Below are 60948 nucleotides of genomic sequence, written 5' to 3' on the forward strand. Positions count from 1 at the left end.
CTTAAAATGAGGGAAAAAAGAAAACAGGCTGCTTGGGAGCCGCACACCTGCGCGGGAGGATGTGTCGTCTCCTGCCAACCGCTCTCAGCTAAGGCACTTTAGGGAGAGTTACTTCACTGAATTAACGTTTCCCGGATAGGTTAAAAAAAAAAAAAAAAAAAAAAGAGGAAAGAGAACCGTGATTTTCCTGGTTTGGAGGCCCGTGGTTAGAACCAGTCGGTGCCGATATGAACATTCGTTTCTGATAACACCAAAGTCACAGGGTAAAAATGAGATCAGCCCCAGAGGTAGAAATACTCCGCGTACTTTCATGTTGCTCCTAACCACTCTACACCCAAATGCCAATCACGACAGCACAACGACGTGCCACGTGCGTACCTACTACTGCTGAGGAGGTATTTATTTTGAGATACATGTGTATTGTGAAGCATATAAACTGCGCAGAAAACATGTACACCTCTCAGAACAGCCTTGATTTGGGAACAACTTTAGCTTGCAGCACCTACGGTAGCGCGTCCCAGGGGGTGGCGTCCCAGTTCCCAGCAGAGTTCCTGAAATCCGCCGTTCCCCACATCTCCCTGTGCTGGGTGAGCTGCCCCCCACGCCTGCTGGCACGCGGTCCTCCTGCAAGCCGACGGCATCACTGCTCCTTCATCCTCCCACCCATCTGATTGCAACAGGCTTTGGCTCCTTGTCCAGAAGTCCCCGAGTGACAAATGAATCTGTGTAACTTTCCATTTACCAGCCTCCTCGAAGAGGATATGCAAGCGCTTGATTACAGCCCGTTATCAGATACCAGCACTGGGATTTTTCCCTCTCCTGTTGTTTTTACGATGACGATAAGTTGTTACAATCTTTATTTTACAAGACAGCACTCATTGCCCGGGGCCGACTGAGCGGGGTCGCTGATTGCTGTGACTTCCCTGCAGGTATAAAGGCCGGTGATTTATGGCAGGGGAAATTCATATTAACCATAAATATCTTAATAACTAGCCATCTGGGAGAGAGAGCGGGCCATGCATCCAACCCAGACTAATTGCTGTTTAATGGGCAGCATCTACAGCGCTCTGTAAAACAATGCTTTTGGCAGCGGGTGTTGCTGAGGTTATAGAAAGGGCTTTTAATCTGCAAGAGGAAATATGCCACTGTGGTGCCGACGGCTGCTCTCGGCTCAGCCCTGCTAGCCTGCATCCCACAAGAGCTGGTTATCTCCTATTAAAGAGAGACATGCAGTCTCCCACCCCCGGCCAACAACCGGACCCGAAACACCCAGCCACAGCCGGGGCTGTGTCTGATCTGGCTGTGGCTGTGGCTACGAAGACATCAGCGTGGCTACGGCCACCCTCCAGCTCCCACGCGCCCAGAAAGGGGGCTGGCATCTCCCAGCCTCAGGATGCGGATTGTAAACTCACCTAAAGGCTCGCTGATTTTGTAATATTTTGGGTCTCCTTCACCCAGGAAGGCTTCCCGGTAGTTTGGTGCTAGGTTAGCAGAGAAGGTAGAAGGTGGGTGGGAGGCTGTGGTTTTTCTACATGAGCTTCCTGCATGGTAAGATGGGAGGTCTTGGAGACCTCTTAGATCTGCGTGACCACCCTGTGGACCCCGTGTCCAAAAAGAGCTGCCTCTTACCAGCTCACCCACTGCTATTTTGTTCTTAACCCAGGAGAGACTCCTCTTTGGAGCAGCGCCTCCCCCCAGATATCGACCTCCCCGCTCCTCTCTTAACTCCGACTTCAAAGGAACCAAATCCCCGTGGCACTTTCACTGCAGGGGGAGATAAATGAGTCTGAGGATAGTTCTCATTTTTTTAACGTAAAAGACATAGCTGTTGGTTCACAGGGTCTCTTTCAACCCATAGGGAGGTTTCATCTGTACCGCATCCTCTGCAGAGGTCTAAGCCAAAGGACCTCCTCACGGTTTACACCCAGCCAAGGTATTAATGAAAATAAAATGATGGCGATGCAACCCGTGGTTCTCTCTAGATGTAGGATCATTTACAGTTTCTTTGAGATCAGCTGAGGTCTGGCAGGAAACACTGCTCATGTACTAAATACGTCTCCTGCCTTTCTACTCGGGATCACTGTTATGGGAGAGATCTGCGTGGAAGTGAGTGATGAGGAGCCACAAAAATAGTTCAAAGGTCTGGCCATTTCCCTGTTTAGCCGCACAATCTGATGGAGTGTAGCTGAAAACATTATTAAAGTACTCCACTGTTTTAGCAAAACTCTTTAAAGAGACCAAGAGGAAAGCAGCTTTCCACCGATCTTCCCTTTCCTCACTTCTGATGGATTTAAAAGCAAGAGCTATGAATTACTAGTTATCAGATTTTCTGGATTTCAAAATTAGTCTAAAGTTCTGGAAATAGTCTACAAAAAGATCATTTGGGTTACCTGTGTTCCATGAGCGCTGGACACTGAAATAACTACATTCTGGGGTGATTAGAAAAGCCCCTATACGGGCAAAAAAGAGAAAAGAGAACCAGCGTACCCCTGGAGAGCAGAATATGCCCTTCAAGGTGCTTGTGAGGCATCAGGTTTCTTTAAGCTAATGGTCGAACCAAGATGTCACCAAGGCGTAAGGCAGTTGGTGAAGCACGTGTGGAAGGTGACAAATGCCCCCTCGTGCTGTATTTGTTTTCCAGCCCTGCAGGTAGTTTGCGCACGCTGCACACAGCCGTCCCGAGGTCCTCAAACACGCCAGAGCAACAAACGTGGGCGCAGATGCTGCTCTACAGGACACTCGTATACGCCCAACAAATCCCTTCTGAGAAGTACAGAAGGAGTGGAGATGTTGCTCCTCCTTCTCCACGCCTCTTTTCTTTTTTTGCTACTTGTCACTCAAACGCTTTCGCTTCCAGCATCAGTATTGACCGTGTGTTGGCTGCAGGTAATTATAATTGCTCAGGTGCTCAAATCCTCTCACAGTCTCCTCAGCATCACCCAGAAGAGTTTAACATGTCAGAACCCGATAGGAAAATTGCCCCATTTGTCACCACAATGGACAGAACCAGCCTCTTCCACAACCACCTGGAAAAATAAAGCCCAGATCCAATCTGCCCAGCGCAGCACGGCGTTTCCTGCAGGGATACCGGTGCCTCGTGTTGCGCTCTGCAACTCCGGCATACAGGATGGGAGACGCTGACACACCTCAGTGCTGGTTTTCATGGACTAAAAAGCAGCTTTTTCAACTCTTCCGGAATCAGGACGCGATGCGAAACCTCATCAAGCTCTGACTTCTCCAAGTGGGGGGTGACTTGTCTATGTTGAAGGTCAGTTACCTGCATGAACAACCCTCCCTTCAAAGCCATTTATTGGAAACGAACACATCGCTTCCCTGCTATCTAGATTCTCACCTATTTAGATGATCAAACTGGAAATTACTCCAGTGCAGTTGCACATCTGCTTTCTGGAAGCAAAGCCACTGTGAGAGCACCAAGAAGAGAATTAAACCACCCAACGTGGGCAAGTTAAACATGCTCCTGCACCGTGGTGCACACACTCGTTGGCCAGGAAACAAAAGGTGAAATCACACCGTTTCATGTCATGACTTTTTGGCTCAGCACTCCCAGACATCAGAGAGGACGTGTGGTCCCACCCTGCTATAAAACCACAGCAGTATCTGTGCCTGGGAGGTGCTGCGATTGATGGCACACCCTGCCATGGGGCACCGCTGGGAGCAGCGGGTGGAGGACACGCAGCAATGTCACCTTGGATCCACCTCTGACCTAGAGCCTGGATGAAAACCCAATAAAGCACAGGCAGCGGGCATGACCTGCACCTTAGCAAGTGTATCCTCATTTTGTCATTACAAAGCTGCCACAGAGCTGGCACTGAGCTGAGAGGAGAGGAGGTCAACGCTGCCCATGAAGGCACAGCCTGGTTGAGGTGAGGTTTCAATCCTCCATGACCTGTCCTGCTCCTGCCTCCCTCCAGGCTGACCTTCCCCGTCCTCTCTCCAAAGGTCATAGAAGACCTCCAAGAGGCAGGTTTAGTCTCCAGCATTTGGAAATCTGGCAAAAAGCTGATTTCTGAGTTGTCTTCAGCTATAAGACATGCATTATCACGCTGTAAAGTCTGAAATGGAGGCGAATGAGGAAGAGGTTGTGGAGAGAAGAAATGGATTTAAAGGCCAGGCTGGACGAGGCTTTGAGCAGCCTGGTCTAGTGGGAGGTGTCCCTGCCCATGGCAGGGGGGTTGGAACTGGATGATCTTTAAGGCCCCTTCCAACCCGAACCATTCTGTGATTCAATGATTTCATAAGACCAAGCAAGGAGAGGTGATGCTCCAGATGTGCTGACTGTGAGCTCCTGGGAGATGGGCCAAGTGCCACCACTGCTGAGTTTACTCCACAGAAACACTGAATTTTCTCATCTCCAATATTGTTCTGCAGTGGGACAGCTAATGTTTAACCCAGGGGACCGGAAAACCAACCATGCCATGTTCTCCAGCCAAGACAAAGACTGAGAGGTGGAGCTTTACCAAGCTTTTGTCATTAGATGTCCTCCAAAATCTGCATCTCAGCGGATTTGGAGGCTGCTTTTCAGCACATTGCCTGTAGTTACAGCACGCCCCAGGTACCTTCCCCAGCTTTTCCTCTGTCCCGCAATCAGTGCACAGCAAACGCACGAGGCAATGCCATGCCTGCGCAGGGTGCTCGGCGCTGTGCCTTAACCTTCTCTGGAAACCTCACCACAATTTGAGCAATTTGTAGCCCACGCTTTGTTTTCTTCTTCGAAATAAATCTGACTTGAAGAGTTGCTGTGACAAATGAACAAGCAGATTCGTGGCATGGAGGGTAATCCCTAGGAGGAATGGAAAGAATACAGTTTGGCAGTAAAACGCTGGGCAGTTGGTGCATAAATTTCTCACAAGCATGAAGACAACTGGCAGGCAATGTCAAAGGCATTAACACCTACCATTGAGTGTAATTATTTCAGTCTGTTACCAGTCTCAGGGTTAATATGCATTTCAAAAACTCTGCGAGAAATCAAAGCCTGGGAGGTCTGTGCAAGCCATTTCAGGAGGCTGTAAATTTTATTTTAAAAGGAAGAATTTAGAATTGCATAAACAGTGAACCTTTTTTCAGATGCTGTAAAATGCAGAGCATTTTACAGCATCAGCTTTAGCCAATAATCAAGTCGTCTTTTGCATTAAAAAAATCTTGGGTTTCAAAATCAGATGCCAACTTCAGGGCAAAACAACCTACAGCAAAAACTGAAACGCTAACGGAGAAAGCCCCAGCAAAATGTTTCCCTTTAAACGCAGCGTGTGGATTTTGAGAAAACCCATTTGTAGATGCATTACTCATGCAAATCACTGCCGTTCCCAAGAAATGTTATCCTCAGATACAGCCATCTCGGCTGCTTATGACCGCCAGGGACTTCACGAGCAGCCAGCTCGTGGAAATGTCTTCTTCCAAATAACAGCAAGTACAATACTTTAACTAAACAGTGCCAAGAGGAAAAACTCAGCTGGAGGGAGGATGATCTACACTGAATATCCAGGCTGCAGGGAAGAGCCACTCTGCTGTCAGTGTTTTGCGTTAGTATTTTACACCTGGGGTTCAGCTGTACTTAGCTGAGGCAAAGTAAAGCTCAGGACAGGCTTTAGAACTCCTCTGAGATGTGGGGTACATATTTTGGAGTTTAGCTAGCAACCAGTTCACGGCTGACACGCTTATGGCTAACTGCACCGTGGTCACGTCCCACAGAGTTCTTCCCTGACTGTCATCTCAGAGGACTGCCGCATCCATCTCTGGGAAAACAGAGAAACGCCCTGTGGAAATCCCATTTCCAATGAGATCTTCTTTCTTTTCCTTGCATTGTTTTTATTGAGATTTTGAGATTTTTAAAGACTGAGGATATTTTCTGGCAGACTGTGGTCAACCTTATGAGAGCATCCTGCCCTTGCAGCAGGTGTGCAGGGAAGAGGGACCAGACGCTCATCAGGTTCAGAAAGCAATGGAAACCACTTTGTTTTCTCCAGAAAAAATGGAAAATGGAGACTATCGTCTACGCTGAAGGATGATCCAGGATGATTTCTGAAGACATTTCTACTTAGAAGTCATACAAGCACTATCAGGGATGAGAGTGTAGATGTAGAGATGTACAGCAGCTCCAAGCAGCAATTTAAGTGGTGTTTAATAAACGTACACATAAGGTGGTCAGAAGAGACTACTTTTTTTAAACAGGGGATTTAAAAAACAAAACCCACAAAATTCTGTTTTTCCTTTGTGAATTTGCAAAAGACACCCTAACACCTTCGTTGTAAGACACGCGGCTCTTCCTCTCTGCTCTAACAACCACCTTCTTGTATGCACGAGGGAAAATCCAGCGATTCTCTCTAGCAGTCTTCCTGCACTTCGTCCTCTCGCAGAAAGGAACAAGAGAAATTTCGTCATTCTCCAAGACTCGGTTTCTCCACTTCTAACACACCTTTGCCCTTCGGTATCGGCAGCCCTGGGGATGCCAGTTCAAGGTTGCAGCACCACCACTTGCAAAAAGCTGCATTTATTCGCCTCCACATAACTTAATTTCTCAATGCCAAACGCAATTTTACACGGTTCAGAGACCACTTTTCCAAATTCCAGTTTCGTTGCTTTTCCTTTTTTCTCCCCAGCCGAGGACGGCAATCTGGCAGCGCTTAAAACACTTTGCTTCCCATCTTTTATCCCTTGGAAGGGGCTCGGGAGGTTTATTGCATACTGTGATCTTATCACCAGCTACTCCAGTCCGTGGCAATAAATGGGGAGGGTGTCCGGGGTGTCCCGCGGTGGGTGCAATTGCAGCGTGGCATCCATGCAAGGGGACCCTTCCCACCACGAACTGCTGCAAAGTACATCCACACCTAGATATAGAGAGAGATATAGATACAGATATAGATATAGAGATGATTAGAGATAGATATAGATATAGATATAGATGACATAGATAGATAGAGATAGAGATAGAGATAGAGATAGAGATAGAGATAGAGATAGAGATAGAGATAGAGATAGAGATAGATAGATATAGATATAGATATAGATATAGATATAGATATAGATATAGATATAGATATAGATATAGATATAGATATAGATATAGATATAGATATAGATTAGATATAGATATAGATATAGATATCTCACCCTTTTCAAGCAATGTTGTCCGTTTATTTCAGCACCAAACGGTCACTGGAAGGTCTTGATGGGATATTTATGAGGGCTTTAAACTGTTTTGCCATAGTAATGGGGATGTTACACCGCACGCTGAAAGCTCGTCCAGCTAAAGGCTGTTCAGCACTCGTAATGCTTATGGCAGCTACAGCAGAAAGAAATTAATCTCTTTTTTAAGTTATCTGCGTCATTAATTGTCGGCATAGCCAGCGGGTTGGGTAGCCCTAATGTATCGGTCACCCATGAAATAAGTTTAATGTCCAAGGAGCAACGCTGAGAGGGGAAATAAAGCAATCTGGAGTTCATCTTTCTATGTGTTCAGCGCCTACGAGGATCTGTTTATGTGGGGGAGGATATAATTTCATGTTTTCCAGCGTACAAATTCACCAAGATTAAACAACACGAGCTAAACCCTTGTCTGACGGAAGCCAGCTTCTGCGGGATAATGTTGATTTACACCTGCCCAGGAGCTAACCCTCTGAATCCAGCCAGAAAGCTTTTTTCAGATCTTGGAGGAAAATAAACGCCACAACAGCGATTTGCTCTATTTAAGAAAAAAAAAAAAAAAAAAAAAAGGGGATAGATAGAGTACTCGATACACAGGAGGAGAAAGAACTCCCCCGTCTGAAATCAAAGCTCAGGGCTACAGCCAAAAAGAAACGGTATCGTTTAGGGGCAGATGAAAGAACATGTAAGTTCAGCATGATGTCATGGCTGTTTATGCAGTTAAATCGCTCTTTATCATACACCAGACACATAATGACTTTCTAAGGCTCCCACTGGACGGATGGTCCGTCTCTGTAATAAATGTTGACAAGTTTTATATAAAACTGTATATCATTTTCAATTCCCAGCGTAGCCATTTGAACCTGTGATTAATAACCTCGCAAATCTTATCTGTTTGAAAATAAGAGGAGCTGGGTTTGTTTCCTTCAGATTAGGGTTCAGGGCTTAACAACAGGAAAATAGCCTGCTGAGATCACTCTGGTTTTCATGGCACATAAAAGTAAAAACCAAGAAAACAGAATTTAAAAATACGCTAAACATTCATATCACAAAGCAAATAAGATACTTCACGAGTCGTGATAACATTGATTCATGAAGTCTGTAACCAAACAATTGTTTTATATCAGGCAGAATAACTGTGAAGGGAGAGATAGGCACTTGTACATTTAAATTAAAACACTAATTGGCCGATAAGATGTACCGCAAAAAATAATATCCAGACTCAAACTTCTTGGTGGCTTGTCAAACTGAAATGAGAAATCTTTAGGCAAAGATAGAGAGAAAAATGGGGCAAGAAGTTGGGATTCCAGATCTGTGTTTGGCCTGGGTACAGCTGATATCCAGGATTGCAATAAAAGGGGGAAAAAAACCTGGGAAAAATAAATTAAAAAACCCACTACCACATTGCTCCAGTCTTTCCCAGATGTCTTAAAAATACCCAGAGCCTTATTGCGAGAATAAGCTGGTTTACAGTCAGCACAGGGACAAGAATAAATTAAAAAGCGGTGCTAAAATTCCACCGGCGTAGGAGCTGAGTAGAGCAACCTGCTGAAGAGAGAAATTTTCTCTAAAATCCACTTAAAAATCCACTTTAAATCTGCTTAGACCACCGCATTTAAAGCATTCCTAGCACGGGTTGGGAAAAGGAGAGCTAGCTCTGAACCTCGACAGCTTTGTCCTCTTCTTCCCTATTCCCCCCGTTAACGCTTTGCACCCGCAACCAAAGCCACGAAGTACGACGAAAAAGTATTCCCCGGTCCTTTCCCCTGCAGAAAAATGACAGAAAAGAATTAAAAAGGCAGCATCCGATCCGTGTTTTTCCCCTGGCAAAAAAACCACAAAGGGTATTCAGCTAAAATATATCCCGCTCATTTGGTTGTCAGCTCTCTGCTACGTTGAAATTTTCCTGTGAAATCAGGCGCCTCCTGCCAAGATTTTAATTTATTTTTGGGATGTAGCTTTCTGTCCAAAATTGTCAGCAGATTTTTCTCTTGAAACAGCTTGGAGTTATTGCAATATTAAAAAGAAAAATTACCTTGCCTTTGACTTCCACGCAGTGGGCTGCTCACAGAGGCTGAAGATAAGCACTGAGAACTGGGCGCGCTCTTTAATTATATCCCCTTAATAGAAAACTTTTAGTCTGCCTTTGATTTTATGGCACTTCCACACAACGCCAGGGCAGTGAAGAAAACAGCCATTTCTCCTTATGCTTTTCGTTAAGTGAAAACATCAGGGGTCACCAATAATTCACCTAAGCGAGGAAAGGATGGAACTGGAAAATGAGGCGGATCATGGAAAAAATCGAATAATCTCTGGAGAAAAAGCAAGTTATCCCTGCACTGGCAGATGGGTAGAAACATATGGATTTTGGTATGACACTTGTCTCCTAGGAGGCACCTCCCGGGGCCTGGACCCAACCAGGTTCACGCATTTCTCAGGGAAAAATTTTGAATTTTTTTTCATCGGTAAATAAAAACTCAATCACTGATTTATTTCTTGTTTAAGAATGGTGTTTTTCAACCATTCCATACCTCCCACCAGCCTGAGAAATGCTCGGTAACCTCCAGATTTCTCTCTAATTGATGGCAATTCTCTGCTTTGTGACAGAGGAAAAAATTGTCAATCCAAAATAGGGGGGAAAAGAGTCAATAAAATCGATGAATCTTGATAGGTTTTTAGGATGAGAAAAAATACCACTTTTCAAATAATTTATGTTCAACAAGAAATACACAGGAATAAAATTCACTGTTACTGGTTTTGTTGTTCCTCCTCTAGCATCTATATTGCCTAACAAGTTAAAATATTAAGAAAAACCAAACCCCTTTTGGTCAAGAGCCATAAGGCAGCTACGTGAATGTGAATGATATTCACTGCCATATACCACTTGAGAATACAATTTGTATTTTTTATAGCATAAAACCAAACTGCAGAACAAGGCAAAGTGAGAAAGTCAATTAAAAATATTCAAAACGTTGTTTGCTTAATCATCACCGTAGGATCAGAATCAGCCTTTGCGGCACCATGGACCACTAATAATATCAAACTGGGTTAAGGCTTGGGAAAGAAACGCAGCCTATCCCTAACGCAAACATGTGGCGTGATGGAAACAAGTGTGTTTGTCCACGAGAGGTCTCTAGAGCCCTGTATAATCACAGAATATTTCCATGGATTGCTCTTCGCCTCCTTTGAAATCAGACGGATGTTTGGATGCTCACGTCCAGCTCATGGGGACCCCCACGCGTGCCCCCTCTGGATCTGGCACATTTTGGCCTTCCTCAGCCAGGAGGAGGAGGAGGATGGACAGGGTGTCTGCAGGAGTGGGCAAATGTCTCCAAAGGGGAGAAAGAAGTCATTTGTGGTTGCATCCATGCTCTCCCTGGGCATTAAAAAGATACATTAGCCCCTGGCTTACGAGAGCAGCTAAGGCAAAGGGCAAGTATTTCTTGCTTATCCCGTAGATAAACAGGGGAAAAGATACTTTTCCTTGTGAAAACATTTTATCTAGTACCAAACAAGAGGTCAGTCAACGGTAGCACGGCTGGCACTGCAAGCTGGAGGGGGGATGGGGAAAGTGTCAAGTCCTTTTTTAATGGTTTTAACTGGAGACCTCTCCTATGCTGGAGGATATTTGCAAAAGATGCTATCTTAGCAAACGAGCGGTTACCTTAGCAATTTCTCTGCTGAAATAATGGGAATTCCCTACAAGCTGTTGACCTTTCTAGATTGTAAACATTCTTAAGAGTTTGCACAACTTTGTTATTGAAACATTAATATCGATTTTGAACCTCCTTACAAATATTTGTTCTATGCTTGCAAAATGGTTATAGAAAGTACCTTTTGATTCAGAACGTTCAGAAATCAAATGAAATTATGCTTTGGTTTATAATTACCAACTATTTCTGCTTTAGTCAGTTACTGACCAGGAAGCAGCAAAATTACCAAATGTTTAGTGCACAAATGCTTTTATATGTAAATCCCACCCCAAGAAGACTTTGCAAAACAAACATATGCTGAAAGTAATTATAGATGACAGCGGACACATTTGGAGAATCTATTCTCTCGGTCTCACAAGAAAAGATTTTGTTTCTTTCCGTTTGTCTAAACGATAAGTTGCAAATTGTTGGCCAGTCCCATCATTTGCTTCCTGTGGGATATCGTTTCTTCAGCCTCCGTAACTGCTCTTCTCGGTCCGGTAAGAACAAACCCCAGCCTATACATATATATATATTTATATAATTCCCACAAAATGTATCTCCTTGCTGAAGAGCTGGAGCATTCTCAGCACCTGGTGATTCCTCTTACCACCAAAGACTAAAGCAGAAGACACATATTAAGAAGTTCACAGCAGACTTCATTTTTGGAGCTGTTCGTTTTCCTGTGTTAGTCACAGTGGATTCACGGATGGTGCGAAGGGAAAACCGAAGGGAAGACAGAAGCTGCAACATGTTGAATTAGCGCCGATTTTATCAAGCACTCCTGAAAACCCCAAGAACAATTTTTGTCTTGGCCAGCTGTGGTAACTGTCGGGTCTCATCAGAGGGTGTCACAAGGAAAGCAGAATCCTGCTCTAGGAGTTTTCAAGGGGAATAAAATCAGTCTTTACCTATTCGAACACATGTTTCACCAAACCCCCATCGGCTGTCATGGGCAGGGCATAAATCTCCATGGCTAATACCTTTGCATGCTCTTCCTTGGAAAGCGTTTCTCTTGCTTTCTTTACCACAAATGGAAACATATCCCTGAAAGATAAACACCGTGTGCCCGAGAGCGTGGGCTCGGCGCCCCCACCCAGCCCCGGGCGAGCGGGGTCTCCGAGTCGGATCTCAGCACAGACTTCCTCAGATCGCGGCCCCATGGAGCCTTCATGAAGACGGCGGCCCCCAGAAGATCGGGGCTTTGAACAATGAATGCCTTAAGTGTGGTTTTCAACTTTTTCCCCCCCTCCCCCTGATTTGTGGACCATTAAAAATGTTCCAGCGGAGATACAGGATACCCTTTAAAATATGGAGATTTCTGTGTAGCATATGTGAACTCTTCTTCCTTACTCCCCTTTCATGGAGCCCCAGGGAGCTGCTGGAAATGCCGGCCCTGGGAGATCAAACAAGCTCAGGCTCTGTGAATCAGACAGGGGAAACAAATTCAAGAGACAAGGTTCTCCCGGAAACACCCTCCGGAGTCGTTCGAGAAGGCAAATTGGAAGTGCAAGTCCCAGCAGACTGAGGGGGGAGAGGCAGCAAAACCATCCCGAACTCACGAAAGGAGAAAGCAGCAACGCGAAGCCAGCGAAGAGGCGGCCGGGGGGATGCTCTCCTCTGGGACTGCATCGCCCGTAGACGCAGAGGAGCTTTCCACCAGGAGTGTCTGTGTCAACACAACTCCAGCTAACGTGGAAGGCAATGAACACACCCGGGTGCCTTCCTGCCCCTGGCACAAGTTTGTCCATGTATTTGCACAAAATTGCCCCGGGTTCTCAGTCAGTTTGAACTAATGAAGTGCCATAAACTTTATCGTTTTCTATGAAATATTGCTCAGTAATGATAACAAATAGCATTTAAACCAGATTTCTGGTGTGAGTGATGAAGGATTTGAATAAAATAAACGCAGAGAAGAGTTTCCGTGTCATGATTTGATATTTTTCCCTTGAGACGGAGTCAGACAAGTCCATATAAAAGAGGGTGGAGAATCACAGCCCGACAATGAAGCTGAGAAAGCCTGAGGGAGAAAGAGATGGCTGGAAATGGGTCTTCATCAACCAGCTTATACCCATTCCAGAAGAGCCCCAAACATCAGCAGAGCTTCTCTGTGTTCCAGCGCTTCCCAAATGCTACATGAGCCTTTCAAGGACTTAGTGATGGCCAAATTCAGGATCCAAGAGATGAAACCAAACTCCATAACCACTTCCCACTTCCAGTCCTCTTAGTCAGCAGAGACTGGGCACAGCAAAGCCCTGGACTTCACTAGGTGCCCGTCAGTTACTCCTGCGTGTTTATTAGAGCAAAACGAGTGTCCTGAGAGTTCAGCCCAGACTAGTCCTGGTGAAGGAAACTCAACAAAAGGTGGAACAACGGAAGAACCAGATGTTTTAGGCTGATGAAACCCATCAACCTAATTAGTGTTCACTTTCCCGAGCACAGCGGAAACGTTTAGTATTCTGGTAATATCAGGGCTGGTTTGTCCATGGGAAACTACTGTGTTTTAGAAATCATAAATGCGAATGCAGACCCTCAGTCTTCTTGTGAGCCTGACTCCACGCCTCCTTGTTCGTGTGTAGAGCAGGACTTCCTCTGTATGCTTTGCCACTGCGTCCTTTTCTCTCCGAGACAAATGGGACAACACAGAAATAAAGTTTAAGGAACATTTTATACACAGTTGATTAAGGCGAGGGATAACTGAGCTAATCATCACCCATTTCAGTGCTTTTCCACCATTTCCAGATTGCCAGATTATCCAGGAACAAGGTGCTCCACTAAATATCCAGATGATGCTAACTGTGCCTCTTGAGCTGATCCAGTCATCACTATGGAACCCAAAGACTAGCAGTGATTTGAAGGAAAAACCTTGGTATTACCATCATGGTATATTCATAAGATATATTAAAACTGTGGATTCTTTGTAGCCATTGGGCTCTTCACAGTCCAAAGCAACAATTTCCAACCAATAGCGGGCAACGCAACTGCAAAAATATTTCTTCAGCCCTTTTACTGGAGGTGACTGCACAGCATTTATGTGGTGCAACACACCCCAGGTATCTCCAGCGGATGCTGACATGTTTTGTTCATGGGTTTGACTGCATTTTGTTTCTTTTGCAGACTTCCCCCCCTTCTTTTCTTCATCTCGTCTGCTCCATGTCCCACCCCGAAATGCGTAAAGGCTGCTGTAGGTCTGGGCAGAGCTCACAAGAGGCTGGAAGGGCGTGTGGGAAGCTGCGACGAATGTAAACTCTCGGGTTAACATTTAAAAAATGCTGCTATAGAGTTGGCCAGACAATTTCTTCCCCAGAGTTTTCCCATGGGGAAAAGACAGACCGTAGCTCTTCCTTCCCATGAAAGGCACTTTGATCTCCCTTGATGAAATGCTTTATGTATTTTGGGAGTTTAGTGTAATTGGCTCTGATGGCTCAAGGCTCTTCCCCATCCCCAAAAGTTCTCTATGTCGGTGTTTGTTCTGAAAGCCTCACACAACACACGGCTGTGTTAAGTGCACGAGAGACCAAAAGGAGTATATTTATGGCTTCGGGAAAATCTCATTACAGATCATTTATAATAGTCCTTCTTCATTATGAAAAGTCTTTTGTGTGGCTGTTTTGTCTTAATGGGAGTCAAACCCCGCGTCGTCAGAAAGCCGCCTGACACGTACAGTTATGAATTGCTCAAGAGTGGCTGCAGAAGGACTCAGTCATGCCTGATGGGACTTAATTCTTAGATATTTGGACTGAACGTTATGTCACCCCTCCTGTCACAGCTGAGGGTTGCCAACCCGGCAAAGCAGCGGTGCGACACCGGGGGTCCTGCGAGGAGAGCATGTCAGGAGAGCAGAACATTTCTCATCAGCACTGAGATGCACAGATACATCTTACGTCGGCGTTTACGCTGAGCAGCTCTTATTTTCTCACCTCTCCGCGAGTTACGACACCTATTCACAACTATTGTTTCGGTGTGGAGTATGGTAAACAGGCCTGTATCTGAAAAGTCACTTATTTTGTTAATCTAATAGAGGAAGGAAAACATTCCTGACATTATGGTTTTATCAGCTTATAAACATGTGGTAGAAGCCTACATGCCTTACAATAACAGCAGAAACAAGACTGGGAAAGGAAACATTGAGATCTGGATGCTTTAGTGAAGACAACCAGCAGCACGGCACATTGTGTAACCTCAGAGCTTTTCCCACTCCTCACCTCTGCAAAACGCTATTAAATATTCATAAACTTGGGGGGCCTGTAATTATTTTTTTTTTTTTAATTCCTTACCAACTGATTATCCAGCCCTTACTTGAAGCGCATGCTCTGAAGGGCGGAGATTGTAGGTTGTTGGCGGTGGGGGGGTGTGTTTTCGGGTTTTTTTGGTTTTGTGTGTGCGTGTGTATGGTTGGACTCAATGATCTCAAAGGTCCTTTCCAACCATGAAGATTCTATGATTCTATGATTCTATGACATTTAGGATTGACAACAAAAACGACAAACAGTGGAATTTCCTGCGCTTCATCCAACAGGAAGGTTTAAAAAGTTAATCAAAATGTATTGACTATGCACAATTTGGGTCGTTTTGCAGGAGGGAAAAATTGCAATTTCCAAGGGAAAGGGGTGATGGGCATAAGAAATATCATTATTGTCTCCTTGCCTGAATAGTTACGACTTTCCTGAACATAAGAGTGGAGAAAAAATATGAATAGAATTTTTGACCTGCACAAAGGTGTAAGTCAGGTCCCAGATGTCCTCATGGTCGCTTTTTCCCTGTTTATAGATACATACACAATATGGCAGATGTCACCAGAGGCGCGTGCTTGGCACCACGCCTTCAACCACGACGTTGCTCTGGGCCCCACCCTGGCACCTCGGCTCGCTGGGCTTTCTGGGCAGGCCAATTTTTATCCTACCGGTGTTGAGCTGCATAGTCCCGCCTGGATGTGTTGTATCCTAGCCCCTTGCCACGGGACCTGACCAAACCTGGCCTCAACCAACTTAGATTTTATGGTAGAACATCTTCTGAGAGAGATAATTGCCGTTTTCACTTGCACCCAGATATCAGCGTATTTAGTTGCCCACAACAGCACATTTTTCTGCGCTGGAATATGCAGAACACCGATCTGTCCCTTCAAGGTGCAAACAGGATGAGACCAAAGGCCTTTCATCTTTTTCCCATCCTTTTCTTCCTCTCATCCAAAACTTTTCCTGCCTCCTGACACATGAGAATTTGCTGGGTTTGGTGAACAAACTCAAACGACAGAGTCATATGAGGGTTGAAACCAAGGCAGCATCTGTGCTGAGGTTTATTTTCTTAAGAAAGTCTCCATTTTTTATGGTTAAAGGCACCACCTCAAGGCTACCGTAATTACCCAGTGCTGTTTTCTCCTTGTGTGGGTGTTTATTTCAGCAATGGTGGGGTTCGTGCTTTGGCAGAGATTGCCTAAGGCCCCCTTTCAGCCCCATTTTGAAAAGTCGAACTTTGAAGCGATATGGGCAGTTATTTGTCCTTGCAATTGAAAACTTCTAAATAGCATTTCACAAAGCCAGTTTTATGGGGTAAGCTCTCTACGTGCTGCATAATCATAAGAGCACAAAGGCTAGAAATTTACAACGCATTTTAGAAAAAGAAAAGACAAACAGATGATAATTAAAAAAAAAACGAAGACGACACTTCAAGCCAGTGGGCCAGGTGGGAAAACGAAGGCCAGCTCTCAAGCAGAAGGCAAAAATGAGGCCTTCTTGTTAGTGTTAGTTGAGGTCATGGGGCCAGATATGCCAAGAGGCGCCTGAATACAGAAACCAAAGTCACTTGGTCACATGCCAAAGAAGCCTCCACCTTGTTGAAGTCCCTCCAACAAATACGATCAGAAAAGATACTACTCTGCAGAGGCAGAACTTCACTCCCGCATGCCCCAGCCCTCCAGGACTGGCACAGCCATGGGCTGCACCCAGACCCTCACTCCTGGCAACATCTCCTTGCTCAAATGGCATCTGATGGACCTCCTTCTGCAAATCACATTTCTAACATCTACAGCAACCAGAAGTCCCTCTCCAGTCTCAGCTCTCACAGGGGCTGCGACAAGGACTTCAGCTACGAACAATTCCAGGTCTATCGTGCACAGGGCCATTTCTAAAGTACTTTGGCCAAAGCATTTGCGTTCAGTGCTTAGGACATGCTGTTCCATGCACAGCTACCAGGCAATGTAGGACACACCAGAAGAGCATGGCACTCCTACTTTCCCCTCTCTTATCTTTCCTGGAAAACATGATAAATATGTGAGTGAAGCTGCTGGGACATGTCAGATATGCATCTCCACCCCACTGCTGCGGATTAAGGAAAAAAAAGCCACTCACCACTCAGCATATTTAGAAAGTCTCCTATGCACAGAGCAGACACCTCCAGACGTCTCTGTCGGTGATGTTATTTATAAGTGGACCAAACAGCTTGTTAGGCTAATTGCTCCTGGAGGGATTTAACTCTGTTGAGAAAACTCGAACAGGGCTCAACTGTTCCAGAGCATTAGCTGCCACTCCTCCCTTTGATTTACATCCCTCGTAAAATTTTATGGCCAGATTAGAATGAACTTCACTTGCACTATGTTTTTAGTAAAGTTTTTTGTGCTGAATAAAAGCAAAAATCAATGCTGTAACTAATTACAGTCTCAACCAGGAAAGGAAAATAGCTCAAAACCGGGGGGCAGGACCCAAAAAGCCCCCCAGAGCAGATCCCTTTGGAGGCCCTGCTTCAGACACCTGAGCTCTGAGCCCAAGTATGTTGGGAGAGCAGCAAGAATTAAAGAGCCACTGTTTAGGGAAGAGCAATTTTGGACGGAGAAAGACTGCTGTGGCTTTTTATGGTAAACAAGAGGGAGCGTGAGGCCGTCGGGGTTCCAGTAAATGGGAGAAGGGAGTGGGTGGTTATCAGTCATTTTGTCTGGAATGTCTTTGAGTCATTTGGCTGCTGAGTTTGTTCTTCTGGAGGGAAAAGTCTACTTTTGAAATAATTGGTTGCTTTGCAGAGATAATTCAGCCATACAGCGCATTTTTGTTTTTTGATAGATTACAGAACTCCCTGGGCTACACTTCGCTTCACCGACTGTAAAGCTAGAACATAAATCCGAACAGAAAAAGATTTTTTTTCTTCCTTTCTTTCTACCAGTGAAATACAACGTCACTGAAAATGGCCTTTACATCTCTACTATGAATACATGAAAGATTGCAAAAAGGAAGGAGAATAAATAAGCCTAGTGAAATATTTACCATTCTAGACATCAGTAGCCAAGGCCAGATTGATGGGAAATGCTTAGTTTGGGGCTGACAGCCTTTAAGTGACCTCTTTATAAGTGCCTGAATCTTGAAATTCAACATGCATGTGAGCTCCAGTGGGACGTGCAAGTATTTTTTTGCGAGTATTTTGCCGCGTCAGGCGCTGGCCCATTGACAGCAGCAGGAATTACAGGTGTTCAGTTCCTCCCAGACGTGCAAAACGCAGATGCTGGAAAGCAGCTCATCCCGACAAGGCTCCAGCTGCCTCCCTTCATGCCGGACGAGAGCAGATCATATGCTACATTTCATTTCTGGCCAGGACTTACCTCCATTTACTGCTTTTTTTTTTTTTTTTTTGCTCAAAATTAATGCTTTTGGGCTGCAGAAGCATTTCCCAAGATGGATTTTTCCACCGAGAAAGGAGCCGCAAGAGAAGGACCACTTCATATGGTCAAAGCATGGTGCTTGGTAGATTTATTTTAAATTAAATAAGTTATTCCATGTGTCCTGGACACAAGCTCGCTATAAACTAATTTGAAATCCAGGGAGAAAACCCCCGACAGTCAATTTTTCAGTCCTTCAAGCTGAAATACTGTACCAGTAGTTCATCACCTGGCAAATAAACCTGCCAGCTCAAAACTTTATTAATCATTTTCTGTACCCTGCGTGAACTTTTCCAAACTGAACTCAGGAGTGCTCTATTTCTCCATCCGCTGGTACCAAAAGAAACGAGTAAAGAGGACAAAAGCAGGGCGATGAAGGCTGCATCATCCTCCTCTGCCTCCTCCGCTGCAGAAACATGAACTTCAGAGACTACGATTCGGGGGAGATACCTACCATTTGCCCCCCAGTATCCTTAGTTGCAGCCCAGCTTCTGCAAATCAGAAACAGCCAGACCAATACCTTCCTCGATGGGACGGATTTTTAATTTTTGGCCTGGACAGGGAATTTTTTTACAGCAATTTCCCGAACTACCGCTCCAGAGTAATAACTAACAGTCCTTCTCCTTATCTCCGTTATCCAACAGAAGCGCACACCTCCAAAGACTTTGCTCATGATGTGCCTGTATGTTCCTTTTTTCTAACTGTTAATGTTTTGGTCTTCAAGAAAAAAAAAGAAAAAAGGAAAGAGAGAGATGACAAAAACTCCACAGAAAAAAGGAACAGATGTTCCTGAGATCATAGCAAGACAAGCTACATACTTAGGAGGAACAAACTGTGATGCAGAATGCCGCTGTTTCTCTAACCTTTCTAAAATTACCTATCTGACTGATTTCTTATGTGTAAAAAGAGGCATAAGGCTTTCCCTTCTGTCAAAGTACCATTGTCTCAAGTAATTTAGAAGCTCCCTGTTTCGCTGCATTGAGACTTCCAGCGCTCAGGCAGATTTAAGACATCTTTAAACTTGTGCAAGGCTCACAAGAATGCGTTTCTTAATCCACTGTAACTAAAGAAGTATTTATAGGAGAAGCCCGGCTAAAATCCAAAGCTCCGAGTCAATGACTATCCCAAAAGAAATGCAATCCTAAGCCTGCTTCGCACACACAGCCGATGGTTTGGGGTGCAAGGGGGGGCATGGCGCTTGCACCCCAAACCTGTGCGTTCGGTGGGGCACAGCTCGCAGGCGCAAATGCCGAACAGGGACAACGTTATAAATCAGGGAGTGGGAATCTCTCTACCCTACCGCACGGCTGCCAAAGAGACTGCTGACAAAATCAGCCCGTTGTATCACATCAGGCTGTTGCTTGCGTCATCCCAGCCTTGTTCAGTAACGCATCCCAAATTTGGACAGGCAGTCATTCCTGTGATACATATGGGGTGAATAATTTTACATTCACGCACCTATTCTGCATGTAACGCTGTAATAGTAATAAGTGTAAGAACTATCTCAGAAAGGAGAAAGTCTTCTTTAAAGTCTGTTAAATTGTCCTCCAGAATCAACCTAAGCAGAGATTATAAATATATATATATATGTGCACCCAGATTCCATTACTTTCTTAAATGGGGTAGAGGTACTATTGTAACATATCTTAGAATCACAAAATCATAGAATGGTTTGGGTTGGAAGGGACCTTAAACACCATCTAGTTCCAACCCCCCTGCCCTGGGCAGGGACACCTCCCACTAGACCAGGTTGCTCAAAGCCCCGTCCAGCCTGGCTTTGAACACCTTCAACCTGTTCCAGTGTCTCACCACCCTCACGGTGAAGAACTTCTTCCTAACGTCCAGTCTGAATCGACCCATCTCTAGCTTTAATCCATTCCCTCTAGTCCTACCATTACCCGACATCCTAAAAAGTCCCTCCCCAGCTTTCTTGTAGGCCCTTATGATCCTTATGATCCTTATCCTTATGATGCTCCCAGCAGTTGCACAGCATTGCTGCCTGGCATACAGAGTGAGGCATCTTTCCTTAATTCCTTCTGTCCAGATCTTCCACATAACTTTTTTTTCTTGACATATCTTAAGTAAGTTTAATTTTCAGTACTTAATGGCATCTGGGCAGGGTTACCTTGGGCCAGCAGCTATCAGTGACTAACGGACGTTGTGATTAATATGGCATCTAAATGCAAGTGAATGATGAGAAATTCAGAACATCTTCTAAATCGGACTGCCAGATCCTGGCTTTGCTTCGGACAAGGGAAAAATGTGTTTGTATCACTTATTTCATTGGCCATTAATGCTGTTCCTAGAGGACACCTCATTGAGTTGTGCTTTCTCCTACTTCTTCCAGTTCAGCTCTCATACAGTTATAGACAAGACTATCAAATCACTGTAGTCTCCTGTAATAGCTTTTTCCCATGTTTTAATGACTATAACAACCAGAGAGTTCAGAAAGATAGAGCTTTTATTTCAAAAACAGATCTGAAAGAACAGAGGAACTGCTAAATTGGGCCAGAGATCCATGTCACCCAGTGTCCTGGTCTTCATGGTGGGGAGCAGCTAGCAGTTTAGGAAAAATACCGAAAGACAGAGCGTAGAGCGATCCCTCCTAGTCCAGTCCTCCTGCAATCAACTGTTCAGGTTTCCTTTAAACCGCCTCCAGACCATCACGGTTACCAACCACCAGTGTCTCTCATTTCTCTCCACATCCTTTTATACCCTTGACCCCCGCAGCATCCTGTGACAATGAGTTCCACACCCAAAACTGTGCACTTTGCAGAGAATGACTTTTTATTTATTTATTTATTTTTTGAAAGCTGCTTTCTTACGTCGCTGGGACAAGCTTGCAAACGCTCACGGGGGAGAGCCGTCAGCCACAGGGCTCCAAGAAGAATGGTTGGGTCCTTCGGCTTTTGAACCAAGCTGCAAATTCGGAACCAGCTGGGCGGCTTCGTCCCTGCAAGAAGAGCAGCGAGGCTGAGCTGGCGTTCTGCGGCGAGGGGGAAGAACCAGACACCCGCCCTTTAATTTCTAACATGGTTTTGAGTTGGAAGCAGACACGAGATGGGAGCCTAGGGGAATTTTGTCGGCATTGCCAAATTAAGCCTTACTGGGGCGGATCTAGAAATGTCCAGGGCTGTCCGGACTTGCCGAGGGTGCCTTGTTTGGGTTTTAGCAGAGACTTTCTGGGCTGGGTCATTTCCTCCACCATGCAGGTTTTGACAGCCAGTGAAGGGAGCGGAGCAGGTACAGGCCACGGCTTTCAAGTTCAACCAGCGGGCATTTCGGGGTTTAGTGGCCTATTTGATGCGCTTTAAATGTGTCTGGTTTTCAGAAGAAGCTGAGTTCTCAGTCTTCTGGAAGTCATAGAATCACAGAATCGCTGAGGTTGGAAAGGACCTTTCAGATCATCTAGTCCAACCATCAACCTAACTCTGATAAAAACCATCGCTAAGTTGTATCTCTAAGCACTAAGTCACCTATGGCGTTTCCTCCGACCGCCAAGAATTAGTGTTTATTTAAAAAGGCAAACTAAATGTAAACAACCAAACTTGCCTTTTTTTTTTTTCATGAGAGAAAAGACTCAATAGGGAAAAGGCTCCAGGAAAAGACTGTGATAATCACGTGGCAGGAGAAACAGCAATTCACCGAGAAGCACATATTTTGTGGATGTAATCCTTTCCCCTAGAAGAGGCATTCCTGTGTTGATTTTCTGATCCTTTATCTGTTCTGTGCTCTAGTCTGACAAATACTTGTGTGAGCAAATTTCACCCTCTAAGCGGTTAGCCTGCTGTTCGGGGCAGAGGACTCAGTATTTTTATAACATGACAGATTGCCTAATTAAGACAGTCTCCAGAATGTGCCATCCACTAACTCATAAACCTGTATGGGGAATCTATATAAAATCCTGCATAACCCTATATAACAAACAACTGCACCAAGTGCCCGTGGTTTGTCTTCGTGTATGAAGTGCTTGCATAATCATTCTTTTAAGGTATAGATTTAATATATATAAAATATATATCTTGTTTGCCAATTTAATAAACACATTAAGCATTAAACGACCAACATTTCTTTACATCCGGTAAAAAAATCTGTGCATTTACGCTTCAAATATCTATGGAGCTGTAGCCACATAGGTCAATACAGGAGGATGGGAATTCTTTACCTCTTCTTGCCTGTCATTGTTTTACCTGTAATAAAACTCAACCAAGCCCCAGCCTTGCGTTGACCCGTTTAGTTGGAAATCCGCAATGCACTCGTGGAAAACGCCTCTTCCAGTCAGGCCATTATACACCGCGGGGCAAGCCTGCTTATCCAGCGCTGCAGAAACATCGAAGTACTCGCCACCTTTGGTAAGAGTAAAAAGGGTAGAAAGTCTCCAACCTTCAACAGTACTTTATCTCCAAAATTCCCAAGATCTATTATTTTTCTATACGGTTTCTTTTCGTGCTTTTCTAAGCAGCAGTAGTTTCCCTGTCTGGTTTGTAAATTAAGTAAAATCTTTGACCAAGCCGTATTTCCAGAGCAGCTGAATCCACCTCATAACATACGTTTTGATGCCCCAAAAGTGAAAATCACGTAGTTTATCTGGATTATCATAAGCTACAGTCATCACAAATAGAAACTGTAACTCTCCCTCTGACACAGCTGCCTGCAGTGGACACACACCCCCCCGTTTCACCGATGACACCCCACACATATGACTTAACTTTAAGCGCAGAAGTAAATTTCTCAGGGTGTAAGACGATGCGCTTAGCTTTCAAATTTGCTCCAAGGAGTTTTACTGAGTAGTCTTTCCTCCACTAAATTAACTGCGTGCCAAAAAGCTGAAAGCAGATACAGGGCTGCACGTCGCTTACCAGCAGTAAAACTGACTCCGTATTCATCCTTGATAACGCCGTCATCGGCCATCTCAGCCAGCGAGGCGTTGGACCACTCAATGCCAGCCTTCCTCCCATCGGGGAAAAAGACGTAACCTACAGCGAGGCTGAAGGGGGAAGAAATGGAGCAGAATTAAAGTCCAACCAAAGCTCAAACGGACCGGCACGTTGGCCTTCCAGGGGAGCTCAATGCTGAGCACGGCCTTCATCCCTGGAAAGCAGCAAGAATCAATGAAAAAGGTTATACTGTGGGATATTGCAAGCGCTGGGCGGGGAAAGCCAGGCATGCAGGGAAGATGAAGCTTGCAGGATGGATTGTGGTGGGACAGGCAGGTCACTTGGTCCCACTCGGTCAGAGGGCCATGAACGCTGGTCTTTGAGCTTCTGGATGCGGAGAGCGGCAGTCAGCAAGGCAGGGCTCCCTGCGGAATGCCCCATTACAGACGGACACACCTTCCTAAATAGCTGGAAGCGCCCAATTTGTAGCTCTAAATCATCTGGACAGTAAGACGGGCAGCTGCATCAGCCAAACAGAAACTGAATGGAAAGGAAGTAATTGAAGGCAAAAGCTGTCCTTGTGACTAATTGCAAATGGAAAATTGGGCGGAGGGAGTGGGGAGCAAGAAGGTGTGGATGGAAATTGGGCTGCACCAGGTTCAAAGCAAGAATGTGCATACGGACATCCTGCGGAGCAACTTCTGTCACCTTTAAAACATTTGTTTTTAGCAGCATAAACTTTCTTGGTCACTCACTTAGTTGTGGTAGCTGGCATATTAATGACCGTCAAATGTGCCGCAGTCCCATCCTGTAAGAGAGCAATAAAGAAAAAGCAGTCTAATTCCTGTGGGCTCCTTTGCGCGGATCATACTCTGGCTTGACCGAGAAGGTACAACTCGGGTTGTGCAGCGTGCTATGACTTCGTACTTTTAAATCTTCTCAATACGTCTTCCATGAAACTCTGGCTGCAGAGAGCCCAAGAATATAAAGCAGGACAAGTTAAGGACATTAAGGACAAGAAAAAGCCCACAGCAAGCAGGCATAAGAGGAGGTGGGAAACAATACCTGCAGAGACGTCAGCCAGCCATGTTCAAATCTGATGGGCAACCTGTCAAAGTTGGTCCTACTTTCATCAGACATCTCTTCTAACCTATATTATTCTATGCCCAAGGACAGCATATAGGAAAAATGTTAAGTAAGAAGGAACTGGAATCTCATGGGGTTTTTTTTCATTTCTCTTCCATCCTTGAGTCCGAATCCCTTCAGGCTCCACTTGGGCTGCTCTGAGGCAAATATAAGCCTACGCTGTGGTGTTATATATGTACAGACACTCAGGGTACGAGGACTCCAAACTTCAATTGGCAATAAACTTTAATTCCTTCTTAGCAAACAGTCAGACAGCTTTTAATTAGGAGGGGAAGAGCAGCAGTCCTTTTAAGGCTCGAATAATGATGAAGAAAAGGGAAAGGTTACTACCTGATTGTACACGTTACAGCGCAAAAGCACAGTCTTATTGAAAGGTATGCAGGCATATGTTAAATCGCAACAGCTACTGGATCTGCACGTATGTGGGGTTTTCCAAGGTGTGGTTTTGTGCTGGCTGGCAAAAGAACTTTAATTCTGAATTCAGTCTTACCTCCTGTCATTCTGCCTATAATAGAGAGTTTAAATTTCTTCACGCCTGCGTTGGCAAAGGAAATGCCACTTCGGGACCATCTGTTGGGGTTGCGTGCCAGCTTGTATGGCCAGCATTCAGCGTTTCCCCCGGCTGTGCGCTCCCAGCAGCCACGGCGCTGGCTCTCCTCCGGCACAGCCACAACGGCAAAGCAGAGAATTAGAGCTCAGCGCAGGCAGAATTATCTGTCGACTGCTGTCACGAAGGCTTAGGATGCCTTCGAGCACCTCAGGCTCTCACTGGGTGTGAATCAGCACTGCATCAACTCCGCTAAGTGCTGGGTATTTGCGGCAACTGAGAACGTGTCCTGTAAAGCTGCCTATCTAATTTTTCTTAAAAATGCCAAAACAAGCAGTTTCAAGTTACCAAAACAACCGTTGGCTCAATCAGTGTAGCAAAATCTCAGCTTTTACACACACGAGAGGCTCCCAACACCGATAAGTGCTAATGATGGCACCAGTTAGCGCTTCTGATTGCACACCGCGGGTGCTCCCAGTGCCTTATTTCTGGTTATTTAAACAGGACTGACAAGCTCAGGAATGCCTCCATTTTCATGGTCAAGTAGCACATCGGCATGTTAATACCTACCTCAAAGTGTACCAAAATCATGACGTAACGGTAAATCTCAGACCAGTCCCGGATACCTGCAAAAAAAAAAAGAGCAAAATCACCCAACCTAAAGTTCACCATTGCTGGAAAAAGTGAACTAATAGTACCCGACTTGAACCGAACTTTGGATAAAGAAATATCCAGTAATTCACAACATGGTAAGCGTATGCGTGTCCCCAAAACAGTAATGGTATTTCCTATGAAATGTCTTAACATCGTGCCCAGTCATGAAATTGGTCATTTTTAAGGATAATCTATAGTCCCACTGCCCTGCCAGTACCAGCTACAGTGAAGGCAGCCGAGGGAGCGAATTGTTTCTGGTGCTGTTACCGTAGGAGTGGCTCCGAACGCCTTTGAGGGAAAGTTCCGTTTTCTCGTGATTTTTTATTTCAATTTCTCCAACAGACTGGCCCCACTGCTCATGTCGGAAATGTTGTTCCCTTTGCCTGGGAGACAGAAAAGGGTAAATGGAGAGGCCAAATCAACAAGGCAAAATCAAGGCGGCCCCAATGCCAATCTGATAGACTTATATTCCAAAATGAAGGAGAGATTTCAGAGCATCTGGATCACGGCTATGCCAGATTTTACACATTAGCAACCACTTCTACATTTTCCAGTTATTGCTAATAATGGCTCTGAGACACCTGAAGAATGAAACGGCGACAAATTTCCACCCTGACAGACTATAAAATTTCCCGCTGTTTGACAAAATGCTCAACTGCCAAACAGTCGCTGCTTAGAAGTCGGCGGGTATCGCCGAGCACAATACACTTTCGGTATACGTATCTTCTGCCTGTATTTAGACAACACGCTATTGATAACTCATTTTTTTCTTCCCGTCTTTTCAGCTCTCCGGAGCTCGTGTAGTAATTGAAACACCAAGTTTGGCCCTCCTTTCACACGATTATGTTCGATCCTTTGCTTAGCTACACCTGCACCATCGGCTTTGGAAGCGGCCCAAATCAGGTTGTTAGCAATGAAATACAGTCAGAATAAGAAATATTCCCGATGCTCAAGGTTTTACAAACCAAAACTGTGGGCAGGTCCCTCCACCCACGCATCAGGAAGACCCCGTCTGTGTGCAGGATCCTCCTTAGATGAAGTAATGAAACCAGGTCTGATGTAGCAATGAAACCAGGAGACACCTGACAGGAGCCATGGCCTTTACTAGCTCACTTCAAATGAAACCCACCTTCTAAAATCACCTACAACAGCACACGACAGACCCTGAAGAGATCTGCAGAAAAATGACTATTAACCCCAGAGGAAATTAATCTCGCCTCTCACTTTTTGACCCTCTGGAAGAACTCGATGGTCCACGGTTCCTGGGCAAAAGCACGTGCAAATGTGCTGGGGTGACTGTCGACACTAAAGTTAAAGACTTCTGTGAAGTTCTCCCAACTACGGAAAGAGGGGGAAAAACATAAGAGACATTATTAGCTTTCAGGTCATACCAGGCCAAGCTGTGCACTTGCTGCTCTGGCAATGGCAATCTTTGGATGTTACATCATCATTGGAAAATTCTGATTTTTGTCATTTGAAATACGTTATGACTTTTCAAGGCAGCAAACAAAAGGAAACCAAGAAGAGCAACGACGGCCTGAAAGACCCAACAGATTACCCAGGAAGGGAAGCTGGCAGGGCAGAGCCACAAGCGATAGCGTGCTGCTTTCTCTCACATCGTCTCTTCAGAGGCACAAATGCAGCATTACTCCAGGACTGCTGTGCTACTTCGACAGCAGATCGTTTTTTATCAGACAAAAGGTCTGTATCAGACATCAGGCACAGAAGCCCATAAACAGAAAGCGGAGGCAGGGCTTCATGCGTTACTTTGTGCACATGAGCCTTTGAAAACAGGAACCAAATCTCTATCCATGAACTCAGCTATACATCCCGGAGCAAAAGTGAAATGCTCTTACTGGAAAGAGAATTTAACCGGCACAAGTTCGCCTTCCTCTTCACTCCATTGCTGTCGGTAGGCTCCTTTCCTGTAAGGCAAAGCGCTACAATTTTGTAACCCTCCCAAACGAACAGCAAAATGTTTCTTACGTGCTTGGAAGTGGACGCAACAGGAGGCGCCGCAGAAGAATGGGGCTCTTGTGTGCTAAGGTGGAATAGCAATGCTGTATTACAACCCTACACCAGACAGATATTACTAGCTGTACTTTGATTCCATAAAAATCAACGCACGCTATTGTTACCGAATAGCTTTTGGTTCAAATCGGTTAAATATATTGCCAGACAGTGTTCAAAACCCCTTCATCTAAAGTGTAGATAAATGAAACTACAGGGTGCTGCAGTACCTGAGTAATCCATCGAAGCTTATTTTCCAGCGACTTTGGGGCTCCAGGTATTCAATAGTGAGCCCTCCTGCACTCCAAATCTCTTCAGATTCATCACTCACCATCATGTTTGGATGCTGTGGGTGCTAAAAAGGCATTTAAGGAAAACATTTGCTTAATACAATTGTGGGGATGCAACGTGGGTGAATTCCTGCTCCGACGGTCCTCTGCAGGGGGAACGTTTGGTTGAATTGGTTTTTCAGTTCTACCTGCTTCGCATAATCAGATTATTAGAGAAGGGAAATTGCACCTAACCCACCTGCGTTCTAAGATAATACAGGATTGTTTCAGATAACGCAACTGAATTAGCTGCGTGCAGGGAGGTCACTGCAAGAGCTCCGCTCCTTGCGTTAGTGACTCTGTCGCTCTGGGGCAGGGCTTTGCGGGTGAATTTATTTTTAGACTAAACTGATTTAAATTTCTAGTGCACGCAAGCTCCCAAAACTCTTCAGCTGCTCTTCGAAAAATACATCTTGTTTCTTAAAGCTGCCGCTTTTCTAAAAGAGAGCTTACGCCTGTTGCTGTAGGGAAGGATCTAAGAAGATCCCGAACTTGGCTGGCAGTTCTAAATGACAAAGCCCCAAAGCAGTGTTGTTTTACTAAATATTCCTAGAAAACCGCATCATGCGCTTCTACAATCAATCTTCCCTGGTTTGTTTTTCGGCAAATCGGACATCTCCTGCTTTTTCTGGTCACGACTACTTAGCAAAACAAATTTGTGGACGTAAAGATAGTCAGTGGATTGCAAAGGGATCTATGTCAGATCTTCCCTCCTTCTTTACTACATTCAGCTATTAACAAAAAATAAAATCCACGGGCAAAATAATGATTAATACTGTCTTCCTTTTAGCAAGAATGAAGCAGATGTACATACAACTCTCCAATAGCTTTCCTTTCTCTCTGAAAAGAGCCGGTTCCACAATGGTTTTTACAGTATTCACTCATTAGAAAAGGGGAAAAAAAAATCACCCATAACCACACAACGTCTATTAACCATGTGCTGCACGTCACCAAAAAGACAGAATGCTCAAATTCTTCCTGGGAGACTTCCCAAGACGTATTTTAGAAAATATGCTCTGTTCTGTGCACATTATGGGAAAAAGGGAATGAGTGTCAGACACCTCACTCCTAAAACGAGACATAACCAGTAATCTGGCCAGTTCTACCACTGCCTTCAGTCACAGCACCGATGTGGCACCGTTAGGAGAGTGAAGATGCAGAGAACATGCAAGGGCATGGAAAAAGGGGAGATTTAGATTAGATATTAGGAAGAAATTCTTTACCGTGAGGGTGGTGAGGCACTGCAACGGGTTGCCCAGAGAAGCTGTGGCTGCCCCATCCCTGGAGGTGTTCAAGGCCAGGCTGGATGGGGCTTTGAGCAACCTGGGCTGGTGGGAGGTGTCCCTGCCCAGGGCAGGGGGTTGGAACTAGATGATCTTTAAGGTCCCTTCTAACCTGAACCATTCTGTGATTCTATGATTCATTTTTGCCCGGGATCCTAACACAGGCTGAAGGCAGGAGTTAAGCGCTGCTCTTGAACGTCATTCCGCCTCCACCACTCACTTCAAACTCTCCTATTCCGTCCACCCTCAGGAAGAGCCACATCTCACAGGTCCCGTTGGGACGTTTGGCCAGACGAGCAATCACAAAGGTCTTGTTGGTCTCTGCAAAGCCGGTGAAGTAAACCGAATCCAGCGCCTAGGGAAAGGGAAACGGATTTCAGCTCCAGCTGCAGGCAGGAAGGGAGGGGGAGAGGGTGAGTAATCCTTTGTTTTCCATGGGCTTTTTTTCTCAGGAATCACATTTTACTTTCACTTTTTATATTTACTAGCAGGGACCCCAGCGAAGAGCCAGAGAGTTTTGCTGGCAGCAGTGAAATCTCGTTCACAAGACAGGACAGTCCACGTCCTCAGAGAACATGGGGTTAATCCGGCATGCAACACGCACGGTATTTATTGACACAAAAGCATTTTTCCTTTCTCGTTTGCCCATTCCCTCATCAGAGAAAGCAGAGAGGGAGCAGATGAGAAGCAGTTTTAGAGACGGAACATAATTATTGCATGATAGCCACGGACGAGCTCAAATATTACCTGAATTGAGGCGATTATTTTGCAGCGAGAAGTTCCTTTGACCAAAATCCTTATGAAATGTGTCCTCAAGAAGAAGAAATTGAGCCACAAACATGCTGTTTCCCCATCTAGCTCCAGCATCTAGTATCCAAGTACCTAAGACGACTATCTAGTATCTAGGACGACTTATACTTAAGGGAAACAGAAATAAGAAGGAAAAAGGAAGAGAAAGAGAGAAAGCCGTAAGAAACCCAGCACTCGACTGACATGATTAGCAGCTGGGCTGGCGTAGGGCCAGTGTACAGCTCCAACCTCAAAACCCGTTAGGCACCGAAGTCCACAGCCTCACGCTCAGATGTATATTTTCATGCACTTGTGCAGAACTTTAAAAGTCGGAATGGGGAAATTAATATTTACGTATGCATTTTTTGGGCACGGATGATGTTCTGCTTCTGAAAAACTATCCACCGTAAAATGCAAAAAAAACCCACACTGAAATCAGATTATTATTCCCTTTATGCATACAGACGAGGGGGGATTTTGAGGGCACGGGATCTGCAAATACCCACAAAGCGAGCCTACTGGATGCCAACGCAAAAATTCAAGGACACCATCTCTGGAAGTATTTTCCAGGTCCGTTTCTGGACCTCCCTTCTAAGTGTTGCTCCAGTGCTGCTGCTGGGAGGAGCGGAGAGGAAAGCCCAGAGCCCTTGGCTGTATCTCAAAGCACCCTGCATGTCAGCTTGATCTGGGAGATGGTGCCACTCCTGCCCTAGCAAATTTGGGCGAGATTGGCAAAACACTTCAAAACGCTCTAAGCGGCAGCTTAATTAGCAGAAAGGAAAAGCTAGAGAAAACAGCTTCTTTTTTAAAAGGCGAAGCAGAAGCCTCAGTGCATTTGTTAAATATGTCTTCAGGATTCCCAGAAGGCTCCAGGAAATGTTAGGAAGAAGTTCATTTTTCACAGAAAATGACTTGGGATCCAAAATCTCAGCTGGCATCTGCAAGACGAATTTCGATGAGGCAAGGAAAAGCAAGGGAAATCCTATCTCGTCAGCCTTCCTGGTTCCCCCTCTCCCCAAATAACGCAGCAAAGCCCACCCAGAGCTGCCTGTCAGGCACGGGGAGTATTTTGGCAGGGTGGTCCACGAACACAAGCGAGGTACAGGTTGTAGATAGGGGGATGAAGCAGACAAGTACCCCCGCCCTGGAAAATTAGATTCAATTCACCAAGTGTGTTAAAATGAAAGGTTTCTGTGTCCCATAGCGTGTCTGCTTTTCCCCACCAATATCAGCTGGCCTGATCAGAGGCAAATCCTTTTCCCTGCAAGGGACAGCCAAGGCGACATCCCCACCCTGCCCTCCCTGGGATGTGTTGAAAGAGGAAAAAGGATGTGGGTCCTGAGGCGTTACGGGTCAAGCACCGGGGTGCCAGGCACCAGGACGCAGGGGGTGGGGGTTCCTGAGGGATGCAGGTCCCAGGGGGGGCCGCAAGGTGCTGGGTTGCAGGGAGGGGTGCAGGTCCTTGTGGGGTCCTGCAGATGGAGGTGGTGTGGGTCCGTGGGGGTACGGCTCCAAGAGGAATGGGTGTTGTGGGAGAACGTGGGGATGGGGGTTCCAGGGATTGGGGGGTAGGGGTGCTGGGGTCCCAGAGGAACAGGGGGTGCCAGGGGTGCAGGGAGATGGGGGTGCTGGGGCCCCAGGGGATGGAGGTTCCGGGGCCCCAGGGGATGGAGGTTCCAGGGATTGGGGATGGGGGTGCAGCTCCAAAAGGAACGGGTGTTGTGGGGGAATGTGGGGACGGGGGTTCCAGGGACTGGGGGGTAGGGGTGCTGGGGTCCCAGGGGAACAGGGGGGTCCCAGGAGCGCAGGGAGATGGGGGTGCCAGGGATGGGGGATGCAGGGGTGCCAGGGAAGGGGGATGCAGGGGAGCCAGGGAAAGGGGTGTCACGGAAGGGACTCCCGAGGAAGGGGGATCGCCGGGGAAGGGGGTCCCAGGATTTGGGGGGGTGCCGGGGGGGGGGGGGGGGGGGGGCGGTGGGACACTCACGTGGGGGTCGGGGCGGAGCGGTCGCGGCCTCCGCGGCTCTGCGGGGGCTCCGCCGGCCGCCCGCTGCCTGCAGGCGCCGTGGAAGAGCAGGAGGCAGCCCAGCACCCAGCGCTTCAGCGGCCACCAGGCGCCGGGGGGGACCGCCCGCCGCGCCCCCAGCAGCGCCAGCAGCGCCGCCGCCAGCAGCGCCAGCAGCCCCGGCATGGCCGGGCGCGGAGCGGTGCGCAGCGGGGCGCGGGGTGCGGAGCGGGGCGCCGGCTGCGGCCAAAGCCCGCGGCGGTGCCGGTCACGGGGGTGTCCCGGGGCCGGTGGCGGTCATTTCCGCGAGGGGCTTGTCCCGGCTGCCGGCGCGCTGAGGTCACCCTGGGAAGTTGCATTTGCTCCTTTTGGTTTTTTTAATTTTTTTTTTTTTATTAATTTTTTTTTTTTTTTTTTTTTTCTCCCGAGAAACGCCATCTGTGCGCGCGGTTCACACAGCTGCGTGGAAGCGCGCAGAGGGAGGGTCAGGCAGTTCCCCTGGAGAGGCACTGACAAGTTTTCTAGGAAATCCTCCGGGATAAGCGTTGTGGGGCAGGAGAGGTGGGTTTTGGGGTCTCCCCCCTGGGGCTACCGGGGGCTATGAGGGCAATGTCAGTGGCTCTTCCCCGAGGCTGAAGGTTGTGGCTGTTTCCATCTCTTTGATCCGGATCATAGAATCATTGAATGGATTCGGTTTACTTCACCGGCTTTGCAGAGACCAACAAGACCTTTGTGATTGCTCGTCTGGCCAAACGTCCCAACGGGACCTGTGAGATGTGGCTCTTCCTGAGGGTGGACGGAATAAGAGAGTTTGAAGTGAGTGGTGGAGGCGGAATGACGTTCAAGAGCAGCGCTTAACTCCTGCCTTCAGCCTGTGTTAGGATCCCGGGCAAAAATGAATCATAGAATCACAGAATGGTTCAGGTTAGAAGGGACCTTAAAGATCATCTAGTTCCAATTTTAGATTTCTGACCCTATTTTATTGGGCTCAGGGTAAGTGGGTCCTGCGCTTGCTCCTGCTGAAGGGCTTGGCAGCCCCTTTCATCCAAGGCACCAAAAGGAAAATCGCAGCGGGCATCCCTTCAGCATCCCTTGTAGGTACCATTTCTAGAACCCATATTTTTGAAGGCTTTTGGCTGGCACAATAGATCTTTTTATTCCTTTTGCAATTAGTAAGCGTTTAGTCTCATTTCCCTACACTAAAATAAACCCAGCCTCTCAGGAGTGGTTGAAGTGTAGCTGATCTCGCTTCAGAGAAAGACGGGGCTCCTGGAACCCCTTGTTTCTTTTGTCTTCTGAGTGGTTTGACTCTGTTAGCTCTACGGACTTTTCAACAGACGTCCTGTTACTTGAAGAAGCATTTACTGTACATTTTTACGCCTTGCCTCAGTTGTTCCTCGATTTGGTTTTATAACCACCTCTGCTGTGGTTTGTGTGTAACGGATCAGTACTTATGGTTCTTTCGATTTTCTTCTTTGAATGCAACTGGTTTTTAACAACCTCCTTGTCTCTGCTGCTTCTTTTTGCCTTTTACCTCATCTTTTCTGATACCGATGTGCACTTACTCTGCCTCTACGATCATGTTTCTATCTATGCTTCAGAAGCCTTTAGTGTCTTAGATGTTCCTTTTACCTTCTTCTTAAAAAGCTTCCTTATTTTTACACAGTTCCCCTTTTCTGAGACTGGGCACAGCTGTTCTGTATTGCTTTCTTGCTATCCATAGACCACATCAAATCAAAGGTAGAAAGGAACTAAAAAGCAGAAGGCACCAGAATTAAGACAATGAGGTTCACAAATTTATTTCTGTAAATCGCCATTGCTTCGGTTAATATCCAAGGGGTACATCTTAAAGTTAACCGCATAGAGCAGGCAGAGAGCCAGAGAGCTAATAAAGGTTATTTTCTTCAGATTGTGTCGTGGAGGGACTGAAAATGGTACAAAAATAGGAGACATGTCACAACAGTATCACCCCGCACCTGCAGCACAGCAGATATGTCTCAGTACGGAGAAAGTCTGCAAAGGGAATGGATTATGAAAACCAGCTTTTATTTTTAGTTAAAATTTAAACACGCTATTGACACAAAGCAATATTCAATGGGGAAAAATCCACACAAATGAGAAACCTTTGGGACTTTACAAACATGCGCATAATTAAGCCCCCGACAGCGGAACAGTCTGCTCGAGATGTAAGCGCCTACGGCGAATGACGTATTCTTGTAAACTCTTCCTTTTTTCTCTAACGCAATCCACGAGCAGCTCTACTGCCCTTTGCCAAACTGCTGGAGTCCTTATAAAAATGATTTCAATTTCGGTATTTGCATTGCTGAGGGCAGGATAAATGGGGCGTGAATATTTCATATCTTCCTCTGATATGTGAAGTATTCAAAAACTCCCATAGTCTAAACAACGCATGGGTTAAGGTACTGTGGCTGTCTCTATGGAATCTATAACAGAGATAAGCTCCGTTCCTTCCTACCAGGACAGGAAGCATGGAAACAATTTGCTTCGTGCAGCATTATGTTTCAACATTTCTTAGGTAATTTGTTTGAGGACTCGAAGTTATCTCTGGCAAACAATTTATCTTGGCAATATTGTTTGCTGTGGAAATGGGTTCCAAAACAGCAGGACTCGCAGAAGAACCAAAGTCCTGACATGTCTGGTAATGTTTTTAGCATGGCAAAAAACAATGCTGTGCATATTAAAACAGTCTTAAGATCTGCTCCACACGCTTAGTGAAAATGCGGGGAGGAAAATATTCAACTGTTTTATTTGTTTTTAAGTTCAGGAGGAAATGAGAAACCTGTGACCTGCACGGCGCTAAAAACACAGAGAACAAAGCAAGCTGAATTTAAGAATTTCTGTTAACTTGCTCTTAAGCATCTGCAGTATTGACTGTCAAACTTCTCATTGCGATGCGAACGTTTTAAACAGCACTGCCTCTTTTATATCCAGCTGCCTGGCAAAGGAAATTGGTATGTTAGGACTATATTCCCTCAGAAAAAAATGCGACGTCCTCAGGAATCAAGGGCCTGCAAAATCAGAGTAAGCGTAGCCCTGAGGTCCGGGCTGGTTCTCCAGATCTTTGCACTGCAGCGAGCCCTGGCTGTATTTGCTGTACAAAGCTAGCCAGTCTCTCTAGCAGTGTTTGAACAGAAATCAAAGCCAAGAGAAAAAAAAAAAAAATGCATCATGGCCTCTCCTCCTCAGAGAGCTGCCAATGGAACTGGATTTTCAGAACTACTTCCAGAAAGAATGGCCAAGAAAGCTCAGATCTTGGAGAGAATTTCCTGGTTTCACATTATATGTGATGTTTCTTTAAAAAATGTCAAATAAGTGCTTTGCCTATACACGTTTTCTCCCTGCATTTGCATCTGGAGGCAGGCTGTTTGCCAGTGTCATATGGTCAGTATGACTAACGCTACTCAGGGCGGCAGAAATAAGCGATGCACCATCCAGTGGACAAACGCGCTAGTTACAGTGTGGTGACAAGTCATTAAACATCAGTTCCACCGAAATCCATTGCAAAACTTCCCCTGAATTAGAAGCTGTCACTGATAAAAGCATGTGTGGGAACTGCTGAAGTGTACAACCTCCTGGGTGTGACAACATGCAGAGTCCTGTCGAGTTGATACTGCTAAAAACACCCCAACACAGTACATAACTTTTTTCTAAGTTCTGGGTAACTGTCATATATCTGCCATCCCGAGATAAAAGCGCAAGGACAGCAACGTGCTTCAATTTTCTTAAGGGTTAAGCTCACTATAACCATCACTGTGCCCCTGTAATATGTACCCAAGAAAAAAATGCTTTTCTTCATTTCGTTTTTATTCCTGAATAAATGATGTACTAGTGATATCAAGGGAAAACATGGAGGGAGAAGGAAGTTTTAGAAAAAGATCGGCTCTTACGATTTTGCATCTATAGGTGTTGACATACTTTTGAGTGGCAGAGGCGTTGGCATCAGCTACCCCATTTCTTTTGGTGTGTGAAACCAGCTGTTGGGAAATAGAAGACTAGACAAAAAACCAATCTTTTCTGAGGTCCGTATTTTTTCAGCACAGAAGCAGAAGGAAACGCAACAAAAAAACCCCAAACCACCCACAGACATGGGGGCAGATGTATTTTATTGCGCTTATCAGCATACACAACCCTTACGCACTTGCTGCCCGTGTCCCACTAGATGGTGTTCATGCTACAAGAAAAAAACAGGGTGCAGAAGCCTGCCTGAGCTGTCACTAATTTGTTTGTCACCCTTCAGCTTTTTTACCTTTATGTGCTTTAAACGTATCCTCAGCTCACACACCGCAAGGTTTTTTATTTTACCTTTCGTTTTTAAAGCTACTGGGTATCTCCTTTTCCTGATATGCAGTGGAATACACTGAATGATTATCATGAAGTAGTATCACAGAATTGTCTTGGTTGGAAGGGACCTTTCAGAGCATCGAGTCCAACCATCAACCTAACTCTGACAAAACCATCACTAAGCCATGTCACTAGGCACCACGTCTACCTGTCTTATTTTTAAATACCTTCAGGGATGGCGATTCCACCACTCCCCTGGGCAGCCTGTTCCAATGCTTGATAACCCTTTTGGTGGAGAAATTTTTCCTAATATCCAATCTAAACCTCCCCTGGCGCAACTTGAGGCTGTTTCCTGTTGTCCTTTGGCCTGTTCCTTGGGAGAAGAGACCGACCCTCATCTCTGTACAACTCCCTTTCAGGTAGTTGTAGAGAATGAGAAGGTCTCCCCTCAGCCATATTAAAAATTGTCTAATTTAACTACTGATGTTGAAGCCTAGGTTCGTTCAGTGGCGCGTTTAGTAAAGGGCCACAGAACGGGCTCTCAACTTAGCTGCCAAATCACCCTCTTGAGACCAACTCCTTGGAAGTTACGAGGGACTGTAATGAAGAAGCATCTGGACCTGCATCCAGTGATTTCGGGTGCAGGCAGACGTGCTGCTGCCGGTGGTGAAGACTCCCCAAGGGATGGAGGCCGGTGGGTTCCCGGGGTGCCGGCTCCCCCAGGGAAGTGAAGCCTCCCAAGGGATGGCAGCAGGCCCGTGCCCCAGGTGCCGCCTGCCCCATGGAAGGAGCCAGACGACAGGCCCGGGCTCTGCCCCATCCTGACGCCCGGGGGCAGCGGCCGCCCTGTCCGCAGGCCCGTCACCGCCGCTCCTCGCGACTGAGGTACCGCCTCAGAAGCCTATCGGTACCATTTTAGCCTGAAATCGTGATTCTTTGAAAAACCTGAGGGGGGAAAAGCGCGTAACCGCAGCGGCCGGAGAGGATGCGGGTACCAGATGGCGGGTACCAGGTGGCTGCCACCTCCCGCTCCGCGCCCTCAGGCGGGGCAGGGCGCGTGCCGCACGCACGCACGCGCGCCGGCGCCAAGGACGTCCCGCGGGGGGACGCGCATGCGCAGAGCGGCGCGCGGCCCCTCGCCCTCCCACCGCCCGCCGGCGCCTGCGCAGCGCGGCCGGGGCCGGGCCCCGCCCGAGGCGGCGCCTGCGCAGTGCGGGGCGCCCGGCTTCCGCCCTTCCCGCTTCCGGGAGTCCTCGGCTCTGCGGAGCGCCCGGCGTCGGGGCACGGTGGCGGTGGCGACGACGGCAGCCCAGTGGCGGGGGCTCGGCCCCGGCTTGCCCCACCGCGCCGGCGGCACGGCGCCAGGCGCAGCTCTGAGGGCAGCGGGGCCGCCGCCGCTGAGGTAAATTCAACCCCGGGCCACCTTCCCCTCACCCAGCCGGTTCCCCTCAGGGCAGCCGCCTTCCCCTGCCCGCGGAGGCCCGGTGGCCCGCTGAAAGGGTTAGCGGCGCTCAGCCTCCTCTCCTGGGGCAGGTCGGGGCCGAGAGCTGGGCGCCCCGTCGGTCTCCGTCCCGGCCGGTGTTGGGTGTCCGTCCTTAACGGGGTGTTTCTAGGTCTTGGCTGTGCTCCTCCCTCTTTTCGGGTTATTTAAACAAAAATAAATCAGCAGCCATGGAAACAAGTGCGTGGAAGGGTCCCTGCGCCCCGGCACAGTTGTGCTGTGGCGTCTCATCTGCCGCCGTGGGAAGCTGGAAGGAGCTGAGGGAGCATCAGCCATTTGACACACCACGCTTCCCAGTAACGTCCTGGCACTTGCTGTGGGGAGTTTGGCTCGCTTGTGTGGTGCTAGTTTTCCTTCTTTCCAGGAGAGAAGAACGGCGCTTACAGGAAGCGGGAATGTAGACAGTTCACATTCTGGAAAATGAGGGGGAAGACAGGTACAGCACGGCACGTCTCTAATCCGTGCCGTCAAAAAAAGATTGGGAAATCATTGATGGAAATAATTCACTATTTTCTATACTACATATACAGTTGTTTAATGGTATCAGGATGCTGAATTACAGCGATCTAATTGTTCGCGCTGATGAAGACGTAATTAGGTTGAAGTCACTGTGACTGTTCACATTAACAGGCTTAAATTAGATCTTTTGAAGTGGGTGCTCTCTGACTTTGAAAATTTACAGATAAAGTAGAGCCGTGCTGATTCATTAGTAGATGAAACTGATGTAAAATTTTAGTGGTTCTAGTTTGGAATTAAATAGCTGAAAGCTTTTTGTGGCTAAAAGAAATTGATAATACTTTTCATCTCTCTAAAACTTCCTCGGTTTTGCTCTAAAGCATTATATTTTGTATCATATACGTCTGATGGGTTTCTTTTTTATGCCTTTTATGAAGACATAGAACTTTTAAGAAAAGTAAATTGGTAGAATTTTGTAGCAGCTGAAAGGCTGAAGATGAAGAATATAGAGGAAATGTGAGGCTTTGCATGTGTCTGATATGAGGAACCATTGAAACAAAGGCTTTAGCACTCCTTTAATTGGTATTGAGAATTGCTAGTGAAAATAGTTCAGCTTTGATCTATGACATTACTTTTTGGCACCTGGAAGGAAGGATCATGTGTGGATATGGATATACTAACTGACAGAAAAATGTGCTTGCCAGCTTGATATTGCAGTGCGATCAGTAAATGTGATACCCGAGCTATTTTTAATGGAGTGTGAGGATATAGAGTATATTGATAAATGCAAAGATTACAGTATCATTTTTTACTCTATAAAGTAGAATGCCGTGCATCCAATTGACATTGGCAAACGAGTAAAACTTTCAGTTTCCACATAACAATACTGATATTGGTTTAAGCATCTAGCTTTCTGTAGTCTAATCTGAATTTGAGTTTGTGGCCGTATTCCAAAATAGGTAAGATATAAAGCGCAGCCATTACTCACATAGATTGTGTTCGTGTCCTTCTCTCAGGTAAAGGTTGTTCTTTAATCCAGAAGTGTTCTGTCCTTCCTGTTGTAGCTCAGTGAACTCTGTGTATCGGATAGTGTATACCTTTGCTGGGCACCAGCGTCTCATGAAATATATTTTCTTTGACTTCCACAGCTGTGGGGGAAAAAATCTGTTACCAAAAAGATACCTTGCTGAACATCTCGGGAGTTATTTGGTACTTATGGAAAAGTGACTTGATATCGCAAATCATACCAAGTTTATTGCTGATAGCAAAGCTCTTTAATACTTATTATAAATATGTGTTCTGAAGACATGCGTAGTTTTTTTCTTTCACTTTGCCTAACTTGTTTTACCCTGAATTCTCCTTGCTGTGTTTTGAAGATGTTTATAAAAATGCTGCTGGAATAAGGACATAAGTAATTAGATGACCAGCTTCCCAGTAAGACATCCATACTTGTGCTTAAGTACTTCTATATCCCTTTTTTCTGAGATTATTTAGAAGAAGCATATCCCCTTTTCAGACATGAAAAGAAACAATTCCAGTGCCTTCCTATGGCCTGACACTTGCTGTTTAGTAAGAGATGGGCGTAAGGAGAATCATTACAATAGCTAAAAACTTGACTGTGTTAAATACGCACTTACTGAAGATTGTCTCTTGAATTTGTTGCCAGGTGTTTGTGTATAAACAACATCACATTATTTACGTGTTTCCACTGTAAAGTGTCACTGTATGCCTGCAGTAGAGCAGATATGGGTCAGTACAAAGAAGGGCTACAAAGCATAAACAAGAAATTAATGAGATAAATATGGTACAAAATATATTAAGTTAGAGCAAAAGCAACAAGGATTTAGAGAGATGATGAGATGTGTCACTGAGAGTGTGGGATAGGTTTGGGGATAAGTTGATAATAACGCTTTGGGGTGGTATCATGTGTTGCTGTCACAAGCTATTTCAGTTGCTCTTTTCCAGAGTTGTGTGCATTGTGTTACATACACCCCAGATTGTTGAAATTGGGCATGTCTCTCTGTAATTACAGATAGCAAAAGTTGAGTCTGGCAGGGCTAAATTGGGGTTGTAGTTGATGGACTAGTTCTTCTGAATACTTGCTACTCTAGCAGTTCTTACACGTGTTATGGTTGCTGACAACAGCCTATGGTTAGGCTGTTGCTGGGGCTGAGCTAAAGGGTTTTCAGTACACTTACTGGTTGAAGTAGTTATTGGAGTAGTTTTATTTGTTTGCCGTGAGGCTGTTTGCTAGACCAGTCACTGAGAAGTTGAAAGAAGCCACAGTTTACTTACTAAATGGCTTTGCAGTTTGTATTGCAGGTATCAGTAATAAAAAGTAGGTTACTCACTTAAATTAGGCGTGATTACATCTAGACATTATCTGATGGATATTTATGTCAGCAGTGAATGGTCCAAATTGCCCATGGAATTGGATGCACTAGTAGGTGTGCCCATTTGGTTTACTTAAAATTTTTGCAGTTATTGAAGTTAATGTTTACACTGTGGCCTTTTAATGAGACTACAGTTCTGTGATTTTGATTTGCTATTGATGCTGTGCTTTCTTGGTAGGATTTAAATCCATCGTATGCAAGCGCTGCAGGATTATTATTCTAGTGTGCAGTATCTGTTAGTGTCCCTACAACTATTGACTTATCAGGATGCAATCAGAAATTTGGAAACAAAAGCATTCTCTTTACTGTGTTGTAACTAAAATATGAGGAATCTTAGGAAATGTCCGTTGTACAGCTTGAAGGAAAATGCAATCAAAAAACATTTAAGCTTTGACAGTTGATGGATTTTTAGCCTGTATATAAATTCTTAGCTATATATCTGTTTAAAAAAGAAATAAAGAATTAATAATAAAGAATTAAATTTTTTCCTACAAAAATGTTTTTCCTTTCATCCTCAAAAAATAACAGGGAAAAGGACTGTACTTAACCCCATTTTTTTAAATTTAATTGACAGTGCAGGGGCCTCATGATACAATAGCTGTATTGTGTCATTCATCTTCCTAGTGCCCTTGGTAACCTTCTTCCAGTAAGCTTAGAGAAGGGAGGTTTGCTGTTGCAGTAGATCTTCTTTAGCCCCATTAGAAAGGTAAAAACATCTTAGGCACAGTCATTTTGCAATACTATCTTTCCAGTGATCATGAGTTTGTCATGTAACTTCTTCAAAAGTTCTTTTTATTCCAATTATATATCTGCATTTTGAGCCTGCATTTCATTAGCAATGAAGTGCAGGTCAGATAAGATATTCTCAATCTGAGAATTTCAAACACCACCAAAGAGTAGAATGGCATCAGATTAGGTTTAATGCAATGACGTATGCAAATAGGTGACATTTTTCATGAAACATTGAATAATTTCATTTTATCTTCCAATGCTAGATAAAGATTTTTAAACGGGTTGCTTATATTAGAGACTAAAGTGTTGTGCTTTGTCCTGGAGGCTTGTGCTTTAAACATACAACAAAGACTCAATGTAAATTTGGTTAGGACAGGCATTGAAGCGAATAAATTAATAGTCTAGAGGAAAGCTGTGAGCATCTCAGTGGGGATGCTTAGCTCTTCATAAAGTCTAAGTGCTTTTCAAACATTGATCCTCTTCCCCTTGAAGGGAACCAAGGTGGGGGCTAATGGTGTAGGCAGCTGGAGAGGAGAACAACACAGAGAAGCAGAGGAGATGGAAGGGAAGGGAGAGATCACATGAGAATGACTAAATCTATTATTCTTGCAAAAGCTGAACTGTGGTGGCACTTCCATGTAAACCCATAACTGATGAGGCTACAATAAACACTGAAGTTTTGCACAGAATTGCATTTAGGAGTAGGGAACTGACTGAACAAATCGTGTCCCTGTCTTGTCGATGAATTCTCTGTTAACAATTTCAAATGATTACTCTGACTTTAATATTTCACCTGCAGAGGCTTAGCATGTCGTCTTCGATTGCTTGTCATCTTCAACTCAGAGAATGGGTGGGTGACACTGCAAATTAATGTGATACACTCAACCTGTCGTCGTCTTGTGTGTTTCTACTTAGCTTCCTCAAAATGCCATGTCAATGACAACTTAATGATTGTAGATTTCACAATATTGTGAAAACTTGTTTAACAAAAGTATAAAAGCTTATTTATGAAGCAAAACAGAAATCAGTCATTAGCTTCATGCAGTTATATATGCATAATAAGCATTTACATTACCTTTTAGGCTTGTAATAGAATATATGAGTTCTTTCAAATAAGATAAGAGGCTTCTAATTTTCAAGGGAAGTCTGCATTGGTATAATTCCACTTGAATTGGGAAAATTTGAAATTGTATACTGAACAACTCCATCAGTAACGCTGTACTTGGAATATTTTTTTTTCTAACAAGCTAGTTTCAGAAGCTTTCCTTTAGAAGTAAGTGGCTTAGTATTTTCTATGGCTGTTAAATGTCAGAATCCTTACATTACTCTCAAAATATATTAATTTAAACTAACCTTCCAGAAAAAAAAAAGTGAAGCTTCCATGTCACAAAGCTTATTTTAAATACTAGAAAATAAAACAATTGAAGAAATAAACCTAGGTACTTCTTTAGCCAACTTTAATCAGATGCAAGTTTGAAATTCCTACTCCAAGCTAGTAATTTTATTCTGTACTGTATAAAAGCAAAAAAAAATATTCCTTGGTCACGTATTGGGGATTTAATTGCCAGACAGATGTCACAGTTTGCAGCAGTAGGACTGGGTGAGAGAACAGCAATGGCAGTCAATGTTGTTGTGCAGAACAGGGGTCCCAACTTAATTTGCCAGAAACCAGCGCAGCAGCGCTTTCTGTGCAGCATGCGTGTGGTCACTAACTTTTCCAGTTAGAAACTGAGGTGACACCTCTTCTGTTCTCTTCCCCAAACAGACATCTAACTCAAGGTTTTGTGCTGCAGCCCTGCTCCAAATGCCACATTGTGATTTCCAGAAGTTAACCACTAAAATTTTCAAGCTTTGAGGTACTTCGTTTTCTAAATAAAATAAGTTCCTCCTCTTCTTTCATTACGAAAAAGGAAATCTTCTACACTTTAAAAACTACTGATGCTCTCCTACTTTGCACAGTTTGTGTTGGATTTGAGTATTACATCCTTGTGAAAAGGAAGGAATGTGATTCAAGATTGTGGAACATTCATATTGTAAAATTAAGCATGGTTAGAATGGCTTATGCTAGCATCTCAGTCCTTATACTGATTTATATATCATAAGTCATATACGGTAATGATTTGCCTACGTGGTGTAATTCTAGCAAGGAGAACTTTCTAAGTGTGTATTCCCTTTGGCATAGTTGTGGGTCATTTTCTTTTACATACAGATTCTGGAGTGAGTAGCTTCTTTATTTTAAATTGACCGTAGCTTGGTCTAATAATTAGAGTTAAACCAATTTTTTCCTATCTTATCTTACAGTTATAAAAACAGTGGTAGGCATGCATGCTTGTTATTAGAAATCTGCTACCAAAAGCCTTGCTGTAAGCTCTGAAGACAATCAAGTAAGATTATTCATAGTCTATCTCTTAGTCATACAGGAGAGGCAAACAGGAAAAATAAGTAGGTCTTTGGATACATTAGTTTTTAATGCTAAAATCTGGATATCCAACTCCTCTTAAAAAACAATGAACGAGACAGATATAATGTTCCTTGAAACACCGTTTCAAGTTTTTTAGTTTGTTCTTTGATAGCTTAATCTAAACGTTTTTTTGTTCTTGATCGGCAGCTTGTTTGCTACAAGTACATACAGTGTATTTCAAAGTACTTCTATCTACGTATATTATTTGTGGTTTTCTTGATGAAGCAAGAGTGCTTTACTAATCAGTTTGATGATGTCTTTTCAGATTACATCAGATATGACTATGTGAATAGCCTAGGATAGCCCAAAGGAAGGCCATGATGTCAGAATAGCATACAAAACATTTGTGAGGTACGTGGGGCTTTTCTCCTGTTGTGCTAAAAAATTTCTTGATTGTTTTCAATACAGTTAAACAAATTGAATACAGTAATTTTATTCCATTTAATTTGTGTGCTAGAGAAAATAAGAGCGTATGAGAGAGAGAAAAGGTTAGACAATGATATTTCTTAAAAGTTTTATATACCCGGTTTTGATGAAATAGCTGATTTGCCTAATTATCTTTGTGTTCCAGCTGCTAATTATGTAGTCTTTATGAAACTTGACTTTTCTTTTACAAGTCTTGACCACAAGGAGTGGTTGATATCCCAGAGTGCTATTGAAATTAATTGGCATAGATTGTAATTTTAACAGTAAACATTTAGAAAGATTAGAGTAACTTCAAGCAGCCAAAAGAGAGGGCCTTTACTTCTCTAGGTTAAGTTGTTTGAATTGCTTTTAAGGGAGGTGAAGTTTATTCTTTTCTAAGGTATTTTTCTAGTTTGTGGTTGCTTTTATCCCTGTCTTAGTAGCCGCATTCTGGTAGGAGAGGTGACTTTTTTGTTAAAAAAAAAAACAAAAAACAACAAACAAATAAAAAAAAAAAACACCAAAAAACCCCAAACAAACAAAAAAACCCCGACCTGTGTATAGAAAACACAATGCAGCCCACATTTAACTGTCTCCTATGAGTATCCCAGCCAGCTATTTTAACTGTAACTTTGGGATTTCTACACTGCAATGTGCGTATACTTGTTTTCATCTAGTCTCTTGGATTATTCCTGCCTAGTTCTAGCATTAAGATTCAAGAATCAGAAAGATTTACTAGGCAGAATATGTTTCTCAAGGCCTCAGTGTATAAGGCATATATTCAAGGTCTCGGGATGTAAACTGAAGTGCCATAATTCCTAACAGTCATATATAGGCTATCATTAATAAGGGGGGAAAACGGAGATTTCTGCATGACTGTCATCAGTCAATATAAATGCTTTCAAGTTTCTCTCAGACATGGCCTTTAATAGCATGAATCAGTATGATTTTTAGAACATGGTATACTTTTGAAGTAGCGGGCTATTCTTGATGCATAATGTTTAAGCTTTAATTTGTCTCCTGTTTGTTCATAGCACTTCAGTTCTGCCATTTTTTATCTTTGCTTGTTAGACATGTCTGGAAAATAATTCTGTTTTCATGAAAACTATTAAGGTTTCAAGTCTTGTTTTTGTTTCACATTGGAACAACAACAAAGCCCTGAAAGAGTTTTCATGAAATTAATTACTGTGTTCTTTGAAAATCTGATACATGTAATCCATTGTCGTGCTAATTTAACCACCACCATTTGTTTCCCTGAAGTTTGGTCTGATCTGAGACCATTACAATATAACTTTGTAACAGGTTTGGGGTTTTTTTCAACACAATAGCACTTTTGTCAACAAAGTTAGCTTTTTTTCTTATTTGGTCTGAATTTTGTTGTGAACAATGTACTAGAACAGCCTTATTTCCATTCTGTTTTTTCCTCCTGCTCTTCCCTGGGTTGCTGGAGCAGTATTAATAGTGAACAGTCTGGTGCCATAATTTGCTATTTTCCAAGAGACATGAGCTGTCATTTAATGAAGACTTTGTGGCTTAAATTTGAGATAAAAGAAAGAGGTTACATTTTTAACAAAAGGGCAAGAATGATTTACAGGCACACCAAGATGGAAATGAAACCATTCTAAAATCCCTTTGTCAAGCATTGAAGTTGCAGGATGGAAAAAAAAAAAAGCTATGGGATTATAAAACTCGGTAAATGGCTTACAAAGTTGTTGATTAAATTTTGTAAACAAGTATCTTTCGATTACAGAAATATTTCATCTTTATGTAGTCATAGAACTGTTCAGGTTTTGATCAAGAAAAAATATCTCAGTAGTCTGTTTTGAACTTGGATATGTTTTATCTTACCGAAATAAAAACTGAGAGCCACCTGTATTTCCAGTTTCCTCACACATAATAATGGTATCCGTGCTTCCTGCAGGGCAAGGCCAGAAAACCATGCAGTCATCAGGGCACAGATTCCGTGATGTTGAGCACCACCCGCTTCTTGCTGAAAATGACAGCTACGATTCATCTTCCTCAGAGGCCGACATGGCAGAGAGGGTTTGGTTCATCCGAGATGGCTGTGGTATGGTCTGTGCTATAATGACGTGGCTTCTGGTTGTCTATGCAGACTTCGTAGTGACTTTTGTCATGTTGCTGCCTTCCAAAGACTTTTGGTACTCTGTGATCAACGGTGTTCTCTTTAACTGCTTGGCAGTACTAGCTTTGTCATCACATCTGAGAACTATGCTAACTGATCCAGTAAGTATGCGATCATTCCTTGACATTGGATTGTTCTCTCCTGTAGCTCATCGTCTGCAGAGAAATTTGGAGAAGTGGTATCCGCTTTCTCCTGCTAGGAAAAGTAGTGTTAGATGCAGAACCCTCAAGTAGAAGGGATGATGTCTGTACTTCTCCTGTTGTTTTGTTAATGAATCCATAAATAATTTTTAACTTGAGGAGCAGGCAATATAAGATTAATGTATAAGGGAGAGGTAGGATCATGAGAAATACAGTTTATTTGCTAAGTATAACCCAGGTTCTGAAGAAGCTAATAAAGTTTTAGTCTTTTCTGTCCTACTTTTTCTTTGTCAGATATATTTTCAAAACTTCATAAGATGTTGTAGCTTCATCCTGTCATATCATTTGAAATGTATCTTCCATTTATGGCACATGAAAGAACTTTTAGAGGTAGACATGCTGAAAAACCTTGGTCACATATTGACATAAAGTAAGAACTACTGTCCTACACGATTCATACATTATTGTGTTTAGGTATTTGGAGTCAGTGGGAAGGGAGATTTAAGTTGCATCCACATTACAACAGTGTAGGTGGTCTTGACAGTACTCATTTCTTAGGAGTTTTACTATTCAATTCCAGAGGTTTGAGAGATGAAATTGTAGATTTTGTATTAAAATCTAGTACTCTTTTTAGGGAATAAATCTGGTGAGAGGAAAAACATCCATTTTCTCCAAATTTTTGGGGACAGTAACAGTGTATATAGAAGTTATGGGAGTGTTCAGAAAAAACAACAGGGTGTTGTAGTTAATGTGTTCTAGGTCTTTGATTTACTTCAGAGCCCACACCCAATGATGAAATGTTGACTTCTACAGACTGTGACAGCTAAGAAAGTTAATCGTTTAAGGATGGATTGCTTCAAAATATGTCCTCGTAAAACTGTGTGTCTTTCTAGAGCGATGTTGTTCTTTATGGATAAAACACAGTAGAAATTGAAATGAATCACTACCTTTTTTTTCTTTTTCCTCCACTCCTTTCCTGCTGACTCCTGGCATGGAAGACATGACTGTGTTATAGAAACAAAGATTCAAGGAAAAAAGGAATAAACTGCCTCAAAACATATGTGAATTAAATTTACTCTTATAACTATAAAAACAGATTTTTCATTGAAAGGAATTGGTGGCAGCCTGAGACTATGAAAGATATGTTTGAAAATGAGCGTATTTTTATCAGCAAAATACTAAAATCATGGCATGAAGTTACTGTCCGAAGTGACAGGTGAATAGGTGAATGTGAGATGTGTTTTATAAGCATAAAGTTGCCTGAACAAGATATATTGGTGCTTTAGGAGTTCTCTCTGAGATAATTCATCATGTTTACACCAAAGTATTAACTTCAATGAGAACATTCATATTGCAAAAAACACTTCAGCAATACAACGTGAGTGTTTAAGAAACTCTTTCAGTTTGTATCCCTGCAAATGCCAGCTGGCTCAAAGATGAAGCACCACTTAGCCAAAGAGTTCAGCTGGGGCAGAACTTGGGCTGTGTCTCGGGCAATACAAACACAGGATTGTTATTCCAGGCAAGAGGCAAAAAAAAAACCCCTTTCTGCCTAGTTGGAGAGGTGTTGTGCAATTGAATCTGAAGTGCCTGCTGCTCTGTTAATTCTGTCCCAAAAACTTCCTTAAGGTGTCTGTGTGAATTGGTGATGTTGCTACTGGGCTTTTTTTTGAATGAGAAATAATTATAGAATGTTGCAGATGATTTTAGCCAACCGGGAGAAGGCTGTCCCTGTCTGAATTTAAGTGCTGGCCTGGAGGAGTTGCTACAGAAAGGCCATTCCATTTATATTTCACATCCTGGTTTATTTCACAATCACTGACTATCACAGATAGGCCTTTTAACCCTATAAATAAGCAAGGTGGCAGTGTTACTTTCCATTATTTTCTTTTTACTAATCCAAAGTTAGATTCTGATCTTGCGAAGCTTTAGATTAAAATTGTTACTGGAAGAAGCAGTCTTGCCTACTATTTCTGTCCTGTCATCATCTTCCTCATTGTGTTGAAACAGCTACTAACGCAGCTCTGAGGTGAACAGCTCAGAGAAGTGATCGCTAAAAAATAATTTCCTGATGGATTATTTTTCTTCTGCATCAATTCCTTCAATGATTGTTGGTTCTCAAAAGCTTGTGTACGTGGGGCAGGTGGCTAAATCTTGGGTTTGGAGAGATGAAATAACATCTTTCAAGTAGTTGTTGCTGATTTAACTTTTGTGGATGGCTTGGCCTAATGTCTGAACATTGCAACAATTAACATATGCTGCTGTAAGAAAGCACGTCTCTTTTAGTAGTGCTCATTCAGATTAAATTCTCAGCAAATATTGTACCTGTAATACTTCTTATCTGTATGTAAAGATGCGTCTTCCTCTTCACTTTATGTATGCTGATCACAGCAGATTCTGTCAGAGTTATGCTAATACTTGGCCACAGATGGGTCTTGCCAAAGCAAAACTGAATCTGAGGTCAAGCAGAGGTAATTTATTCATTTGGAAATTATTCTGACTTATGGCAAAGTAGCTTTGAGTAAATGAACTTATTTCAGCAATTATCCTGAGATTACTGGTATGAAGTCTATATAATGTATTTTTAAACACTCTCATACCATTTAAGAAGCTTTCTCTCCTTTAATTGAAATGATTTCAGGGGGCTGTACCCAAAGGAAATGCCACTAAAGAATACATGGATAATTTGCAACTGAAACCAGGAGAAGTGATCTACAAATGTCCAAAGTGCTGTAGTATCAAACCTGAACGTGCACACCATTGCAGGTATGCCAGAGTTTTCTTTAAAGCAGTTACGCATATTGAGTCTTGGAATAACGTTCCTGATACTTGTTTTAATTTTTTTCCCTGCAAATTTCTTCTGATATCCAGTAAACTTCCAAATTCGTACATTGCAGAGTATTTTATAAGTATACTGTGGCCAAAAATGAATGTGGATGAGGGGAAAGAAGCAAGAGACTCGAGAAGTTTTAAAAATAATCGTACGGTGGTGTCTTAAATACTTTTTGATCTGTGAATATTTTTTCCTCTGCATCATTCTAATTATTGTGCCATACTGTTGATACTGCAGGGCAAAGGGAAGAATCTCAAGGAAATTTCTGATAGAAGCTGATTTAAGAAATGACTCCTGCAGTTTTAAATTAAGAAAATACAGATTAGTTTTAAACTATCTAAAGTGATAGTCTAGTTTGTGTCGCCTTGTCTTCATAGTGCATCGTTTGAAGTTAATGTGTGAATTGGCCGATTATTTTCCCAAAGTTGTACACAGAATTGGTTAAATGCACTTTTTCGGGCACTGTGGATTTGCATTTGTAATGTTTATTGTGTGAGAGTTGCAAATAGATATGCCTGCATAATTAAGACTTACATAAACATGTAAATGTTCCTGGTGGCGCTCTCTAGGTGTGAGGAGTGATGTGTATTGAATTGTGTGGCATATTAAATTTAAAAGTCTCTGAGTTAGTTCCCATCAAAAGAACAGAGTGAAGCCTTGTCAGGGCTCTCAAATTATTCTGTAAATTTGTGGTTTCTAAATTAAATGTCTTGGTGTATTACACTTATCTGTGTGAAAGCTATGGCTGAGGAGCTATTTCCATTATAAATACTCTGCCTTGGCACTGAAATCTTGCTCTTCTCTCAGATGTGAGTGGGTTTTTGTATCTGGAGTGTGAAGGCAGAAGTTTCATGTATAAATAGTCAAGTTTAGAATTATCTTCAGTTAGTTTATCTGTATTGTACGTTGGCTTTTGCAGATACCAGGTCTGCCTTCACGTGCAATGAGTTTGGTTCCGGCTGGCTTTATTAGCTCTAGATGAGTGTTACATGAACACAGCTGTACCAATTGCTGGATGGCCCTGGGGGTGGAAGCAGTGCAGCTGCTTTCTTGTGGCAGAATATAAGCTGTTAATCTCTGGGGATCCAGAACAGCTTTGTGCAGTCTGCTCAGATGTCCTGGCACTGTGTCCATGGGAAGCGGTGAAGGGACACCTGAGAGCCTCTGCTGAGCGTAGGTTGGATCTTGCTGATTTTCTCGTCTCAGATTTAGGCTGGCTCCTACAGAGACTTTTCAGGCATCTTTGTAAAGTGTTTCCCACATCCACGGTCCCGATAGGATTTGCTAATTTAGAAGCAGCCCTAAATGAAGACGTCTTATGTTGGACTCTATATATGAGTAAAGAAGCTGGAGTATTGGAGAGCCCAGAGCTGCTGCAGCTCTGTGCCCTGCAGAGTCCCTTGGGTACATCTGGGCCGTCGTCCTCAGCAGGGACTGGATTACCTTGGATGTTCCAGTAGCTTGTGATCCCAGATAAGGCAGTCTTGATTGGAAAATCATTATTTCTTCGTGGAAGAAGAATAAAAATAAGCTGAGTAGGGACTTTAAATACATTGTTTGTATCAAGAATTTGAGAGGCATTTATTGTTAAAGCAGACCAAGAACGGGTAGTGTCTACAGCAGAGGAAATCTGTGATACTTTCAAAGGGTTTGTTTTCACTCACCACTGGTTCAGGGACCTAGCTTTGCAGGTCTTGTGAATTGTTTTACTTTTCTATGCCTTGGTAAAATACCCTGTGGGATGTTCCACGTAAGGGCAAAGGATGCGTTTTAATGCTTGCACAGTGCATAGCTGGCTTCCCAGAACATCTGAAAGAGAAAGCCAGAGCCTGAAAGTGTATGTGCTGTCCTTTTGTAAGCCTGCTGACATGTTTTTCTCAGCAGTTGGATATCTGGTTTAATTGCCGTAGTTTCTGTTACTCGTAAAATACATGCTACTGGTAGTTGCTGTTAACTTTTCTGAAGTAAAACAAAAGATTCTTCTGTGATTTTTTTGAATGCTGAATACATACGGCATAGACCAGCTACCAGAATCTGATTCTTTGCCGTAGATTTAGCACTGCAGAAGTGTACCGAATAGAAAAGAGGTTTGTTTGATTATACTGCCAATATTTTATTGGTTTACAAACCCATTAAAAGGATGGTCTAGTCCCAAGTAGTCAAAGTGGCAATTTGCTGATAGAAGAGACCTGAAAATGGAAATTGAAGTTGGTTCCTGTTGGGAAATAGTTAGGCTCAAAGCCACAATGCATGTTTTGAGTAGTAAATTATTAACAGAAGAGGCTCTCATGATGTAGTTATGAAAATTGTTGTGCAACACTGCAGCAGAAGTTCTTTTGAGGAAGAAAAATAGTTTCATAATACACATTAGTGTTGGGAAAAAGAACAAGAAACCTTTATTTACAGCTAAATATCTAGCCTCAGTGAAAATACATTAAACAGATTTTACTAAGCAGTTAACATTTTCAGCATAAGGACGAGGTTTACCCTGGATGAATGCTATTTCATGTTCAGTGAAGGAGCACAGCTGTCATTATTTCTAGCCTATTCTGAGAGCCTGCATTTGTGTGTGGGGAACTCTTACTCAGAATCAAGACACTGAGAAGTTTGCGTCGGTCTTCCTGTGAATTTCTGTTCTCCAGACCAGTTTCTCTTTACCCATTAGCTGTGTCTTTCTGAATGTTATATTTGGCATTCAAAACTGTAACTGAACCTGCAGTTTGCTGAGCGCATTCAGCAGCAGTGCCAAGCTGGAGAAGACCTTCCCTCATCCACAGCTGCTTGTTCTCACTACCACAGTGCTCCTGCCTCTTGTGTAGGCGTGAGCGTTCATGCATAGTGAAATGACCCAGGTTGCAGCTAGTGGAATGACTTCCCAAAACTCTTGCCACATGAACATCTGGGCTTGGACAGGGGAGGGAAGGAGTAGAATACAAGTGATGGGGGTAGGAAGAAGGCAGAACCACTGTTTTAAGCATTCCTGTGAGTTTGTTGGCTGGAAGCGTTCGTTGAATTGTGGTGTGAGATTAGAAATGAAGGCAAGGTTCCAGACATCTGATGTCTTGGAGAGCTCTGCGTGGGCTTGTGAGAAATACTGAATGAGCAAAAGTGTGTCCTGCCCACCCCACATCTTCCACTGTTTGGCTTGATTGAGTCTGGATATGATTTTACTCATTCTTCACGTTAATAGTCTTTTTAGAGTGACAGTATATATTCTGTGTTACATTAGGAGGCTTGCAGGGTTGTGGGGACTGGAGTTAGCTTACCTTCCCGCAGAGCTTGGGAAATTAATGAGAGGCTGAACAGTCAGCAGGCTGTGAAATGAAAATCTTTTGGAGAGCCTTCTGACTGCCTTCTCCGGAATGATACCTGTTTCTTCTGCGCTAGAGAATGGTTGCAGTGTTTAGTTACGGTATTGGGATTTTCATTTGTAACTGGCGGTATTTAAAAAGCAATTTGCATAAGAGGATGAATTGTCTTTAATGTCCGTAAAACAAGAGGCAGTGGGAACATAAGGCCTGGGTTATGATAGCTCAGGGCAAAGGGAGCTTCAGAGGAACAGTGAAAGATCGTATAACCTGCACGGGAGTGTGTTCTGCCTCTTGCTGAATTACCTTATAATCAAGAATATGCGACGACTTTAAAATTATTTTATGCCTTGGAGTATTGATTTCACACACACACACACTTTCCCCTTTCTTCACTTTACTTCATGGCTTCTCATTGCAGCCCTCATGGATATTGTACATAAATAAGCATGCATTGAAAACAAAAGATTTTGAACAATAGTGCCTGCATTTTTTAGGCTTTGTAACTGCTGAAATGAAAACGTTTAATATTTTGGATGTTCTGCAGGAAAATCTGAAACACTTTGAGTGTGTGACTATCTTAAGTACAAAGCTAGGAAAATGAAATATCAGCATGACTTAAACTACTGATTTATGGAAGAACTTCAACACATGTTACAACTCCTCTGTTTCTCTTGTATAACTGTTGATGTGTGGCTGCAGATGGACCTGAATATAAGAGAAATGAGCCCAGGGGTGCTGTACGGCCTAGCAGATGTAAAATGGACTCACTGAAATATTTGACTTTTCTTTCTGGAAGTAACCTTGCCTCAAAACTGGGAAGAAACTAAGCAATTACTTGCAAGACTAGCAAAGAACAGTAGTGTTTAAGTATTCGTTAACAAATATGTAAAGAATGTGTGCTGCCTATAGTTCCAATATTTTTGTTTTATGTTGAGGAAGTGAAGTGTGACATGGTTACTGGGTTCACTTGATTGTGTGTTTGGAGATGTAATAGTGCTCATATTAATACTGTTTTTCTCATGTGAAGGGTATCTTATCCTACACAGTTATCTACACGGTTTTATAACAAGCGAAAGCTGCGTTTTAAGTGAGCAAATAAAACATGAGTAAAATCACTGTTTGCAGTTTTTCGAAAAAGTAGATTTCAGCACATTGTCTGATGACCACTAGATATCCTTGTTTCTACATTAAAATGCGAAGTATTCTTTCTCAACAAAAGTCTTTCTTCCTTTACTTTAGTATTTGCAAACGATGTATTCGAAAGATGGATCACCACTGTCCATGGGTGAATAATTGCGTGGGGGAGAAAAATCAGAGATTTTTTGTTCTGTTTACGGTAAGTGAAAATCAAGAGCAGCTTGGTCTCAGTATGAATCTACCTGGATTATGGCAATTTTAGTTGTTCTTACTATTGAGTTATGGCTTAAGGTCACATTTTTTTTTTTTGTGTTGGCTTGTTTGTTTTTTTCCTTCTATGCAAGATATTTTCCAAGCAGGAATATATTTCTACTCATACTCATTTTAATCTTGTAAAGTACTGTTACTTTATCTTAATCTTGCTGTGCTTTATGTAGTAACAATGAGTGGAACGGTTCTGTGATTTAGGGAGCTATTCCTTAAATTGTCATTGTTGCCCACATTTTTAGGTTCAAACTTAATTAGAATTTGTTTTTACATCATTGTATTGAATTAAAAATTGAAATAGGAAAGTATGTTCACTGTGCGGTGGTGAAGGCTGGCTGAAAGGAATGTCTGGTTTCCTACCTGGCAGCAGTAAAAGTAAGCACTCTCTCTTATTTCCAGATGTATATAGCCCTAATTTCAGCTCATGCGCTCGTACTGTGTGGGTTTCAGTTTTTCTCCTGTGTCCGAGGGCAGTGGACTGGTAAGGAAATACTTAACTTTCACTGTCATAATCTAGTAGATATTAAGAGAAAGTCATGGAATTCCACCTGTTTCCATCCCATGTATGAAATATTCTGGGATTTCAATCTTTTTAAAGTGAGGTCCTGAAAATGTTTCATATGTGTTTACCTATCTCTCTTTTTTTTTTAAATTTTTTTTTTCTTTCCTTTGATTTAGTCATTCGCTGCAAGAGCCGTGGCTCTCAAAGACATTCTCACTCCCTTTCCACATAGTAAAAATTTACCACCTCTGTAATCGGAAGGAAACAGATAGCTGGTCCTCAGCCACCTCAGCAGCACATTACCTGAAGCTGCCAGCTGGGCTTTGTGTGTCCCACCACAGTTCTTTGAACAACAGCTGAAACTTAAACAAATTTCTCCCTCGTTCTGTTACTGGAGCCAACTGTGGGGCTCTTGCAAAAAAAGACATTTCCTAAACTGTCCTAGTTGTTTGTTTAGGGCTCTGACTTGCATTTCTTAATGCTCCAGTGTGCCAGGGCTCATTCTGATCTTGTGCTTTTGATGAAAGATGGTTGATCATATGTTCTTCCTGGTACCTGAAGCAGTAGGGGAATCAATGTAACCGTTTTTTCCTGAATATTCCGTTAAATGGATGGAATCAGTCCTTTTTTCACTTGAAACACTCTGCTTCCTGCATACTATCACATTTATTCTTTATTTAACTATAATTGAGTTAATTCGTTGATAAGAGGATCTCCAGAGATGTGACCATAAGTGTAAGTCAGAACCTGATTACTTTGTGTGGTGAATTAAAAAAATAATAATAAAGCAATGGCAACAAAACAGAAATCTGGATTAACTAGCAAGCCCGAGCTGACAGCGGCGCTGGTTTTTACAGCGTGTGTCATGCATGAAACTTACAGCTGCTCCGATCTTTATATATGTGCAAACGTTTATTTGATATCCTTGAAATATTGAGGCAGGATTGCAGTAATGCAGTACCACGTGCTTTATACAAAGGCTAAAGTGTTACTTCCTTTAACTTCTTTATTTCCTTGGACAGCAAATAAAGCTGCTACAGTGCTAGAAATGAGAAGTTTGTTACAATTGTGAAATGTTGTTTCAAGTGTCAGATATTTAGCTTTTATTGCTGTTTGTTGAAGGGGGGATGTCTCCGTATGAACATGCTCTGTGTATTTTTAAATTTTTTTTGTAACTACATGTGTTGTTTTCACAGAATGCAGTGACTTCTCCCCACCTGTAACTGTGATCCTGATGATCTTCTTGTGCCTTGAGGGTTTTCTGTTTCTCACGTTCACTGCAGTTATGTTTGGCACCCAAATCCACTCCATATGCAACGATGAAACGGTAAAGAGCTCTACTTTTGTGGGCTTTAACAATTATGCTAGGAAGATGTGATTAGATATTGGTTTATTTGCATGAGGGGAGGCTCTTATTTTGGAGAAAACCCCAAATCTGAAATAGGTCATCGTTGTTATTTTCTACAGTTGTAAGTTTCGAAATACTTCCTTGGGGATTGCTTTCTACCAGAAGTTCTTGCATTATTTGCTTTTCTGATGTAAATTTTATAATTTGGTTTTCAAATTTCTGACTTCGGTTTGGACTTGCACTTCTCAACTGTCTCAAACTCCTGATATATGCCATGAGAAATGACTGCTTTTCTCAGGTTTATACTTAAACTAGCTATCTTGTATCAACCCTTCACGCTTTACTCTATTTTGATATACTTTATTAGACTGTAACCATGAGTTGGACGTTTGGCCTCCTTGCCCTTAGATCTGCAGTGTTAAAGCCTTGAGAGGATGTTGTGTGACAAATAATTGACTGGACGCATAAGGAATTTGCATCTTATGGCTGTTCAGAATTTTCTCATATCAGGCTGTTTTAAAGTGTACTTCTGTAGTGAGGAGTAGCTGTGAAAAACAATTGGTAAATATCCAGCCTTCATTAGTGGGAAGTACGGAAATGATCATCAAAATAAAACATTTGGGAGAGCAAGCCTAGCTTCAGTAATGGCAATACAAAAGCCTTCTTGGAAGCCTTATTGCCTGGTTTCATTAACTGAGTAAACAACTGCTAGTGTAGGTATATTGCATGCAGATCCTCTACTTTTGCATCAGCTTTTTTGGTCATTTTTGTCTTTTACTTTGGGGATGGGGTGAGGGAGAGAGGTAGAGGTAGACCAACCTTCTGGTATACATTGTGTGTTCTAAGTCTTCTGCCCTGGACCCACAGGGCTAAATCAGCCATCCTTATTTCTTCCTTACTAAATAAAAAACAGTAAAACTAATCAGCTCACTAGCTATACATTAAAAGAATGCAAAATAGTCACCAGTTTTGATAACTGCTATTAGAGTTTACTAATCTTTGGACTTAACAGTACGTCACTGCATGTCTGTTTGTATACAGGAGATTGAAAGACTGAAGAGTGAAAAGCCAACATGGGAGCGGAGACTACGTTGGGAAGGAATGAAATCTGTCTTTGGGGGTCAGCCTTCTCTCCTGTGGATCAATCCTTTTGCAGGATTTCGAATCAGGCGACTTCTACTCAGAGCAAAGAAAGGAGGACCTGAGTTTTCTGTTTGAGTCTAATTATGCTGGAACTTGCAAGAATACTATATAATATTTATTTGGGGCCAGAAAAGGCTGTCTACGTATAATCTGTGACCAGGTGAAACTGATACCGGACATTTGCTTGTAGCAAGCAGAGTTTTATACGTTTATCGTCACAGACATCTCATTAACTTTCAGAGACGTGAACTGGATCTGTAATGGTCTTAACAGCAAGATAACAAAGGAAAAGCACGTGCTCACACTAAAGAAGCCAAATGTTGTCATGCTACTGTAATTTATTTTAGGAGATTAATTACCCATTTTTGTTAAACCCTTTTTATTTGATAAATGTTGGGGAATTACCTGTGTGTTTTTATAAAAAAGTATATACTTAGTGCAGTTGTCAATCACAAGGAGGAGCGCTATGGTGAAAGTTGATCTCAAATGAGACCTAGCCTTCTAAATCCAGTTTTCAGGGAATAGTGGGGTTTGTTCCGTTTTTAATTTATATTTCAGTTTGTCCTAATAAACAGAGCTGTACTCTCGTGTCCCACTTCAGGCACACATTCCTCATATGCAAGTGATTCAAAGGACTGGTGCACACAACAGCATAACACGTCAGAGGCACTATTACACCCCTGCCAAATGTCTTCCCAGGCTCACAAAAGCATGTCTTGTGTTTGGCGGTATTAATCTCATGTGGCATTTAGGTAAGTTCTAAATCTTCAGGAAACAACACGTTTAGCCGACGTCTGTGGGCCAAGTCGTGCCCTCAGGTATGCATCTCCGATTCTTAACGCATTGATTCTAGAGGAACTCAAGTGTAGGTCTTTGAGGATTATATTTAGTCCTCTGTGCAGGGGTGAGTGGGACCGGTGACTGTATCCTCCTGCGTGAGATGAAAATGAATGTACCGCGGATTGGAGTAAACTAACTGAAAACAGTTGTCTTCGTAAGCTCTTGCTCTGCCCCTTTTTTTTTTTTTATTGTACAGACTTTGCATAGAAGGAAAGCTGTTAACTTAATGATCCCTTGAACAAAGGCGTGAGAGGAATGAGGGAGGTTGCCTCTTTCTCAAGTACAGCAGATCTTAAATGTAGAAGTATCTGCGATAGAAGAGATTATTTTGAATTTAACCGTTTTCCAACCAAAACTACTTTCAAGAATCGAGAGCAATATAGTTCTAGAACTGCTTTATGTGGGCCTGACAAACAACAGTAGTGCTAAGAAATGTTTATAAATCTGCAGGTAATGAAATACAAGCTGCAAGTAATGAAATTCAGCTAAAAGTGAATTCTTTAAAAATTCCATTTAGACTATTTTTTATATTATTGTTAATCTGTTCTATAAATTACTGACAATATAAAGGATAAAGCAGGAGCCTTGATGCATAGCTTGAAATCGTGCCTAGAAAGTAAATAGCTCCCTGTTCTGGGACTTGCCTTAAAATTGTCCTGTTCGTGCTTTTGCTTTGCCAGTAGCACTGAGGATCTGTCCCACCTCAAGCAGTTCAACGTGCTGAAGAATCTTGCGTTAAAAAGTTTACGTACTACGGAAGCTATACTTTCTTTTTTTTCAGTGACCTGCTTCTCCATTTCTTCGTAACTGTTTGTGGCATCCCGATTCCAGCTTCGTCGGGTTTTATACCATTGCGGGGGGTGAGATTACTAAGGGATCCATTTGTTATCTATGGCCCTGCGAACAAAACTGTGCAATACGATGTAATATGTTCACTTTGCTTGGGGGCGACGATGTGTAACGCTGGACGGTTTCTAGGTGGACGCGTCTGATGAAATTGCGGTCAAACGAACAAAACCTATGTCTCGTGTAACTGAGGGGGAAGTTGGAAGTTCCACAAGGATCTCTGCGTGCTCAGTTGCACACCTTAAAGATTGGGAAGAAAGGTGTCTGGCTTTGTCATGAGGCTCTTAATGTGTATATTGTTTAATAAAATATCCTGGTGGAAATCAGAAAATATCACTTCAAGCGGCTGAACCCTGTGACTTAGCAAGTGTGTGCGTGTGTGAAATCAGGTTTACTTGGCTTTTCAAACCCTTGTTACGTTGTAATTTTTTTTAATGTAAAAAATAAAGTAATGAATTGAAGTCTTAGTTGATTAACTGCTGCTCTATATGTCACTTTTTTTTGCACAGGCACGTGCATATTCACATACGTTTAGGTTACAACAACTTCAGGGTAATGGTCTTGCATCCTTTGGCTTGTAACTTGTGTGTGCGCGTGTATCAAGTAACAGATGGTACTGCTCCAAATTAAAGATGCTACTCTGCTTATGAAGGGTTTTAAGCTATGCTAACTGCTCGTTTCTCTGCACAAATGTTGACTTTTTCCACTAATTCTGTAGCTCCGGGTACAAAGACAGCCAATTATGCAGCAGCAGTTCAGGTAGTTGTCGACAGGGCACAACTGACCCAAGGAGGGTGAGGGCGAGGAGCAAACAAGGTCTACAAAGGCAGGAAAGGATGGAGAGGCTGGAAACAGTTTATTTCCCGTTTGCAACAATTCTAAAAAAAATACTTTGGTACCTTTCCTGGGTGTAATATCGCACTTTTGTGTGCTGTTATTTCTACGGAGAAAATAGCTCCAAATACATTCCTGTAAACTTTGTGCCACTTCTGCTTGTATTTTGGAGCAGGTTGATGGTTTGATTATATTTGTATGCCGCAACAGTTAGGCTGTTCTGTGCTTACGTATATTTTAGGGAAGACCTTGTTTACTCTCCATCCGGAACAGAGGTCTCCGCAGATGGATCCTGTTAATTTATCTCACTTTTGTTTTCTTGTTTAATTTCTAGTAGTAATGTCAGGTGGTTTCATGAACCCTTTTCTGAAGTCGTAGACAGCAGCAGTGACAAGCCAGAATTCATTTATGGACTTCTTTATGGCTATCCTGTGTGGAAATGTTGTTTTTCTGCGATTGTTCTCACTTCTTTCTGTTGGCGCTGTGTTAATATGGGAATGTACTCAATGCTATTGGAGAGAGAGAAGTGGCGTAAGAGCTTTTGAAATACAGAAATTGGACTGTAAAATGATTCTTGGATCTTTTAATAACACTAAGTGAAATGCACCAGCACTACAGTTGTGTATATTTATTTTTTTAAGTGTTATTCCCCTGAACAGCGTAACAACTCGATGCACGCGATGTACTTTGTGGTTGAGTCTGGATCGGTGCTTCTTGACTGATGAGATTGTTAGATATTTTTTTATTATTATTTTATTTTTTTTGCTTCTGTCACTTATTCGTTCTTTTTTGTGTGTTCTGAATTTCTCCATGGAGAAGCACTGTCATTCAGGTTTTGCAGTGTTTCCCGCAGTAGCGTATTGGCTGCTGTAAATGCCCCTTACTCTTGTCACACCCAAATAGAGCTCTGGAAAATAGCCAGCATGCGTCAAAGCAATCACAGTCTTAGTTTCTTAATAACTTAACTGTGACTTTGCACCTCCCAAATATTTTTGCAGTTTCTCTTAATGCTGTAGTGCAGGATAAATTTAAAATAGATTCAACGTTAATACAGTCAAATGTTATAATTGGCAAGGTGATGGATAATTTACGGAGAAATAGGTCAGATCTTATTACCTGAGATGCACAATTCACGTCTTGCCGGACAACTGAAATATTTTTAAATGATGGCTTTGAACTTCTTTTGTTAACAAAATCACGATGCCGATAAAGCAGAAAT

At 43.3% G+C, this 60948-nt stretch overlaps 2 protein-coding genes across 4 annotated transcripts; one reads left to right on the plus strand and one right to left on the minus strand.

Annotated features, from left to right (window-relative positions):
- Positions 1-21261: 21261 nt before the first annotated feature.
- LOC141741760 (uncharacterized) lies at positions 21262-32501 on the minus strand. Of its 2 annotated transcripts, none has more exons than XM_074582789.1 (11): positions 32118-32501; positions 29562-29696; positions 27960-28084; positions 27576-27644; positions 26944-27057; positions 25987-26102; positions 25636-25691; positions 24128-24180; positions 23355-23482; positions 22686-22842; positions 21262-21448 (listed from the first exon to the last, which is right to left on the minus strand). In XM_074582789.1, the coding sequence occupies exons 1-11, from the start codon at positions 32319-32321 to the stop codon at positions 21346-21348; spliced, it is 1260 nt and encodes a 419-aa protein (XP_074438890.1). In that variant the 5' UTR covers positions 32322-32501; the 3' UTR covers positions 21262-21345. The 2 variants fall into 2 exon arrangements, with proteins under 2 accessions (XP_074438890.1, XP_074438891.1); XM_074582790.1 differs by lacking the exon at positions 32118-32501 and adding an exon at positions 30089-30357.
- Positions 32502-37630: 5129 nt separating this feature from the next.
- On the plus strand, positions 37631-60479 carry ZDHHC7 (zDHHC palmitoyltransferase 7). 2 transcript variants are annotated; one of them, XM_074582796.1, is made up of 9 exons: positions 37674-37839; positions 43285-43375; positions 44246-44331; positions 46307-46629; positions 49310-49434; positions 54052-54148; positions 54616-54697; positions 55915-56045; positions 57108-60479. In XM_074582796.1, exons 4-9 carry the CDS (start codon positions 46324-46326, stop codon positions 57282-57284), a joined length of 918 nt encoding a protein of 305 aa, XP_074438897.1. In that variant the 5' UTR covers positions 37674-37839; positions 43285-43375; positions 44246-44331; positions 46307-46323; the 3' UTR covers positions 57285-60479. The 2 variants fall into 2 exon arrangements, with proteins under 2 accessions (XP_074438896.1, XP_074438897.1); XM_074582795.1 differs by lacking the exon at positions 43285-43375 and having other exon boundaries at positions 37631-37839.
- The last annotated feature ends 469 nt before the right edge of the window (positions 60480-60948 follow it).

Source organism: Larus michahellis, chromosome 4 (genome assembly GCF_964199755.1).
Source record: "Larus michahellis chromosome 4, bLarMic1.1, whole genome shotgun sequence".
Taxonomy (NCBI): Eukaryota; Metazoa; Chordata; class Aves; order Charadriiformes; family Laridae; genus Larus; species Larus michahellis.

What these genes read in the sequence shown, in the direction of transcription:
- LOC141741760 (XM_074582789.1), bottom strand. Translation starts at nt 32,321, where the DNA reads ATGCCGGGGCTGCTGGCGCTGCTGGCGGCGGCGCTGCTGGCGCTGCTG. An exon ending in TTCTTCCAGAGGGTCAAAAA is followed by an intron (nt 26,103 to 26,943) that starts GTGAGAGGCGAG and finishes TCTGTCTCCCAG; the next exon opens with GCAAAGGGAACAACATTTCC. An exon ending in TTGGTTGAGTTTTATTACAG is followed by an intron (nt 21,449 to 22,685) that starts GTAAAACAATGA and finishes CTCTTCTTGCAG; the next exon opens with GGACGAAGCCGCCCAGCTGG.
- ZDHHC7 (XM_074582795.1), top strand. Translation starts at nt 46,324, where the DNA reads ATGCAGTCATCAGGGCACAGATTCCGTGATGTTGAGCACCACCCGCTT. An exon ending in GAACGTGCACACCATTGCAG is followed by an intron (nt 49,435 to 54,051) that starts GTATGCCAGAGT and finishes CCTTTACTTTAG; the next exon opens with TATTTGCAAACGATGTATTC. An exon ending in TGTCCGAGGGCAGTGGACTG is followed by an intron (nt 54,698 to 55,914) that starts GTAAGGAAATAC and finishes TTGTTTTCACAG; the next exon opens with AATGCAGTGACTTCTCCCCA.